The 72,089-nt window shown below is 38.7% G+C and overlaps 2 protein-coding genes across 3 annotated transcripts; both read right to left on the bottom strand.

The window, feature by feature from the left end:
- Nucleotides 1-14,522: 14,522 nt before the first annotated feature.
- Nucleotides 14,523-32,658, bottom strand: LOC139174646 (uncharacterized). Its single transcript, XM_070765133.1, has 2 exons — nucleotides 32,571-32,658; nucleotides 14,523-17,435 (listed from the first exon to the last, which is right to left on the bottom strand). Exon 2 carries the CDS (start codon nucleotides 17,423-17,425, stop codon nucleotides 16,436-16,438), a length of 990 nt encoding a protein of 329 aa, XP_070621234.1. The 5' UTR covers nucleotides 17,426-17,435; nucleotides 32,571-32,658; the 3' UTR covers nucleotides 14,523-16,435.
- A 13,851-nt stretch (nucleotides 32,659-46,509) lies between these two features.
- On the bottom strand, nucleotides 46,510-58,676 carry LOC139174672 (WAS/WASL-interacting protein family member 3-like). 2 transcript variants are annotated; one of them, XM_070765181.1, is made up of 3 exons: nucleotides 58,545-58,670; nucleotides 52,238-52,461; nucleotides 46,510-52,123 (listed from the first exon to the last, which is right to left on the bottom strand). In XM_070765181.1, the coding sequence occupies exons 2-3, from the start codon at nucleotides 52,449-52,451 to the stop codon at nucleotides 51,627-51,629; spliced, it is 711 nt and encodes a 236-aa protein (XP_070621282.1). In that variant the 5' UTR covers nucleotides 52,452-52,461; nucleotides 58,545-58,670; the 3' UTR covers nucleotides 46,510-51,626. The 2 variants fall into 2 exon arrangements, with proteins under 2 accessions (XP_070621282.1, XP_070621280.1); XM_070765179.1 differs by having other exon boundaries at nucleotides 46,510-52,461; nucleotides 58,545-58,676.
- Nucleotides 58,677-72,089: the final 13,413 nt, after the last annotated feature.

Raw genomic sequence — 72,089 nt, forward strand, 5'->3', positions numbered from 1 at the left:
TGCAGGTTTTTCAGACGTTGAAGTTGAGAGACTATGGACTGGATTATGCAGGCCAGAGAGCTTAACACAGAATGTCACATATATCTAGCATGGTTTGCCAGCACTAGGGTGTGCTATTCTGTCTCCCCCTTTCTTTTTTATTGTTTTAAGTAATTTATAAGGATACAACACCTCTTTACAAGATGGATGCTTTTGGAGCCGAAATATGGAAGCCAAATTTTGGTTGGCAATGAACACAATAACAGCAGGTTAAAAGGACAATAACAATAAAAGGTATCGGAACAAATTGTTTGATCCACAAAAAGTCTAGAGCCATTCTCATGGAGAAGGCAGAGAATTAGAAGTTATCGGATTGTTAGACATCATTTGTTCCATTATTTATGCGCAGAACTGGAAGGGGGAGGAAATCCCCAAAGAAGAGGAAGTTATAGCAAAAATATTAGATTGCGCTGAAATGGATATGATGACAAGACGTTTAAATGATCAGGAAGATACTAAGTTTTATGAAACATGGAACAAAGTTTATAAATGGATAGATAAGAAAAAATAAGATGTATAATCTACTTTTAATTAATTTGTTGTACTTGTTTTTACTTGGGTAATATTAATATCAGTACTAGTTAAATTTATTGCTTAATGATTATGGTAGAATTAGTTTATATATAAGAATTACTTTATATATACGTATATTACATATTACATATATTAGCAAAAATGTGAAAAACTTTAACTCAAAATTTAGCAAAATTTTTAATATCTAACATATACCTAAATATGTATTCTTTTTTTGTATTTGAATTTATACTTTCAAGATAAGCGGGGAAAGTGTATCCCCATTTTGTGTTTAATGTTTGTATGTTTGTCTGTCTATTTTATGAAAAATTTAAAAAACAAAAACAAAAACAGAATGTCACATATATCTAGCATGGTTTGCCAGCACTAGGGTGTGCTATTCTGTCTCCACATCTCCTTTCTTTTTTATTGTTTTAAGTAATTTCTAAGCATACAACACCTCTTTCCGAGATGGATGCTTTTGGAGCCGAAATATGGAAGCCAAATTTTGGTCGGTAATGAACACAACAACAGCAGATTAAAAGGACAATAACAATAAAAGGTATCAGAACAAATTGTTTGATCCACAAAAAGTCTAGAGCCATTCTCATAGAGAAGGCAGAGAATTAGAAGTTATCGGATTGTTAGACATCATTTGTTCCATTAGTTCCATAGTATGAGTTGAGTTTGCTTCAAAATTAGAAATGTAAACATAGCAATGTGAATACGAAAGGAAATCTGTGCTTTGCATTCGTTCAGCAATTGAAGCAATGTAATTACATAAAGGAAAGGTGTTTAGGGTCAATCTTTTGGGACATCCAAAAATCACTGGACAACCAGCAATTTGATAATAGCACACACAGCTAGAAAGGTTATGTAAAAATTCATAAAAAGTACATTTTAAAAAGGTGTTGTTTCTAGTCATGTGGTTGGTAAGAGTAAAGGTAACATTACAATAGGGATAAAATGTGTGTTGGGATATGCATATAAATCCAACATTCAATATAGTTTAACATAAATAAATTTCTAACATTTATTTATTTTATTTTTTTATTTTCTCAAACAATTATAGAGTGGTAATTTGTACAAACAAAACATTAGATAAGTAATGATAGTTTAAATTGATTTCATGCTTGTGTGTTGTTGTGGTTGAAGGTAAAGTAGTCCTTAACATGTAGGACATTTTGGTATATGATTTTATGAACTATATGAACTATTATTAAGTCGGAATGGAGACGACGGAGTTGTAAGTTGTCTAAACCAAGAATTTCAAGTCTGGCGGAGTAAGGTATTTTGTTGTGAGAAGAGGAGTGAAGGACTCTTCTTGTGAAATATTTCTGGACTCTCTCAATTATGTTGATGTCAGATATGCAATGTGGGTTCCATACAGGTGAGCTGTATTCTAGGATTGGTCTGACAAATGTTTTGTAAGCTCTTGTTAGCAGTTCAAAATTACCAGAGAAGAAGCTGTGAAAGATTTGGTTGACACCTCTTAAAGCCTTTTTGGCAATGTTGTTGCAGCGGGCTCTAGGACTTAGGTCATTGGATAGGAGTCCTCCAAGGTCTTTGACAGATTGAGGGTTATCAATAAGTTCAATTCCTCCAAGTTTATATTTAGTATTCTGATTCTTTTTACCAATGTGTAAGACAGAGCATTTAGTGGTGCAGATTTGAAGTTGCCAGTTGCCAAGCTGCTACGTGGTCAAGGTCTTTTTGAAGGGTAGCAGTATTGTCGGTGGTATTAAATAGTTTGACATCATCTACAAAGAGAAACGCAATTGCTAGTGATGCAATCGCAAAGATCGTTTATGTATAGTATGAAGTGTTGGTCCTAATGTGATAAAAGTGTTTGTGTTTCACAATCCTTGCTTAGAGATAGCAATAACAAGACAATATATACATGAAAATTAAGATACAAAACACAAAAAGAATCAGTATTTAAATAAGCAGCTTATAAAAAGTCCTTCAGAGTTTTCTTCCAAATCTTGTTTCTTCCAACAGCTGCTTGAATTGATTAGATAGCACTTTTCCCCAAGTCATTTTGGTGGATTTTTCCAAGGAGCCTGATTCCTGTCCTTCTGAGTATTTTGAAGATTCATGGAGAAGTTTAGAATAAGGTTTTGTAGCCTCCTTTAATGCGATGCCATCTTATATGTTTTACCCACGAACTGGAATCCAGGCAGACCTGAAGGATTAAACACAAGTACAAAAAACCTTTTCCAGGTTGTTAGTGATATAGGTGCTGACCATGTTTTTATGCAATAGAGCTTGATAATAAACCAATGGTCTAAGCAATAGTTTTTGATGCCTAAAATTATGCTCATAGGCAGTTAAATTTTTGAACAGAAATATTAATTTGATTATTAGTGAATAAAACTTTAGAGTGAATAAAACTGCATTTAACCATGTTTGCTTGTTTGCCTGAGGGTATTTCCTCCTTTTTGTTTATGTTTGTACAAAGCAAGCTTTAAATTCCAATTGCTTTACAACAATAGTAGCTCAGGTATGGTTGACAAAATATCAGCAAAAGAATGGATATAATAGTTTTATATTATTAGTTTTAAGGGTAGCCGGTTAAACCCATTAACTGCAAAGATGCAGATACAATGATTCACCTGTTTGAGGTGTGGCCCATATCTAATTTTAAATTTTATTCACAGTATCATGGAAATATTTCCATGGGTTGAAATTAAGTGGATGTGTTAAGTGACATACATTTGCCATAAATCATAAAATTGTAAAAAATTCTTCTTGAAGGTTTAACACTTAGAATGAAAAATATTGGAATAAAGTCCAAAAAATTAAAAAGAAAAATGGAAAAAACTCTAATTTTTTTCTTATTAGGAATAGCATATGAAAAATATGAAAATATGAAACATATGAAAAATGTGGAAATATGAAAATTATGAAAATATGAAGAATGTGGAAATATGGAAAATATGAAAATATACAAAATATGAAAATATGAAAAATGTGAAAATATGGAAAATACGAAAATATACAAAATATGAAAATATGAAAAATGTCAAACATATTTAATCTTACATGTAATATCAGCAGAGAGATTTACTTCTGTAAAACAATGGAGAAGTAAAAATATGCCAAATGAAGAAAACTTGATAGAAAAATAACATCTTATCCAAAAATGGACAAATTAACAATATTAAGTCAAAATATTACAAATGTTAAAATAGGTTCCAATGTTGGTTGAGAGAGAGGAAATGCACAACCAAAATAAATGTTTGGGTCCAAAAGAAAAGAGGATCGGTTAAAAAATGTAAGAAGACAAATATTTAAGTAAAATCCTTTGCACAATGCAATGTATAAATGTATAAATAATAGCAACAATGATAATATAGATAAATCTCTATAAAAATTAAAAGTGTCACACATTGTCTTAAGCTTTTTATGCTTTTCATAGAGAAATACAAGACTTGAGTAAGACTTTTAGCATTAAAGAAAATGATGGCTTTAAATTAACTCAGTAAGGAATATCTACAAGATAAAACATAAATTAATACAATCGACATCGAAGTCTGGCTTCCTGGAGACTCTTTGTGAAGAAAGAAATTTTTGAAATTCCCTAAAGTTATTTTCAGAAGAAACATTTACATATGATTAACTGCATCAATGGAAGTTTCAGCATTTTCTTGATCAAGAAAAAAACGCTGATCTTTTTCTAATTCTCCCTTTTGCACTTTTTGAATCAGACCAGTATTTTATACCACTAGAAAAGATTCATGTAATGGTATTTGGAAATTTGGTATGAAAGGAAGAGGAAAATTTATGCTAGGGTTTTCTCATGTGAGATTTGCTTTTTGCTGTTTCTCTTGAAATCCTGTGCAAACTGCATTCACTTATCAATTAAAATTAGTTTGGGAGCTAAATCACATCGGCAAGTTAGTAGCAGGCAAAGTTGGCTGAAAGGGCGGGGAAGGAAAAAGAGATACATTTTCCTCGGGAAGCAAAGAGATGAGTTGAGATGATATCTTGATTTTTTTTCTCTCCATGCTTTCTATAGCTTTCTTGCATTTTTGCAATAGCAATAAAAGATGCATTGATGTGCTTCCATGTGTGTAAAGGTCTATTCATATTCTGACCCAAACTTTTAGATCCAAAGTACCAGCCTTTGGAAACCAAACACATTGATAGGTAATTTATGCCACCAAATCTTCTAATTCACATAAACTTACTTCTGCCTCATTTCCCTTCGTGATGAGAGAAGCATTTTCCAATATTTTGTACAGCTGTTTTGCATGATCCTTGTGCTCAGCTGACAATCCCAACCCCATACCCACGTGGGAGCAATATTTTGCTGAGGGTGCACCTGAAGGCTATTCCAGCCGAATTGGGGTGGGGGGCAGGGATCACGTTGGGGTCACCAGATGTTGTCATTAAGTGAGGAAGGAGGCAAGCATCATCTTCTGGGGAAGGCAATCCTGTCCTGGACAAGGCCTTGCAACCCCTTTTATTGTCCTCAGTAGCATTAGTCATCAGGTTACATCTCATTGGATCTTATTGGATATTTTAAAGCATGGTTTGCCTCATGTTTGCCTCGTGGACAGTGAACGATCAATTGATGTTGTAGCTTAAAGCATTGCCTACATGCTTTATGGACGTCTCCTCCAGAGCTGTTTGCAACTGATAAGGAAGCAGGGGGGATGTATGGAATGTCACGTAGACAAGAATTATACAGGCCAGAGAGCTTAACACAGAATGTCACATATATCTTGCAGAATTTTTTCATTGCTACTCTGAAGAAATTTTTTTCTAGCTCTAAAATTTTACAGGCTTGTTTTCATTGAATTAAAAATGTATAAAAAGATGTAATCATATAAAGAGGCAATGAGGTAAAGATGATAATTAATTTAATTTTTAATTGGTTTTAACTACAAAAAAATTATAATGTCAAAGGGAATGGATTTCGGGTTGGAGTTAAAATTCTTTAATGAAAAGGTAATTACTTAAAGTGAAAAAAGTTACATATGTTGCATATAATGTTCAATTGAGATATTTTTCTATTTATAAAATTACTTTTTGGGTAAAATTTTAAATATAAATTTTGAAATAGGGAAAGAATGGAAAAATAAAATTGAAAATGGCTTATGATTTTTAAGGGATGATTAATATTAATGAAGTGTATAATTTTACTGTTTTATTTATTAGGACAGGGGCAGTCTAGAGGTAGCGCCGGGGGAAATTAAAGAGGATATTAACTGGAATGAAAGGCACTCTTAATAAGATATTATTATGAATATTAAATAGGGAATAACTAGAGTAGGGCATGATGATTCTGCTGGGTATGCAGCGATAAAATTAGAGTAGGGCATGAAGATTCAGCTGGGTATGCAGCAACTTTCCTAGAAGTTGATTCCAATGGGTTAACAGGATTTTTTCCTTTTTTTGTTGTTCTCTTTTTTCTAAGAAATAGGGCATGTGGATTACACTGGGTTTACAGTGATATATTTAGAATAGGGCATGATGATTCCACTGGGTATGCAGCAGTATATTTAGAAATAGGGCATGAGGATTCTGCTGGATACCCAGCGATAAAATTAGAGTAGGGTAAGATGATGTCACAGATTATAGACAATGCAGAAGGTTAGGAAGAATCTATTTGTTGCAAGATCTAGGTCTTTTGGCTTAGAGTGGGTTGGAGGATTTTAGTGCTGCATGGCTGAACCTTAAGGTTTTGTATGTTTTGATGGTGTTATGTTGATTTATTTGGGTTGTTGGTAAGAAGAAGAGGAAAGATCCCTTTTCTTTCTCTTTCTTCCCTTTTGTGTTTGGTCTTCTTTTTTCTTCTTTTTCTCACTATTTGGGTTTTCTCTATTTTTTCACAATTTCCCTTTTTAAAATTCTTTTTTGTTTACCTTTAATTTTATGTCTTTTACTTTTTCCTTTCATAATTCCTTTATAAAGGAATTATTTTTAATTAGGTTTAGTAATTTGGTTAATTTGGCAATATTTTGAGATGCTATTCGGCTTTTCCCCCCTTGATTGTTATTGGAAGGTATTTTGGGGTATTTGTTTCTTTAGATATTTTCTTTTAATATGCATTTATGGAATGTCACGTAGACAAGGATTATACAGGCCAGAGAGCTTAATACAGAATGTCACATATATCTAGCATGCTTTGCCAGCACTAGGGTGTGCTATTCTGTCTGCACAATACTCCCCAACCCCTGTGCATGCGTATAGGACTTCCCCTGCTCCCCATTTTAGGCTTAGCACACTTCCAAGGACCAAAAACGGACCATAAGGGGGGAGGCTGTCTCATCCCCCACCGTGACACCAATCTTACATCATTCGTGGGTCACTTACAGTTGTGTTATCTTTAACAGAGATCTGGTCCAAACTGGGAGGAACCCACCCCTGTTAAAAGGGAGAAAAGGAGTTTGGGGAAAAAGAAGTTGTTGGTACAAAAGTAAAAGAAAGAGAAAGAAGCTAAGAAAATGGGAGTGGAAGAGAAACATTTACAAGATTGAAATAGTAGAAAGATTAAAAGAGAATGGATGATTGATAGTGGAATATCACAGAACTTTTTCTTCAAGAATACTAATTGTGTATAGGTTAGAGAAAGATGAAGGGAAAAGATGGAGTGGAGGGAACTAGGAAGGGGAGAGAAGGAGTAAAAAGGCAGAAGGAGCAGATGGAGATAGAGGGAGGGGAGTGTAAAGAAATGATGAAAAACAGACTGATGAACAGGAGTAAAAAATAGGATATTCATTTTGACTGATTGGATAAAAATGCATAATTGTATATACCGTATATACTTGAGTATAAGTCGAGATTTTCTGCACAAAAATGTGCCAAAAAATCCAACCTCGACTTATACTAGAGTCACTGACTTTCACTGACCTGAAAACTGCCCTGCAGCATTTTCCAAAGCTCCACAGTTCCGATGTGAAAGGCAGGAAGGAAAGAAACCTTTCCTGGCTGGCAACACGAGGTTTTTTTTTCTTTCTGCTCTTGGCAATACCCCTCAGCTGCCTGATTAGCAGCAGGCTGAACCAATCACAGATCCTCCTCTATACAGAAAGGAGGCACTGAGAGAGCTATCTGATTGGCAGCAGGCTGTAACAATCACAGCTCCTCCTCTACAGGAAGCACTGGGGGAAGGGGCGGGAGGGTTGAAGAGACTTTCAGAACGAAGGAACCATGGCTTTCTCTTCTGATCAAGCCAGCAATAATATTTTAAAAGTAAATAAAATGTACAAGTAAAATGTAAGTTACCCATTTAAATTTGATTAACAGGATAGGTTATTTTGTAAGAAATTGTTGCTTCAAGTGGGGATAATTCTGTGTAATTAAACTTTTTCTTCCAACTATACTTATACCCAAGAGGATTGTTAATGCTGACTTGTTTAAAACAATACAAAGGTTAGGATAATATTATCAATAGTATGAATTTTGTCATTAATCATTTGTTCTACATAATTAATATGAATAGATTTACCTTTTTTAAGAGTATGGCTTCTCCTTATGCAAGATAAATATCATGTAGAAGAAAGATTTTACAATTAATGATTGAGTAACCCCAAATTGTTATTTACTGATCTATTGAGATAGTAATGATTTTAACTTATGAAAGATGTTTTAAATGGGAAATCTGAATATTTATTATATGGAAGTTTGATTTAAGCAATTGTTTTGAAAGAATATATGAAATCCCAATTATTAAGAAAATTATAATGATATTGTAATGAAGATTAAGATAACAGGTTTTAAGATTAAGATAACATTACTAAAGATATTTTAAGAGGGTTTTGGAATTTAGAAAAAGAAAGATTTTGGAAGGGGAGGAAGAAAGATGCAAGAAATAAAAAACATTTTGGAAGGAAAAAATTTAAATAATAATAATAATAATAACAGGGTTGGAAGGGACCTTGGAGGTCTTCTAGTCCCACCCCTTTCCTAGGCAGGAAACCCTACACTACTTCAGACAAATGGGTATCCAACATCTTCTTAGAAACTTCCAGTGTTGGAGCATTCACAACTTCTGGTGGCAGGCTGTTCCACAGATTCATTGTTCCAACTGTCAGGAATTCTCTCCTTAGTTCTAAGTTGCTTCTCTCCTTGTTTAGTTTCCACACATTGCTTCTTGTTCTGCCCTCAGGTGCTTTGGAGAATAGGTTGACTCTCTTTGTGGCAAATCCTGAGATATTGGAAGAATGCTATCATGTCTCCCCTGGTCCTTTTTTTCCATTAAACTAGATATACCCAGTTCTTGCAACCGTTCTTCATATGATTTTTTTATTCTTCTAGTTTTAGAAAAAGAAAGCAAATAGATTTTTAAACTGCATTTTGGGGGGTAGCTAATTATTTTGATAGGATTTACAATAATTAGTATAACATTTGACCAATAGTACTTTTATTTCTGTAGAAAATTGATTGTGGGTCTTTCACCTTCTCAAATAATTTAGAATGGTCTTGGATAATGTGCTATTTTTACTACGCATGCACTTGATCTGGACATCACACTAAACCAGAAGAGTCTTTAAAATGAATAAACATGATTCATGGCTTAGTTTAGCTTACTCGCTTATTTACTGATTTGTTTATTTATTTTTTAAATAAATATACATTGCTGATCTCCATCCAGCCTCCAACTTTTATTTATTTCATTTATTCAATTTTTTGCTAATCAATATGTCTATGGTATATATCAGCGTTTCCCAACCGGTGTGCCGCAGCACACTAGTGTGCCGCGAGACATGGCCAGGTGTGCCGCGAGAAGCTCCAGCTGGGCGGGGTGCTACCGGCACCCCTGCCTGAGTGTCGTCCTGTGGATGGTCTTGGGCTTCACAGTCGCTTCCTGGTTCCCTCTCCTCCCACCGCCTGTGTCTCCCGCCATCGCCTCCCACCAAGCCGGCGGCCGTTGCCGTGGGTTCCTCGAGTGGGAGCTGCCGCTTCCCTCCGGCCAGGCCAGCCACGCTGCCGTAGAAAGCACAGAGGTTATTGCCACCGCTTCTGCCTCCACTCAGGGAGCCACCGTGGTCACCGCGCCTTTTCCTCTCGCTCAGCTCAACCGCGATGGCTCCCTGAGTGGAGGCAGAGGCGGCGGCAATAACTTCTGCACTTTCTACGGCAGCGTGGCTGGGCTGCCTGGAAGGAAGCGGCAGCTCCGGCCCGAGGAATGAGGCGCTGGCGGTAGACACAGGCGGTGGGAGGAGAGGGAACCAGGAAGCAACCGTAAAGCCCAAGACCAGCCACAGGACGACCTTCAGCCAGGGGCGCCGGGACTGCGCGCAGCCATGGTGGGAGTAGCGTGAGGATTCCATCCCACGAGGAGATGCCCACCGAGCTGCAGGTCCCGCTGCCGTCGCCTTCTTTCCCTCCGCCTCTTTCTCTTCATGCAGCCTGAGCCCGCCTTTGCGAGTCCGCCCTGGCTTTCGCTTCGCCCCATGATTTCCCCGCAATTTCATCCAGGCCACCTCTTGCCTCCTTTTGAACTGCGGGAAAATCTGCGGGCGAAGCAAAAGCCAGGGCGGGAGAGACGCGCGGGGGTGGGGAAGGAGGAGAGCCCGTCAGCGCTTCCCCTCCGCCAAGCTGCCTGCTTGTCCTTGCGCCTCATTGATACCTCCTGCCTTTTTCCAGGGGCCTTTGGAAGGTACCCAGGGAAGGGGGGGATTGGGGGTGGCTGCAGCGGCTTCTCGTCCTCCTCATCCGGCTGCTAATGCCCGGCTGGCCCCTCTTGCAGTCCGTTCACCGAGCGCTTTTGTCCCAGGCTACAGGACAGGCGGGGCAGGCGTTCTTCTCACAGCTGAGGCAGGATTTGGAATGTCGGGTGTGTGTGCGTGCGGGCTCCGCATCCCCCTGCCACCCGGAACATTTAAAATAAGAAAAACCTTCGCCGGCCTCCACAGAGAAGAAAGGAAGAGAGAGAAAGAGAGACAGAGAAAGAGAGGCAGAGAGAGAGAGAGAAAGAAAAAGAGGCATAGCAAGAGAGACAGAGAGAGAGAGAGAAAGAGAGAGAGAGACAGAGAAAGAGAAAGAGAGAGAAAGAAAGAGCTAGCAAGAGAGAGAGAAAGAGAGACAGAGAAAGAGAGACAGAGAGAGAGAAAGAGATAGCAAGAGAGACAGAGAAAGAGAGAGAAAGCGAGACAGAGAGAGACAGAGAGAGAGAAAGAGATAGCAAGAGAGACAGAGAAAGAGAGAGAAAGAAAGAGAGAGAGAGAGAGAAAGATAAAGAAAGAGCTAGCAAGAGAGAGAGAAAGAGAGAGAGACAGAGAAAGAGAAAGAGAAAGAGAGAGAAAGAAAGAGCTAGCAAGAGAGACAGAGAAAGAGAGACAGAGAGAGAAAGAGATAGCAAGAGAGACAGAGAAAGAGAGACACAGAGAGACACAGAGAGAGAAAGAGATAGCAAGAGAGACAGAGAAAGAGAGAGAAAGAGAGACAGAGAGAGACAGAGAGAGAGAAAGAGATAGCAAGAGAGACAGAGAAAGAGAGAGAAAGAAAGAGAGAGAGAGAGAGAAAGATAAAGAAAGAGCTAGCAAGAGAGAGAGAAAGAGAGAGAGACAGAGAAAGAGAAAGAGAGAGAAAGAAAGAGCTAGCAAGAGAGACAGAGAAAGAGAGACAGAGAGAGAAAGAGATAGCAAGAGAGACAGAGAAAGAGAGACACAGAGAGACACAGAGAGAGAAAGAGATAGCAAGAGAGACAGAGAAAGAGAGAGAAAGAAAGAGAGAGAGAGAGAGAAAGAAAGAGCTAGCAAGAGAGAGAGAAAGAGAGACAGAGAAAGAGAGACAGAGAGAGAGAAAGAGATAGCGAGAGAGACAGAGAGAGAGAAAGAGATAGCAAGAGAGACAGAGAAAGAGAGAGAAAGAAAGAGAAAGAGACAGAGAAAGAGAAAGAAAGAGCTAGCAAGAGAGAGAGAAAGAGAAAGAGAGAAAGAGAGACAGAGAGAGAGAAAGGGATAGCAAGAGAGACAGAGAGAGAGAGAAAGAGATAGCAAGAGAGACAGAAAGAGAGAGAATGAAGCAGAGATAGCAAGAGAGGCAGAGAGAGCAAGGGAGAGAGAAAGACATATAGGTAGGGAAGGAGGGAGAGAGAAAGAGAGCAAAAAAGAGAGGAAGAAAGAAAGAGGGATGGAGAGAGAGAAAGAAGGAAAGGAAGAGAGAGAAAGAGTGAGGGAGAAATAGAGCGAAATGGAGGAAGATTTTTTTTGTCAAAACTTTTCTTTAGCCGCCCCTCCCCCCTCCTCCCCCCCCTTCAGTGTTCCCCAGAATTTTGAAAATATGAATAATGTGCCACGGCTCAAAAAAGGTTGGGAAACACTGGTGTATATAACAAATGTTCTCTCACACACACACACAGAAACACACACACACACACACCATAGAAGACCAGGCATTCTAATAATTTTAAGATACTACCATGTTTCCCCGATAGTAAGGCAGTGTCTTACTATCTTTTTACCCCCAAAAGCCACACTGTGTCTTACTTTGGGGGTATGTCTTATATTGTCCCGGGCACCGGGGCCGGCTCGTCTTCGGGCTCCGGCGGCGACTTCCTGACGCGCTAATGCTGGTGTCGGAGGCGTCGGAGCAGTTCGCGGCGCTGGCGAGGGAGCTTCGCGCCCAGGAGAGTCTCCCAAACCCGGCGCGGATAAGAAGGACTCCTCGGCCGGCGGAGGAAGCGCGGCGGCGGCAGGCTCCGGAGGGAGCTCGGGCGGTGGCGAGAAGATGGGATTCTGGGTGCCGAGCGCCACCTGCCCGCCGTTCACGCCAAGGACAGGCAGCCCCAGTTCCAGCGCCTCGGCCTGCTCGCCCGGCCGCCTTTGCCTCTTGCCCGGGAGTAGCGGGGGCGAGGCGGAGAAGAAAGAAGCGGCGGATAGCTGGCGAGGCGCCGGCTAGAGGGCTGGACCCCGCCGCTTTGCCGCCGCTCTCGCCGCTGGCTTTGCTGGGGTGGAGCGCCACGCCCGGCGGCAGGAACTGCGGGGGGTAGCTGGCGTACTTTCGAGGTATGGCTTACATTAGCCGACCCCCCTAAAACCTCCCATATGTCTTACAATCGGGGGGGGGTCTTACTATCGGGGAAACACGGTATGAAGCTTGCAGATGGGATGCTAGTCATGGTAATCCAAAATTAAACTAATGCAAGTTATTTAGCATGATGTGAAAAGCCAATTCAGTCTCAGCAACTTATTTAATCATATTTACATAGTCAGAATATGTAAGAGTTTGAAAGGATGTTTTTAGATCAATTAATCCAACTTGTTCCTTACAGTGGATTTGCAAACTTTGCAAACTTTATATAGCAGTGGATTTGGAAACAAGGACCAAATACAATACCAACACACGTATTTTGGAGTTATATATAACAGAGTTTTATTTGGCAATTTAGCTAAAAGGATGTGAAGAGTGCATGGAGATTACAGGTCAAACAGCAGTTAACAAATAAATAAATTTTGTGTTGGAACATTAGATAATCAACATACTACAAGGAAATAAATCTGAGCACTATATATATGAACAATCAAAATAGCTTAAAATCCTATCTTCTTGTTTGCAATACTCATGGTGAGATAGACTTCACAGCTGTTCTTGTATAGTTCTTTCCACCGCACAAAGAAGGAAAATTATTTGGGCCTCGTCTCCAGTGGCTCTTCTAATATAAACATCTGCAAATGCTTGCAATTTTGCATTCCTCTTTTTAAATTTTCATTCCTTTTATATCTTTATTTTGTCTTATATTTCTAGTTAAAACCTCCAAAGTCAAAACAAATAATAATAGTGATAATGGGATACAAATTAATGCAACATATTAAACTATATAGTGAGGTCATGGAACTAAAAATTAATAAAGACAAAACAAAACTTTCAGTGAAAAATATGACAGAAAAACAAAAAAGGGAATTAGCTGGAAGACTAGACATACACATTACCAATTGATTAAAAATATATAACTCTGTTAATGATATATTTTAAGGTATATGCATTGATATATATATATATATATGTGGAAATTGTGGAGAAAAAAAACTTTACAAAAAAATAAGGAAAATTAAACAGAAACACAAATGCTGTATTATTTCCAAATTACAGTATTTTCTGAGTATAAGAAGAATCTATTTCTCCCTTAAAAGAGGCTAAACATTTGAGTGCATCTTACACTGTAAATGTCACTTTTTGAAAGCATTTTCAGAAGGTTTTTTTTCTTCTGCCCTAACAAGGTACTAACGATCTTCAGAGCTTGCAGGATTTTTTCATTGCTGCTCCCTCCGAAGAAGAGGGATAAAATAATGTGCTGAAGCTGACAAGAGTAAGGATGCTAGCCAGATGAATACCTGGTAGGTAGATTTTTTCACCCTATTTTCTTTTCCCAAATCTAAGGTGCATCTTATACAGTGATCCCCCGTTTATTGCGTCCCCAACCATTGCGAACAGGGTACTTCGCGATTTTTCAACCCGGAAGTCAAAATACCATCTACGCATGCGTGCGTTTTTTCTATGGGCACGCATGCGTAGATGGCAACCGGGAGATCAGCTGCTGGGTGGCTTTCCTGGGTCTTCCCCCTCTTGCTGGCGTCAGCGAGGAGTTTCCCCACCGCCCACGCAAACTCCTCGCTGCCGCCCGCCCTTCGCCCGCCCACGCCGTTCATTCTCGCCGCTTTCGAGCTGAGTCCTGAAGCGAATTCGCTCCCGGACTCAGCTCGAAAGCGCCGAGAGACAGCGCCAAGGAACGGCCTGTCCACGCTGTCTCTCGGCGCTTTCGAGCCGAGTCCGGGAGCGAGTTGGCTCCCGGACTCGGCTCGAAAGCGCCGAGAGACAGCGCCAAGGAACGGGCCTGTCCACGCTGTCTCTCGGCGCTTTCGAGCCGAGTCCGGGAGCGAGTTCGCTCCCAGACTCGGCTCGAAAGCGCCGAGAGACAGCGCCAAGGAACGGGCCTGTCCACGCTGTCTCTCGGCGCTTTCGAGCCGAGTCCGGGAGCGAATTCGCTCCCGGACTCAGCTCGAAAGCGCCGAGAGACAGCGCCCCCCGGACCCCCAACCTGGGTTTGGGGGGCTGCTAGGAAGCCCCCCATGCCGGCGGCAAACAGCCGCGCCGCCCCCAATCTTCGGCTCCTCGCTAGCGCTGTGGGAGTAAAAACACCGTCTGCACATGCGCAGATGGTGTTTTTACTTCCGCATCGCTACTTCGCGAAAACCCGCTCGTTGCGGGGGCTCCTGGAACGGAACCCTCGCAACGAGCGGGGGATCACTGTACTCCGAAAAATATGGTAGCTTCAGGATTTCTCAGTTCTTAACTAAGATGCTAAAGATGCTAAAGCTCTCTTGAAATTATCTTTCTGACGTTTTACAGGTGAATTAAGGCAAGATCCAAATTTATTTATTATTTATTTATTACTTGGATTTGTATGCCGCCCCTCTCCGAAGACTCGGGGCGGCTCACAACATGTAGAAACAAATCATAAGAGAGATAACAGAAGGATTTTGTTGACTCATTAGTCTTTCTAGCTTAACCACAGCTACTGAAAGAAGAAGTAAAGCAAGGATGTTGAAGAAGGGCTTATCAACACATTACTATGAAGCAGAGGTGGGTTCCTGCCAATTCGGATTAGTTCTATAGAACTGGTAGCGAGAATTTCCCACCACTCGCCAAACCAGCGAGGGATGGCTAGGTACCCCGCCCCCTGAATCAGCTCCCTCACAGGTGGTGCCATCTTGTTTTTCACTTCCGCGCAAAGCAGAAGCTCTTTTGGGGGGTTTCTGGCACTCTGGATGCATGTGGAGAAAGCGTGCACATCACACATGGTGGGTTCACATGGTGCGCAACATATGTGTACCATATGGTGCATGAGGAAGTGAACTGGCAGCGAGGTAAGCCAGAACTCACCTCTGCTATGAAGGATTGATTAAAAAAAATTCTTCAACTTCACATTTTATTTAAAGAAGGCAGTTTTTCATGATGGGAATCCTTCAGAAGTTCCGCCAAGCTTTCTCAAAGAAACTTCTTTTGAGAATCCTAGGGCAGGAAGGAAAATGGAATAAACCCAACTGCCTCCTTTGTTTCAAGAGAAGAAGCACATTAATCCTGATCTCAACTGCCTATTCTAGCATTGAGGAGCCCAAATTTATTTATTTACATATTTATGCATTTCTTGGATTGATAATTGATTGTAATTAAATGGCTCTTGAATTTGGAATAATTTCATTCTGAGCCAGGTCTCTGTCCGTTTCTGATTTGTGACAATCAATACTGCATGGCAGAAAAGAATACTAAAGATAGAATTAGAACTTAAACTCCGAGGTGCTTTTTTCTAAAAGGCAACTGGACTTTCCTGGGTTTTTTTCTTTGAAAACATTTTGCTTTTCATCCAAGAAGCTTCTTGGGTTAGAATTAAATATTTTTAAAGGAAAGAAAAACAGTTGCTCAGTTGCCTTTTGAGGGAAGAAAAGCAACTTGGGACAATCATAGGACAATCTTTGGTTGTCCCAAGGTGCTTTCTTCCCCCAAAAGGAGTGTTTGATTGGAACCTTATCTTCAAATCTTGATGTATTCATTTTAAATAATCTCAGAAGTCTCCTTCCTTCTTTCCTTCCCTCCCTCCTTCTCAAAAACAATTGTTACCATCATGTGAACTGCCAAAATATTTCCTGAAATCTGAGCAGAGTCCACTAAAGGATTGAGGCTACAGGAATAGGGGGATTTTCTACCGTCTCCTTCTTATACTTGACAAATTCAAAAAAGGAATCACTTTAGACTGATTCATGATGGCAACTGGAATTCATTCACAAATAGCCTATGTATTGCATTTCTTTGCATCTGATGCAGTCTCCAGACAACATAAACCATAACTAAATTCTTGCTGGATAGAGAAATATTCCAGACTTGAGATAAGTTAATAGCAACCATGGAAGAGACTTAGGAATCATAGCCCTTAGAAGATCAGGAAAGGAGTGATTAAGGTAATGATTGAAATGGAAAAAGGATGAATGAGAAACAAAGCATTCTCAAAAGAGAAATGCAAATCAGACACAGCATTGTTTTGGGGATTGTGTCCACTGGCTCTTCCAAGACTATTAGCCAAAGCTACTCTTTGTCTTGAAATTGGCTGGATAAAGTTTGGGTGGTAAACATGGGTGGCAAAACGGTGATGGTTTTCATTCCACCGTTTTTCCTCACTATCATTAAAACGAAAATCCATCTTGGCTATGGCGCTGCCTAAGATGTAGCTCTCGGGGTCTTCCACTGGAGCATTTCTAACAGTTTCCCTCACTACATATTTCACTTCATCACCCTTTGGCTTTGAGTCCTCTGGGTTGCCGTCATGAGATCTGGAATTGCCTCCTTCTGAAGAACTGAACAAAGGATAAAAGTCTTTAATACGATCTGCAATCTCACTTGCAGCTTCAATCTTATCCTTCGACTTTGTCCGTTTAGTTTTGCGCTTATTCTGTCCCAATTGAGGATCTTGGTGGTTATATAGTTGGTGTGAGAAAGACTCAGGAATTTCAGGTTTGACCACAGATCGTGGATGATTTCCTGGTTTTTGAAGACTGTCCCATGGAGGAAATAGTGCGTTTGGGATCATGTCCAAATCTGATGGAAGATTTTCTGGTTTTTTACGGTTGGACGAAGATCGTTGATGATTTTGGAGGTTGCTCAAATGTGATTGATAATTTGTTGGTTCTCCGAAGGGGAATGAATTTTGAGACCTGTCCCATGCAGAAGGTGAAGCGCTTCGGGAGTTGGATCGATGTGAGTTGTCATTATTCACATGACGATTCCATGTGTTAGAAGATCTCTTTGACTCTGAGCGTCTTATATTTTGACGGCGGGTGTATCCTCTTCTAGCGGAGACAAGTTCCCCAGTCTGGAGCAAAATGAAGAGAATCACAATTGAGCAGGTCAACAGGAATTTTCCCATGACGACAGTTCTGCAAGATAAAATGGGGAAGACATCAAGTTTGAGAGACATGCATGTATGACTCAAATGATACAAATTTATCAAAGAGAGCAGTCCCAACAGTGCTTTTTCAAGAGGCGACTGAACTTTTGGTTTTTTCTTTGAAGATATTTCACTTCTCATCCAAGAAGCTTTTCAGCTCTGACTGGATGGTGGGGTATGGAAGTATTATCTGTGTCATTAGAATCTCCTGAGCAGTACAAATTGGTGTGGAGCCTTCTTAAAATTTGTTGTTGTACAAATTCTAAGAAGGTTGTGTAGATTGGAGATAATGTCTGGTAGATTGGAGATAGATGATGTCATATCCCCCCACTCCCAGAGAGGGCTGTTCAATTTTGACATAAATGGACTTTTAAACTCCTTTTTTAATCCAGTGATCTTCTCTGTCCAAAATGTGGACTTTGTTGTCTTCAAAAGAGTGTATTTTAACCCTGGTAGTCTCCTAGGGTCTAAAAGGACCCGAAATGAAGTTTGAGGTCCTGTAAAAAATTTTCCCTGCATATCTGAAACTTGAAATTCCATGACTTTTCCTCATTTGAGGGGTTCTTTCTAAGGTTGGTGGGGTTTGGGGGGGGGGGGTTGTATAGTTTTTGCTGGGCAACAAAAGTTACCAATCTTACCTTCTGGGTCCTTTTAGACCTGGAGTATAAAAAAGGTTGTTTCCAGCTAATGGAATGGTTTTTTTGAATACTTTTTTCACTAGTATACTATTTTGAATATTTCTGAACACAGTGAAATGAAAATTGAAGTGAAAGAAATAATGCTTATTTGTTTATTTTGCTCATCAAATCCCGCCCCCCATTTTTGTGAAATTTGGTTCGTTTTCATCTAGATTAGTCTGCAAAATTTTACTTTTTTGACCATCTTTGGCATTGAAATACTAATTTGAACATTTCTGAACACAATGAAATGAAAATTGAAGTGAAAAAACGAATGCTTAATAGTTTATTTTGCTGAGAAAGCCTGCCCCCCTGTCCGTGTGCAATTATTTCAATTTATAGATAGATTAGCATGCAAAATCCATTTTTTTTAAATTTCATTTTTCATTTGTTTGTGATCAGGGATATTCAAATTAGTACTAGTGAAAACAATATTAAAAAAAAACCAGTCCAGGAGCTAGAACCAACCTTTTTATACTTCGGGTCTAAAAGGACCCGGAGGAGCACAAGTGTATAACCTTTGCGAACATCAATTTTTCTCATTTCAATTTTCATTTCATTATGTTCAGAATGTTCAAATTAGTATGCCAATGCCAAAGATGGTCAAAAGGTTCTGAGTTTGCAGGCTAATCGAGATAAAAATGAACAAAATTGCACAAATATGGGGGGGGCGAGCTTTTATGAAAAAAATAAACAAATAAGCATTATTTTTTTCACTTCAATTTTCATTTCATTGTGTTCAGAAATGTTCAAATTACTATACTAGTGGAAAAAACTATTCAAAAAAACCATTCCAGTAGCTAGAACCAACCTTTTTTACTCCGGGTCACATATCACCCAGAGGACTACAAGTGTTCAAAACATTTTTTTTTCCATTTTATTATGTTCAGAAATGTTCAAATTAGTATGCCAATGCCAAAGATGATCAAAAAATTCTGTTTTGGCAGACTATTCTATCTATAAATTGAAAAAAGTGCACACAGCTGGGGGGGGCTTTTCTGAGCAAAATAAACAAATAAGCATCATTTTTTTTCTTTTCAATTTTCATATCATTGTGTTCAGAAATGTTCAAATTAGTTTGCCAATACCAAAGATGGTCAAAAAAGTCAGATTTTGCAACCTAATCTAGATGAAAATGAACACAATTTCAGAAAAAGAGGGGGCAGGGTTTGATAAGCAAAATAAACAAATAAGCATTATTTTTTCACTTCAATTTTCATTTCATTGTATTCAGAAATGTTCAAATTAGTATACTAGTGAAAAAAGGAATCAAAAAGACCATTCCAGGAGCTAGAACCAACCTTTTTATACTCCGGGTCTAAAAGGACCCGGAGGGTAACAAGTGTATAGTAAATGGGAGGAGAATACCAGGGTTAAATGAAGATGGACTTGGAAAAGCAACTTTGGGGCAACCATGACTGAGAAGGACTGAGAATCTGTATAGACACCAAGGAGAGCAGTGTTTTCCCCCAAATTATTCTTGGCAGACAGCTTGTAGAATGAGCAGTCAAGAGAAATTATAAATCCTCTTGTCTCCTTAATCAATTAGCTTTACACATGAAATTTGCAAAAAAGATTAGGTAGTTACACAACTGGGGCAAAAAATAAAAGCTCAGATAAATCTAATTCTTAAATATTTTATTCTTGTAGGAGGGGAGCTCGCTTCCTACAGCACAATCCTTACATCTACTTCAATGTAACACATACTGTATGCTTTTGCCAACAGCCCAAGATTCAATAGAAATGTAAGAGTTCAAACTGCAAGATTAAACAAACCCAGCTAGATGACCTTGGGCCTATCAATCCGTAGAATAAGAATGGCAAGGATAAATCACTTCTGAAAACCTTGCCAAGGAAAATAGGGAGACTTACTCTAAGCTGTCACCAGGTTCCTTTTCAAACAAAGACTTCCCATTATCCTCCATAACACTTTAAACTAGTCTGCAAATTTAATACAGAACATTTGACCATAATGGAGAAGGCTATATCAGATGGCGGACCAACATGGTCTTTATTTCCCATCATGACTGGGTGGGTGTGGCCAACTCAATGTCACTCCAATAGAGGGGCACCTCACCTGTCCACTCCTCACCCCTACCCCTCCTAGTCACTCCTTGTGCCATCTTGCATGTTATGGTGAGTGAGGAAGTCATCTTTCCCTTGACATTGGCCAAAAAGATGAGATTTTGCTATCAGATGACCTGATGTACCTTTCCCAATATTGTTTATCACAATTTTCTTGATAAGACTGGGTGCAAATATTTATAAAGAATAATAAAGTTGGAATGGATCTTGGAGTTTTCTAGTCCAACCCCTGCTGAAGAATGTGAGCCTAGACTATTATGGACAAATTTCTTCTTAAAAACCTCCAGTGATGGTGGTCACCCACAATTTCTGAAAGCATCCAATTTCTCTGATTAATTTATTTTTTTTATTTTTTTTTATTTATATATATTTGTCAAACAATTATAGTATGGTAATTTGTATAAATAAAACATTAGAAAAGTAAGGATGAAAAGTAATGATAGAAGACAAGAGAGCAATAGGACAGAGACGGTAGGTACAATGGTGCGCTTATGCACGCCCCTTAATTGTTCTCACTGTCAGGAAATTTCTTCTTATTTCTAGGTTGGGAATGTTTGATAAGTTTCCATCTCAAAAATCCATCTCACAGTTACTTCCAGTTGAACCAGGCACCACCTATTCTATACATTTTTTTCTTGCTTGTGAAAAAATATTACTTTGCTCTCTATTAAATTGCATTTTGGTGAGAAATCATGTTCTACAGTGGTATTCAGTTTGCTACAATGATTTTTGCAAAATGCATTGAAGTGTGAAGAATACATCTCTGCTTATAATGAACATTAAAGCATACAGTCAAGGAAATATTTCCAATCCTACAATTGAAAACACATTTAAAAGGCATTTTCAAACCAGTCTGTTAGTGGATGTCTAACCATTACTTCTCTTCTGCTTTAATTAAATCTTTCTGCTTTATTTTTTCTCTGGGGCCTTATTGCAAATTTTTCATAGATCCTTCACAAAGAACCACTTCTAATTTAACTGGAGTACATTGTTTTCATTCATAGTTTTTCCGGTTACAGAATTCACTATTTCTCCTTTTAATGGTGCTTTTAACTTTGGAGCCTGGCTGCATCCCCTGAGTGGCAATCCTAGCACTGGCAACTACCCCTGGCTCACAAGACAGGCTCAATCAATCAATTCCAACTTTGCAAGATCTTTTTATTTCATAAGAAGTTGGAATTGATTGGTTGAACCTTTTTTTTAGCCCCATGCAAACCTTAGTTTCCCTGCACACGATGGCAAGAAATGCGATGGAGCAGGACATCAGATAGGCAAAGAAATGCTTGGGAAACGCAAGGGCATCTGGGCGGTGGTGGATGGGGAAAGTTCCATGTCATGGCCTGGGGCTGCACTATGGTGAGAAACTAGAATCAGGTAGGCAAAGAATTGCTTGGGGAATTTGGGGAAAGTGAGGGCATCTGGGTGGTGGTAGGTGGGGAAAACTCTTCTGCCCACAAAGAGAGGAAGAGAAGTGGGGAACAGAAAAGATGGAGATGAAGGCCACAGGGAAGGCAGGCAAGCTAGCCAGGCCATGGGGCATGTGGGAAGGCCTTGGGAAAGGCAGGGAAGCATGGTGGGGCAGTAGGTCACATGGAAGAGAGTAGGGAAGGCAGGTGGGGATGGGGTGGTAGGTAGCTAGGCTGCAAATCACAAGCTAACCTATTTCTGGGCACTTATATCTCAGAGGACCTCTCATGGACTATGAATGCTAACATGCTTGTGAAGAAGGCACAAAAGGGGCTGTACTTCTTGAGAATGCTCAGTAAAATAAATTTATCACAGTATCTACTGTTGTCCTACTATCGCAGCACCATTGAGAGTGTCTTGACATACGGCATTCTAGCTTGGTATGGGAGCAGCTCTGTAGCGAACAAAAAATCTCTAGAGAGAACTATTAAAACTGCCCAGAACATCATTGGGCTCCAACTACCCGCCCTGGATGACATCTTCACATCTCGCTGTTCTAGGAAGGTGCATAAGGTGAGGAATTCAGAACTTTTTTGGACAGGCATTTAAACTAGGTAAAGGGGACAGAGATGTAACTGATGTGGGTGATTTCTGTCCCCGACCAATGAGGATAAAGCAGTTTTTGGAAGCTTATGAAAAGGGAGCTGCAAATAATATAGATGTAGTTGTTGATGATAAGGGGCAAACTAATAACGAAAATAATGTTCTTCGGGTAATGTGCACAAATGCTCGAAGCTTGAGCAACAAGCTCTGTGAATTAATGGCCATAATATCTAGAGATAATTTGGACCTGGTTGCCATAACTGAGACATGGTTTAAGGATTCTAATGAATGGGAAATATCCATACCAGGATATACACTGTATAGGAAGGATAGAATAGAGAGAAGGGGAGGTGGAGTAGCCATTTATATTAAAGAAAGTCTAAAAACAACACTAATTCAAAATACGTGTCAAGATCTAGAGACTCTCTGGATTTGCATGCAAAATAAAGAAGGTTCTGTCATTAGAATTGGGGTGATCTATAGGCCTCCAGGGCAATCCGAGGAATATGACAACAAGATGGTGGATGAAATTACCCAAATGGCACTAAAGGGAGATATTGTGGTTATGGGTGATTTCAACATGCCTGATGTTGACTGGAATATCCCCAGTGCCCTTACATGCAAAAGTAAGAATATAGTAGAGGCCTTTACAGGAGCAGCTCTGGCACAGCTGGTTAAGACACCAACTAGAGGGGAGAATATTCTAGATTTAGTTTTTACGAATGGGAATTGGGTTTCAGATGTCAAGGTGGGAGAAAATTTAGGTTGCAGTGACCATCTATGTTTGTGGTTTGATGTAAAAACTCATTGTGAGCAATCCTATAATGCAACCAAAGTATTGGATTTCAGAAAAACAAATTTTAATGCAATGGGAGAATATTTAGATAATGAATTAAAGGGGAGGGATAAAATGGCAGGAGCGAGCATCCAGTGGACTGTATTAAAAAAGGCCATCTTAAAAGCCACTGGACTGTATGTAAGACAAATAACTAAAGGTAAAAGGAAGAAGAAACCGCTATGGTTTAGCAATGATGTAAGGGCTATAGTCAATGAAAAAAAGGCTGCCTATAGGAGGTATAAAGAGTCTGGAAGTATAGCTGATAGGGAAGTATATAAAATGAGACAGAAGGAGGCGAAACAGATAATATATGCTGCTAAAGCCTCAAAAGAGGAAGAAATTGCCAAATCTGTAAAGAAGGGGGATAAAACCTTCTTCAGATATATTAATGATAAGAAGAAGAAAAACTGCGGCATCACGAAGCTTAGTACCGGGAATAATACATGCATTAATGGGAATAAGGAGATCGCTGACCATTTCAATAGCTACTTCTGTTCAGTTTTCTCAAAAGACACCTTACAAAATAATACTATAGAGGGATATAGCATTGCTTACAGCTGTACGGATTCAGCTCCAGTGATCTTAGAAGCCGATGTCTTAGAAGAACTTGAACGATTAAAGATAAATAAGGCAATGGGTCCAGATGGCATCCACCCCAGAGTTCTTAAAGAACTCAGATCTGTCATTGCTACCCCCCTGACTGATTTGTTTAACCAATCCTTGTTAACAGGAGAAGTTCCCGAGGATTGGAGAATGGCCAGTGTTGTGCATATTCACAAGAAGGGCAGTAGAGAAGAAGCTGGTAACTACAGGCCAGTTAGCTTGACATCAGTTGTAGTTAAAATGATGGAGACTCTACTCAAAAAGAGGATAAATCAGCACCTAAAAAACAATAACTTATTAGACCCAAATCAGCATGGCTTTACTGAAGGCAAATCATGTCAGACTAATCTCATTGATTTCTTTGACTATGTCACAAAGGTGTTGGATGAAGGTGGTGCCGTGGATATTGCCTACCTGGACTTCAGCAAAGCCTTTGATACGGTTCCACATAAAGAGCTGATAGATAAATTAGTGAAGATTGGACTTAATCCCTGGATAGTTCAATGGATTTGCAGCTGGCTGAAGCGTAGACATCAGAGAGTTATTGTTAATGGCGAGTATTCTGAGCAGAGTCAGGTTACAAGCGGTGTGCCACAAGGATCTGTTCTGGGTCCTATTCTTTTTAATATATTTGTGAGTGACATAGGGGAAGGTTTGGTAGGGAAGGTTTGCCTATTTGCCGATGACTCTAAAGTGTGCAATAGGGTTGATATTCCTGGAGGCGTCTGTAATATGGTAAATGATTTAGCTTTACTAGATAAATGGTCAAAGCAATGGAAACTGCAGTTTAATGTTTCCAAATGTAAAATAATGCACTTGGGGAAAAGGAATACTCAATCTGAGTATTGTATTGGCAGTTCAGTGTTGGCAAATACTTCAAAAGAAAAGGATTTAGGGGTAGTGATTTCTGACAGTCTCAAAATGGGTGAACAGTGCAGTCAGGCGGTAGGGAAAGCAAGTAGGATGCTTGGCTGCATAGCTAGAGGTATAACAACCAGGAAGAGGGAGATTATGATCCCGCTATATAGAATGCTGGTGAGACCACATTTGGAATACTGTGTTCAGTTCTGGAGACCTCACCTACAAAAAGATATTGACAAAATTGAACGGGTCCAAAGACGGGCTACAACAATGGTGGAAGGTCTTAAGCATAAAACGTATCAGGAAAGACTTAATGAACTCAATCTGTATAGTCTGGAGGACAGAAGGAAAAGGGGGGACATGATCGAAACATTTAAATATATTAAAGGGTTAAATAAGGTCCAGGAGGGAAGTGTTTTTAATAGGAAAGTGAACACAAGAACAAGGGGACACAATCTGAAGTTAGTTGGGGGAAAGATCAAAAGCAACATGAGAAAATATTATTTTACTGAAAGAGTAGTAGATCCTTGGAACAAACTTCCAGCAGATGTGGTAGATAAATCCACAGTAACTGAATTTAAACATGCCTGGGATAAACATATATCCATCCTAAGATAAAATACAGAAAATAGTATAAGGGCAGACTAGATGGACCATGAGGTCTTTTTCTGCCGTCAGACTTCTATGTTTCTATGTTTCTATAACATTCTCAAAGACTCTTCTCATCCTGCTTACAATCTTTTTGAACTGTTGCCTTCTGGCAGAAGATACAGAACAATTAGAACTCGGACCACACGTTTCCTGAATAGTTTTTATCCCAGAGCTATACTCGCACTTAACAATGAACTAAAGGGAACTGTTGGACAATATTACTAAGTTTGTTATGTAGATGGTTGAGTGGTTCAGGGTGGGGAATTTGTAGTGGTGTGACATTTTATTCTATTTTTATTCTATTTTTAAATTTACCTATTCTGATTTTATGTATGGTGAGACTGGTCTTAGGGTGTCACACGACTTTCGTTGCCAATGACAATTCATTGTTTTGACAATGACAATAAATTTATTATTATTATTATTAACCTACCCAGGCAGGTAGATCAAGGCCATACAATTGGGCCGTAGGCACCGCGTTAGAAGGCAGGCAAGCCACAGGAACTGTGTGGTCAACGCAAACAGGGAACCATGTAGTGTGCCATGCTGGGGAGGCGAGGAGTGACTGGGCAGGGGCAAGGAAAGCAGCCATGCAGAGTGAGCCGTGTGGGGGCAGCTGGGGGCAAGGCCAGCCAGAGGTGGTATTGCCCAGTCAACTACTCAGAATTTCTGCTAATGGTTCATGCAAACCGGTGTGAACTGGCTGAATCCCACCTCTGTTCCTATTCCCAAAGGAAACATCGGTAGAATTTAATTTATTTTATAAAGAATTTACAGAAAGAAATTATGACTTGAGCTGTGTACATTTTCCCACAAAAAAGCTGAGTAGATCAAACAACCAAAACAGTGGGTTATTATGTGAAGAATTGTGTGATATTGAAGGTCTGGTCCTTCCAGCACTTTTTAGCACATCTTCTGCAGTTACAGTGGATATTATCCTATCCTATCCTTTCTGATCCTACTTGTCAAATACTTAGTGATTATAGAGCAATTAACCATTATGGAAAACTGCTTCAATAAAGATCCTGCCAGAAAAAAATATTTTTATTTTATTTATTTATTTATTTATTTATTTATTTATGTATTTTTCATATTTACCATTTATATCCCTGGATCCCTGCCTTTCTTTTAAGTTCTAGTCAACTCTCCTTCTCAACTCTTTCATCAACTATTGGCTCAATACATTTTCATTTACTTAACATTTTTCTCTATTTTTAACATTTGCTTCTGGTGTTAAGCTATAAAGGAGGAGGAGGAAGATGGCTCCTGTCTTAATCAACACTTATCAATTTGAGAAGCAAAAAGAAATGTACTCAGTGATCCTTCCAAATCTGAACTCCAGTAGACTTGGAGTTTTGGCTCCTGTACAAAATTTATGCTCTGCCACAACTGCATGTTCTCTGTTAAACTGATTCCTTATGTTGCTCTGAGCTCTTTCAAGAATCATGGCAAGATGGTGTAACAAACTGCTCTGAATTAATTGAAGCAGAAGATTCCCATATGTATTCTAATATGTATACATAGCATACATGTGCGTGAATGCTCATTGAACAGTATTTGTTTATTTAATACAATTTATGCTGCTTTCTTCTTACTGTGTATGTTTTAATTCTGAATTCATTGTTTTAAATACTTGCTTCTTGTGTATATTTTTATGTAAGTAAGCTTATATTATTCATTTGTAAATTTCTCTCTGAACTCCTGGAAGGCACAACGATACAGGAGGAAAGGGGAAATGAAAAGGGGAGGAAAGCGTTAATGTTATGGTTAGAACATCTCATTCACAGATCAGAATGATAAATCAAGTGCAACAGATTTGGGAAAAAATATTATTTTGCGTAATCTTTAATGTGTTGTGATAAACAGTTTTAGAGGTTTTTTCTTTGTTTGTTTTCTTTTAAACCTCTCATCTCAGTGTTTCATTCCCATGATTACTTCACTAGAAATATAAATTGATGGAAGAAGGAATGTTACACTTTATGTTGCACAACTTGATGAATAATTTCTTCTTTTAAAGTGCAAAGTCATTTTTTAAAGAAAGTAACACATTTATTTTGCATCTTTTGGCCAGGATGTCTTTACCCGGAAAACATGTGGGCAAGTGTGTCACAAGCAATGAATAAATAAGATCATTCTGATGACATGGCACAACATACAGAGTGAAGGAATGTCAGTCCAGGAAGTCAGACCTGCTCTAGAAAAAACCCAGCTATTTAGCTATACATTTTTATAAATGGAATTGTAACATGAAGTTCTGGCAACGTGTTCTGAATTTTTTTACTGTTCGTCTGTTAACCTGATTTTTGAAATCATATCTTCTAATATTAAACTTCAATAACTGAATTGGAAAATGAAAAATGTCAACCTAAAAATGAAGAGTGTAAGACTATATAATTTTATATACTCTCAAAAGACAGATGACTTTCTAGAATCTATAAAATTGTTATGAATTCTATGAAGAAAGGGGGGAAGAATATTAGAATATTTTGTTTAAAATATATCTCCCACTCCTCAAATAAATATGGATTCCAATGACAATTAAATATTTTTTTCATAACCTGTTCATAGCCTCTACTATACCAATATTTGCCTATACCAATATTTGAGGAGTTGCCACAGAGAGGAGGGGGATCAAGCTAATTTCCAAAGCACCTGAAGGCCAGACAAGGAATAATGGATGGAAACTGATCAAGGAGAGATTCAACATAGAAACAAGGATAAATGTTCTCTGACAGTGAGAGTAATCAACCAATGGAACTGAAGTTGCCATCGGTCATTGTGGGAGCTTCATCACTTGAAAATTTCAAGAATAGAATAGAATAGAATTTTATTGGTCAAGTGTGATTGGACACACAAGGAATTTGTCTTGGTGCATATGCTCTCAGCGTACATAAAAGAAAAAGATACATTTGTCAAGAATCATGTGGTACAACACTCAATGATTGTCATAGGTGTCAAATAAGCAATGAAGAAACAATCAATATTAATAAAAAAAGAAGAGATTAAACTACCATTTGTCAGAAATGTTGTAGGGTCTTCTGCTAGAACGGGGGTGGGTGGGTGTTGGACTAAGCTACAACGTCCCTTCCAACTATGTTAATCTGTTAAACAGTAATTGTTTGTTTGTTTTGTCAAGTACATATTGGAGATATGTAAAGATAAAATAATATTCATATACATGGTACTAGTAAAAAATAAAACAAACATTAGGACAGGGGACAGAAGGCATTTGTTTATTTAATGCAACTTATGCTGCTTTCAAGGAAGTTGTTATGTATAGTCTAACAAGAGAAGAAGAGAAGTCATAGCAGGCTTCCATTATTTGAGAGACTATTACAGGGTGGGTCAACCGATTCTCCAAAGCACTTGAGGACAGGACAAGAAATGATGGGTGGAAAATTATTAAAGAGAAATCCAAACTATCACTGGAGGTCTTCAAGGGGAGACTAGACAGAAATTTGTTTGGAATGCTATAGGATCTCCTGCCACAAGCAGAGGTTGCATTAGAAGGCTTCTAAGACCCTTTCCAACCATGTTATTCTATGTTCTATGAGTTCTTTGTTATCGGATCCAAATTTGGGTGAGCACTAAGAGCACTCTCTTCCCCTCATCCTTCTTAGCATCCAGAGATTTCTTTACATCTTCAGTGGAATAAATGGAAAAAAAACACGTAGTGAGGTTTTTCCTGACTAAGAGTTCCAAATTTGATTTCATAAAAATTATTTCCCAGCACACAGCAAGGAGGAAAAATGGGTATGTACTTTCTCATGAATTTTTTTCATGAGTGCCAGACCATGGCATAGATGAATGAATCAATTAATTGACCATGAAGCATAGTCACCCATGGATGTGGCTAGTACATGGGAGAGAAGGTATCTCAAAATGGTCAAGACTTTACCTTCTTCTATCATACATGGCTGTCAGAAACAGAATAATTTCGTAATATAGAACTATAGCAAATGATGCAAGAAGATGCTACCAACTTGCTCCAATTTCATCACCTGAGAATTAATGGATAAAAGTGTTAGGTAGAGAAAAAAAACCTTCAGTGGATGTGGTCCAAGCTATAGACCTATTGATAAAGGCAGGCATCCCTTTCATGCCTAATACCGTTGCTGATCATATCTCTGTGCCAAATCATGCAAACTAAGTGCCAACTTTTATTTCAGAACATTGTAGGGTTAAACTAGAAGATCTCCAAGATTCTTCCCAAGCCTGTTATTTTATGTTCCATAAACCAAAAAACCCCAAAACATTTTATCCCCTTTGAAAAATATATGAATGGGGAGAGGTTGCTCAATCCTTCTCCAAACATCTTGGCAAGACGGTTTCTAAACACACATACACACAATTTTTAAAAAATATATACACACAAATCATGCACCCAGAACTGTTATTAAAAGATATATGGCGAGAGTACCACTTAAAAAATAAACAATATACTCTTTATTCTAACCTGCATAAAACTTGGTCCAGGATTGATATGGCATGGGCCCCAGCACACACAATGGAAAAAATTAGAAATATTGAGATTGAGACTAATACCTGGGCCGACCATAATCCCTTAGTTATATATTGGAAAAGTAAAGGAAAAACAAATAATTGGTTGATGAACAGAAATATAGTAAAGGATCCTGAGTATAAGAAATGGATAGAGAAATAATTAGTGGTTTTTTCCAAAATAAACAAAAACAGCAATACCACCTCACAAAATCTTTGGGACACAACAAAGGCATATATACGCGGGCTAACAATTTCCTTCATGGCAAAAAAAAAACAAAGAGAAAAAAATACACTATCAAGAATTAGAGCAAGAATTGAAAAAATTAGAATTGCAAATGCAAAAAGATGAGCATGATGATAAAGTTAAAAACCAGAGAGAAGTAATAAAACATAAACTAAGGTTGATAGAACAAGAATCAATGGTAGAAAAAATAAAGAGAACAAAACAGGAATATTTTGAGCATGCAAATAAACCAGGAAGATGGTTGGAATACAAACTTAGTAAAGAGAGGGAAAATAAAATTATTAAAAAATTAATAGATACTAAAGGCGTAATAAGACATAGAACAGAGGGGAAAAAGGAAATAGCATTAAAATTTTATAGGAAACTATATGAGAGGGAAGAAATAAAAGAAGATTCAATTTTTGAGTACTTAAGGACTATAGATTTACCAGTTTTAACTGAAGATCAACAGCAAAGATTAAACACAACGACACAACAAAATCTATTACAGAAATAGAACTAAGACAATCTATTAAGAATCAGAAAAATAATAAAGCGACGGGCCCAGATGTGATACCGGCAGTTTTCTCAAATATCTTAGAAATATATAACCAAATAATAGCAGAAGGGAAACTACCCAAAACATGGTCAGAAACTTTAATAACTTTAATACATAAAGTGGGAATGGAAAAGGAAATAATTGAAAATTATAGACTAATTTCATTGTTAAATGTGGATTATAAAATTTTTATATCAATTTTTGCCAACAGGTTTAAAAACATTATAAATGGCATGATACATGGAGACCAAAATGGATTTTTACCAGGAAGACAAATAAAAAATAATTTAAGAACAATAGTAAATACGTTAGAATACTTTGAGTAACATCCAGACAAACAAAAGTCACTGATATTTTTAGATGCTAAGAAAGCGTTCGATTATGAAAATGCAATTGAATAAGATGGAGGTAGGAACTAAATTCTTTAATATAATAGATGCTATATACTCTGAACAATCAGCTAAAATCATAATAAATAGTGAACAAATAGAAAAATTAGCAATACAAAGAGGAGTGAGACAAGGTTGTCCAATATCACCATTATTATTTATTTTAACATTAGAAGTTTTGCTGATAAAAATAAGAGCAGAAATTAGACATGATGACAAGACGCTTGAACAATCAAGCAGAAACAGAATTTTATAAAATATGGGACAAAGTGTACAAATGGTGGAATTTTAAAAAATAGTTTTAAAAATTATATAAGAATAATCAGTTGAATTTATAAAATTGAATATATATATTAAGAGTATTTTTTAAATTGAATAAGTGATTTTAATTATTATAAAATATTGTTATAATAGATATAAAGTAATAGTTAAAATAGTATTTTTTAATATTAATGACTTTAAATGCTTTTTTATTATTTGTTTAATTAATTGATTTTAATTAGTTTAATCATATTATCAAAACGATGTTTTATAGACAGGAGAACTTATTTGAGTTATATGAATTATATGAACTATAACATAAAAATGGAAACACAGAGGTAAATTTAAAAAGAATGTACAAATATTAAAAATTGTATTCCTGTATTGATCTGACCATAGTTAGATTTTATTTTTTTGTACTATTTATTTATTTATTTTTTTATTCTTTGTCTAATATACAATACATATGAAGGAGAATAGACATTAAGTAATATACATAATGATAGAAAGTAAGAAAGAAGAGAGGTTGGAGGAAAGGTGAGAAAATGTATGATATATGAGATAAGGAAAGAAGATTGGACAGGGGACGATAGGCACATCAGTGCACTTATGTACGCCCCTTACTGGCCTCTTAGGAACTTGGAGAGGTCTAGTTAGACTTCTAAAACAAGCGGAGCAATGGTAGCTCCTTTAAATGTTAAATGTTGTCTGTCTTGTGTGTTTAAAGAAAATTAATAAAAATATTTTTTTTAAAGAAAAATATATGAATGGGGAGAGGTTGCACAATCCTTCCCCAACATCTTGGCAAGACGGTTTCTAAACACACATACACACAATTTTAAAAAAATATATAAACACAAATCATGTCTGCATCCCATCATGTTGTGATTTTTTTTCTTCCTCCATTTGCTTTTCATTTAAGAGGAGTTTTGCTCTATCAAAAAAACAAAGTGCAGGCAAACGTGGTGGGCCAGCAGGAACATCCTCCTTCCCCTCTATCTATCAAAACAGTCTCTGCTTCTCCGGGCACGGGAATTCCCAAATATAGCAGCTGCTAGTCAAGAAAATATGCCAGATCAAAGACACCCAGAAAGCCTTTTTAACAGAAGTGCCTGTTTTGATTGCACTTAATTGCAGAGCACCTTGGGTAGAAGTTTCAGATGCTTTCACTGCCTCTTGTTTTTCCTCTATTGCTCTATTGCGTTATGCAAAGAGAAGACAATGTCCTCCAAGTGGAAAAATAGCCTCCAGAATTCATCTCTATCCCATAAAATCATCTTTGCTCTGCCAAGCAGTTTATCACCTTAAGAGAGATGTATAACATGAATGGAAACACGCTCCTTCCCAGCAAAGACGGCAGAGGTGTTTTACCTAAATAGGAACCCCGTGGCTTCTCTAATGGGGCTGGCATGTGTGCATTTATTTATCCATTGAATTGTCATGAATCAATGAAAAGTTACTTACCCTCGTGTCAACAAATTGAGGAGAGGCTCTTTGAAGACTCTTTCTTCTCAAAGAGGCTGGTTGTGTTCTTTTTATCTCTACAACTTGAGAACTGCCTCTGAACCAATCCTGTGTTCTATTAAATAGATTTTTAAGAATGACACATTCTATGGGGCTGTTCCTAGAAAGGGAGGAAACTTTTAACAGTTTGGGGCATGTAGCCAAGACTTGCAGACTTGCTTCTGAGTTTGACACAGTAAATAGAAATGAATGAGAGTTTTCCATTCACCACAAGACCTTTGACAGTATTTCTAGGCTCTGGCTTTAAGTTTCAACAAAAGGAAGAGAGGGTCCTACCTGATACATGACGCGACCATCATCAAGTGGAAACCAACAGACTCCATGTGGCCGACATCCTCTCATCAAGTCAAAAAGAAATGTTATACACAAATAAACTATGTACAAAGAGACAATTTCACTGAATTAGCATGGGGGTGGAGATATATATTTATTTATTTATTTATTATTTGGATTTGTATGCCGCCCCTCTCCGAAGACTCGGGGCGGCTCACAACAAGTGAAAAACAATCCAATACAATCCAATTAATTAAAATATTACAAGTTTAAGAGAATCCCCAATACTAACATACACACATACAGGCATACCATATATAACTTCAACGTGCCCAGGGGGAGATATTTAGTTTCCCCATGCCTGACGGCAAAGGTGGGTTTTGAGGAGTTTACGGAAGGCAGGAAGAGTAGGGGCAGTTCTGATCTCCGGGGGGAGTTGGTTCCAGAGGGCCGGTGCCGCCACAGAGAAGGCTCTCCCCCTGGGGCCCGCCAACCGGCATTGTTTAGTTGACGGGACCCGGAGGAGGCCCACTCTGTGGGACCGAACTGGATATCATCAAAATACTGATGATCCCTCACCCATGCCGTCAGATGATCTCACCCAATGGTTTCATGTAAATGTTAAATAGTAGGGAGAGAGGACAAACCCCTGTGGCACCCCACAAAGGAGAGGCCGAGGGGTGGATGAGTGCCCTCTGGTTATTGAATTAACCTATTTGCTCTGTATAGATAGTCCTTGACTTACAACTCTTTGTTTAATGACTGAATTTGCAATGGCTTACAAATGGTCATTGCATTTAAAACCATTGCAGCATAGTCACATGATCAAAATCTGGATACTTGGCCACCAGCATGTACCTTCCCAATTAGTTTCCAAAAAAGCAAAATTAATGAGGAAAGCCAGATTTGTTTAAGGACTGTTTGATTCACTTCAGAAGTCCAGTGATTCACTTTTCAAGAAATAGATGAGAAGCTGTGGGAGAATTTTGGGGGCATTTGTACTATGTGATCCTATCTTTGCCACCATCTAGGCGCACTTCTAATTTGTGTTGGTTGTGTTTGGGTAGCTGAGGAACCTGTTGGCAAAATGCCCTTTTACAAATTATCATATTGCTTTACATGTTGAAAGCATTTCCAGAAAACATTATGTTTCATATCCAAATCTAAATTCTCTCAGCAATGAAAAATAAAAAACAAGTTGCCCAAGCCCTTCTGGGAAATGTGTGATGAATTAGGCTTAAAAGATGTTTGGAGGGAGAAACATAAAACATTGCAACAATACACATGCTATTCTAACTCACACCCTAAAGGGACAACATATTAGACATAAGATTACTTTAATTGAGCAAAAGGAATTTGCAGAACAAATAAAATTAGCTAAGCAAAAAAAAATTGAGCAAGGAAATAAACCCGGTCGCTGGTTGGCACACAAATTGAGAAAGGATAATTATAGAAAAGTAGAAGATAAATCGGGTATCATATAACACAATAAAGAACGGGGGGGGGGGGAATAGAATGGGAATTCTTTAAGAAATTATACACACATGAAGAGGTAGAAGAGGGTAAAATTCACGGAGAATTCACGGAGAGGGGCGGCATACAAATCTAAATAATAAATAAAAATAAATAATAAAATAAGAGACTTTATAAAATCTGTAAATATGAAGCAACACATTGAAGAAAAACAAACCTTAAATAGACTGATAACAATCACTGAATTACAAGCAACAATAAAAAAAGGTCCGGTACAGTGTTCCCTCTAATTTTTTGGGGGGTGGGCGGAAAAGTATAGTGTCTGAGCGGCAGTCCCTTCGGGACTGGGCGGCACAGAAATAATAAACAAACAAACAAACAAACAAACAAACAAAAAACCCACCCTGTTTTGCCTCAGAGAATTTCAAAATAAAATCCTGTACTGTGTGTCCATAAAAGTGAGCTCATAATAGGGCAACTCTATTGTTCTGTCTGGGTCCCCCCAGACACCAACACCAACTAAAAAGAGTATCCAGACACACTGGTACAAAGCAAAGGCAGTTTATATATTTGAAAGCAAACACAGGTAACAAAAACTGTTCTTACAGACAGGAACGTTATGAAGCTTCACAGAGGTTTCACGACGGCCAGGCAATAAAACAGGATTCTTGCTGGCAAAAACAACACTGGAGGTAATAAAACCCACGCCTCCCCCAAGTCTTCAGCCTTCGAAGCTACAAGCCAGGATCAGAGACGCCAAGAATCGAAGCAAGGTCACAGGACTCCCAATTGATAACTCTCCACAATACAGTAAGGGCGGGCCTGCCTTTTCAACCCTGCTGAGGAGAACCACACCCAAAACCAGCTGTTACCAATTCAGGGATGGAAATACCTTGCTAATTGGCCCCTTCTTTGGGCTGCCCGTCTCTGCCTCATATCTATGATAGCCTGGGCGTCTTCATCTAATGAATCCAGGCTACTCGCTGGGGAGAGCCCCCCAGGGGGTCTCAGGCTGCTCTCCCTCCTCCTGTTCCTCTTCTGCCTGGTCCTCCCCCTCCTGTTCATCGTCCTCCCCCTCTGAGCATGGATCCGGCAGAGTTCCAGCCGTTCCCTGAGGAGCCTCAGGCTGAATCACAACATCTATCAATATCAAAATGCCACTTAGTTGAGCTAGTTTCAAACTAGATTTTGATTTTCTTTCTCTCTTCCTTACTCCCATTCTTTTTCTTTCTCTTTTCCTTCCTCTCTTTTTTCTGTTTCTCTCTCTTCCTCTCTTCCTCTCTCTCTCCTTCCCTCTCACTCTTTCCCTCTTGGCTTCTGGGCAGGTTTGAAAAACTCTGAGTTGATGATGATTTTTAAGTGAGCCATGGCTCACTGCTCAGCTTAGAGGGAACTATGGTCCGGTATACCGGTTGAATTCTTTAAGCAAGAAATAAATATAATAGAAACAAATATGTTAGAGATATTTAATGAAATAATCCATCAGGTGAAATTGCCACCCTCATGGTCTGAGGCTTGAATAACATTGATCCCTAAGACAGATAAAGATAAGGAAAAAATTCAAAACTATACTGACTACAAAATATTTATCACAATATTTGCAACAAGGATAAAAAAAAATTAGATCAAATAATACACAAAGACCAAAACGGGCTTTTACCTCAAAGTCAGGTCAGAAATAACTTGAGAACAATACACTCGAATACTATGAAAACAACCCGGGAAAGCAGATGGCATTGGTTTTTCTTGATTCAAAAAAAGTGTTTGACAATGTGAACTGGAGATTTATTAAGATACAATTAGAAGGAATGAAATTCGGCCCGAAACTTGTAACACCAGGTTAAGGCTGAAATATCATAAGCAGCTGCAACACTTGAATGGTTGTGAGTAGAGTTGTGAGTTAATGAAAGCATGGGGAAAATGTGTTGTAAAGTGTTTCTGCCTAACTTCAACTACTTTTCACAAGATCAACTTGACATCTATACCCTTATGGTTGGGCATGGGGAAATTGGAACTTATAATCATTAACATCTTGAAGACCACAGGTTCTTCATCTTGAGGTACAGCAGGCTCTTACACAGTTCTCAAATAGTTTTAATGCAGGTAGGCCTTGATTTACAACCATTTGTACAGTGACCATTCGAAGTTACAATGACACTGAAAGAAATGATTTATGACTGTTTTTCTTACTTATGATCATTGCAGCATCCCCATGAACATGTGGTCAAAACTGACTGATATTTATGATGGTTGTAGTCCCCTTTTGCAATCTTTTGACAAGCAATGGGGAAGCCAAATTCAATTAACAACCATGTTGTTAATTTAACAACAGCAGTGATCCACTTAACAACTGTGGCAAGAAAAGATGTGAAATGGCAAGAACTCATTTTAACAACTGTATTGTATTGGCAGTTCTGTGCTAGCAAAAACTTCCGAAGAGAAGGATTTAGGGGTAGTGATTTCTGAAAGTCTCAAAATGGGTGAACAGTGCAGTCAGGTGGTAAGGAAAGCAAGTAGAATGCTTGGCTGCATAGCTAGAGGTATAACAAGCAGGAAGAGAGAGACATTGATCCTGCTGTAAAGAGCACTGGTGAGACCACATTTGGAATACTGTGCTCAGTTCTGGAGACCTCATCTACAAAAAGATATTGATCAAATTGAACAGCTACAGGCTACAAAAATGGTGGAAGGTCTTAAGCATAAAACATATCAGGAAAGACTTAATGAACTTAATCTGAATAGTCTGGAGGACAGAAGGGAAAGGGGGGACATGATCGAAACATTTAAATATGTTAAAGGGTTAAATAAGGTTCGGCAGGGAAGTGTTTTCAATAGGAAAAGGAACACAAGAACAACAATCTGAGGTTAGTTGGGGGAAAGATTACAAGTAATGTGAGAAAATATTATTTTACTGAAAGACCAAGTAGATGCTTGGAACAAACTTCCAGCAGACGTGGTCGGTAAATCCACAGTAACTGAATTTAAACATGCCTGGGGTAAACATACAGTAGTCCCTCGCTATATCGCGCTTCACCTACTGCGGCTTCACTTCATCGCGGGTTTTCAAGAAATATTAATGAGGAAAATCATTCCCGGATCTTCGCTGGTTCGCGGGTTTCTGAGGAAGTTGATCGGCAGATTTAAACAGCCCGCGGAACTCGATCGGCAGGGTTTTCAAAAAAAATATATCTAAAATTGTAAATACTGTATTTAAGTACTGTATCTAAAATAAATACTGTGTGGGAAGGATTTATAAACACTTAAAACAATGAAAACGTACCAAACAATTACAATATAAATACTTAAATAAGTACTATCAGTCGATAAATTCCCCATCACGGATTTCACCTATCGCGGCCGGGTCTGGAACGTAACACCAGCAATAGGTGAGGGCTTACTGTATATCCATCCTAAGATAAAATACAAGAAATAGTACAAGGGCAGACTAGATGGACTGTGAGGTCTTTTTCTGCCGTCAATCTTCTATGTTTCTATGTCTTGTTTAACAGACATTTTGTACTCAATTGTGGTCATAACCCGAGGACTACCTACATGCCTTCTTTTCCAGGTCCCATGATACAACCTGTAATACTGTATTCCAGTGAAGGGCTACCAAAATTTTTGCTACCACACTGTGGGTGTGGCTTATGCTGTACTGCAGGCCACTGAAGCTGACTGTAGATCTGTAAGTCAGCGGTTCAAATCTCATCACCGGCTCAAAGTTGACTCAGCCTTCCATCCTTCCAAGGTGGGTAAAATGAGGACCCGGATTGTGGGGGCAATATGCTGGCTCTGTTAAGAAGCGCTATTGCTAACATGTTGTAAGCCGCCCTTAGTCTAAGGAGAAAGGTGGCATAAAAATTGAATGAATGAATAAATAAATAAATAAATAAATAAGATGCCATGCATTTTCTTTCAACATCCTACTGTGTCCCCCCCCCCCCGGTCCGGGCAGCAGCCCACCTCTTCTGTATTCCAAACTCTCCAGACAGCAGGGACAGTTGTAAATCTGGAAGGAATTGGAATGAGATAACCATTATTTATCATTTACTGACAGCATTCCTTCTTTCCATTCCTCTCTAAAATTCTAATTAGCTTTTGTGCTACTTATTTATTCAAAACTAGCTGATTACCCGGTGTGGCCCAGGTATTTATTTATCCCAATCTTGTATTAAACAGGAAAAGGAATGAATTATACCCAAAGTGTCAAATCAAAGCAATTTTATTTACAAGCTTTTAAAAGTATAAGGACCTGGCCCAAATCCTAGCTACAGAACCTGTGAACAACTGCAGAATTTAGAAGTGCCATTTCCTTGCCTCCACCACCACCCATTTTACCATTTCTTTACCATTTGCCATTTCAGCGACCAACGTCTTAGAAGAACTTGAATGATTAAAGACAAATAAGGCAATGGGTCCAGATGGCATCCACCCCAGAGTTCTTAAAGAACTCAGATCTGTGATTGCTACCCCCCTGACTGTTTTGTTTAGCCAATCCCTTTTAACAGCAGGTGTTTCTGATGATTGGAGAATGGCCAGTGTTGTGCCTATCCACAAGAAGGGCAGTAGAGAAGAAGCTGGTAACTACAGGCCAGTTAGCTTTACATCATTTATAGTTATGGAGACTCTACTCAAAAAGAGGATAAATCAGCATCTAAAAACCAATAACTTATTGGACCCAAACCAGCATGGCTTTACTGAAGGCAAATCATGCCAGATAAATCTCATTGATTTCTTTGACTATTTCACAAAGGTGTTGGATGATGGTGGTGCTGTGGATATTGCCTATCTGGACTTCTGCAAAGCTTTGATACGGTTCCACATAAAGAGCTGATAGATAGGTTAGTGAAGATTGGACTTAATACCTGGATAATTCCGTGGATTGGCTGAAGCGCAGATATCAGAGGGTTGTTATTAATGGCGAGTATTTTGAGCAGAGACTGGTTACAAGCGGTGTGCCACAAGGGTCTGTTCTGGGTCCTATTCTTTTTAATATGTTTGTTTTTAACATGACATAGGGGAAGGTTTGGTAAGGGAAGGTTTTCCTATTTGCTGATGACTTTAAAGTGTGCAATAGGGTTGATATCCCTGGAGGCATCTGTAATATGGCAAATGATTTAGCTTTACTAGATAAGTGGTCAAAGCAATGGAAACTGCAGTTTAATGTTTTCAAATGTAAAATAATTCACTTGTGGAAAAGGAATCCCTAATCTGAATATTGTATTGGCAGTTCTGTGTTAGCAAAAACTTCAGAAGAGGAGGATTTAGGGGCAGTGATTTCTGAACAGTGGGTGAACAGTGCGGTCAGGTGTTAGGGAAAGCAAGTAGGCATAACAAGCAGGAAGAGGGAGATTGTGATCCTGCTGTATAGAGCACTGGTGAGACCACATTTGGAATACTGTGTTCAGTTCTGGAGATCTCACCTACAAAAAGATATTTATAAAACTGAACAGGTCCAAAGATGGGCTACAAAAATGGTGGAAGGTCTTCAGCATAAAATTTATCAGGAAAGATAGTCTGGTGGACAGAAAGGGCCCCTCTTCGGAGAGGGGCGGCATACAAATCCAAATAATAAATAAATAAAATAAATAATAAATAAGGTTCAGGAGAGAAGTGTTTTTAATAGGAAAGTGAACACAAGAACAAGGGGGCACAATCTGAGGTTAGTTGGGGGAAAGATCAGAAGCAATGTGAGAAAATATTATTTTACAAGTTTGTTCCAAGCATCTACTTCTCTTTCAGTAAAATAATAAATATCACGTTACTTCTAATCTTTCCAGAAATCATCCACATCGGTCACATCTCTGTCCCCTTTACCTAGTTTAAATGCCTGTCCAAAAAAGATCTGAACTCCTCACCAAGCACCTTGGTACCTCTGTATGATGGATGCAAACCATCCCTCTTAAACAACTCCCTATTAGACCACCTACTAACATCATGACTAACATATCCATAACCTTCAGCTTTACACCACTGCCTTAACCATTAAACTCTGCAATCCTTCTGATCACAAACACGTAACACTTCTGAGAAAGTCACTGAATCAGTGATTCTGGCCAGCTCCACACTAAGACATTGGAAATCTCTTTTTACTCGGTTAACATTTCCCTGGGACAAATCATTTGTGCCAAGATGCACCACCATATCAACTTTATTATCTTTAATTACAGCCTTCACAATATATGTAATCCGCCTCCTGTCCCTGCTGGCAGTTGGCAAACTTATCAAGTTTTCTTTCTGTTAACTGCAACAAACTCAAACTCAACCCAGACAAGACGGAGTGGCTGTGGATCTTGCCTCCCAAGGACAATTCCATCTGTCCGTCCATTACCCTGGGGAGGGACTATTGACCCCCTCAGAGAGGGTCCGCAACTTGGGCATCCTCCTCGATCCACAGCTGACATTGGAACATCATCTTTCGGCTGTGGCGAGGAGGGCATTTGCCCAGGTTCGCCTGGTGCACCAGTTGTGGCCCTATTTGGACAGGGAGTCATTGCTCACAGTCACTCATGCCCTCATCACCTCGAGGTTCGATAACTGCAACGCTCTCTACATGGGGCTACCTTTGAAAAGTGTTCGGAAACTTCAGATCGTGCAGAATGCAGCTGCGAGAGCCATTGTGGGGCTTCCTAGATTCGCCCACGTTTCTGCAACACTCCGCGGCCTGCACTGGCTGCCGATCGGTTTCCGGTCACAATTCAAAGTGTTGGTAATGACCTTTAAAGCCCTAAATGGCATGGGGCCAGAATACATCCGGAACCGCCTTCTACCGCACAAATCCCAGCGGCCGATAAGGTCCCACAGAGTTGGCCTTCTCCGGGTCCCGTCGACCAAACAATGTCATTTGGTGGGCCCCAGGGAAACAGCCTTCTCTGTGGCGGCCCCGGCCCTCTGGAATCAACTCCCCGCAGAGATTAGAACGGCCCCCACCCTCCTTGTCTTCGCAAATTACTCAAGACCCACCTTTATCGCCAGGCATGGGGGAGTTAAGATATTCCTTCCCCTAGGCCATTACAAGTTATGCATGGTATGTTTGTATGTATGTTTGGTTTTTATAATAAGGGTTTTTTATTAAATTGGATTATTACATGTTGTTCTTTTTATCCTTGTTGTTAGCCGCCCCAAGTCTGCGGAGAGGGGCGGCATACAAATCCAATAAATAATAATAATAAATAATAATCATTATTATTATGCAGTATTTGATAGGAAGCAGGAGAAACTGAAAGACGTTAGAGAAGTTAACTGTGTGGCCTACAGCCTGCCTCGTGCCTAACAAGTAGCCTATTGCCTTTTGTCAGAGAAAGAACCTATGGCCAGGAAAGGTTACATTGGCTATGAAAGTTTGTGTGTGGATGCCTAGGCATGTATGTATGTCTCTGAATGCCAGTAAGTGAACTTTATTATAGACCTATTATATGTAGAAAATCACAAGGAAATATATTAGGATTCTGTCATCTGACTCTACAAGAAAATGAATAATTGACACCCATCAGGATAGAAGTCCCAGCCCATGCACAATTGGTATGCACATCAGTTTTTAAACATGATGTATTGTTGTTGCTTGATAGCAGAAGAAACCTCACTCTGGGATTCTCCAAAAGTATTGGACTAAAATTTGCATAGTCCAGCCGAATTGGGGTGGGGGGCAGGGATCACGTTGGGGTCACCAGATGTTGACATTAAGTGAGGAAGGAGGCAAGCATCATCTTCTGGGGAAGGCAATCCTGTCCTGGACAAGGCCTTGCAACCCCTTTTATTGTCCTCAGTAGCATTAGTCATCAGGTTACATCTCATTGGATCTTATTGGATATTTTAAAGCATGGTTTGCCTCATGTTTGCCTCGTGGACAGTGAACGATCAATTGATGTTGTAGCTTAAAGCATTGCCTACATGCTTTATGGAGGTCTCCTCCAGAGCTGTTTGCAACTGAAAAGGAAGCAGGTGGGGTGTATGGAATGTCACGAAGACAAGAATTATACAGGCCAGAGAGCTTAACACAGAATGTCGCAAATTTTTTCCTAGCTCTAAAATTTTACAGGCTTGTTTTCATTGAATTAAAAATGTATAAAAAGATGTAATCATATAAAGAGGCAATGAGGTAAAGATGATAATTAATTTAATTTTTAATTGGTTTTAACTACAAAAAAAATTATAATGTCAAAGGGAATGGATTTCGGGTTGGAGTTAAAATTCTTTAATGAAAAGGGAATTACTTAAAGTGAAAAAAGTTACATATGTTGCATATAATGTTCAATTGAGATATTTTTCTATTTCTAAAATTACTTTTTGGGTAAAATTTTAAATATAAATTTTGAAATAGGGAAAGAATGGAAAAATAAAATTGAAAATGGCTTATGATTTTTAAGGGATTATTAATATTAATGAAGTGTATAATTTTACTGTTTTATTTATTAGGACAGGGGCGGTCTAGAGGTAGCGCTGGGGGGAAATTAAAGAGGATATTAACTGGAATGAAAGGCACTGTTAATAAGATCTTATTATGAATATTAAATAGGGAATAACTAAGGATTATGAATTAATAATGGAATTAATCGAGGATGAGTAATGAACTGAATTATGATACATAAATATACAGAAACTGGAGTATGATACTGAATGTATTGAATTAGAACTACAAGAATTATGAAAACTGAAGTTAAGGAAGATTTTCTTTGATTATGCTTCTTTTAAAAAAAGAGAAACTATCTCAGTGGTAACCATTGAAAATAGAACTTATGGAATAATAGAAGATACAAACTTTAATTTAAAAAGATGTACTATGAGGATATTATTATTTTATGTAAGATTATAATTTAACTTCGACTAAGGAAGAAGAATTTCTTTTTTTATCCATTGGGTTCAATATATTTAGAGTAAGACATGATGATTCTGCTGGGTATGCAGCGATAAAATTAGAGTAGGGCATAAGATTCAGCTGGGTATGCAGCAACTTTCCTAGAAGTTGATTCCAATGGGTTAACGGGATTTTTTTCTTTTTTCTTTTTTTGTTGTTCTCTTTTTTCTAAGAAATAGGGCATGTGGATTATACTGGGTTTACAGTGATACATTTAGAATAGGACATGATGATTCCACTGGGTATGCAGCAGTATATTTAGAAATAGGGCATGAGGATTCTGCTGGATACCCAGCGATAAAATTAGAGTAGGGTAAGATGATGTCACAGATTATAGACAATGCAGAAGGTTAGGAAGAATTTATTTGTTGCAAGATCTAGGTCTTTAGGCTTAGAGTGGGTTGGAGGATTTTAGTGCTGCATGGCTGAACCTTAAAGTTTTGTATGTTTTGATGGTGTTATGTTGATTTATTTGGGTTGTTGGTAAGAAGAAGAGGAAAGATCCCTTTTCTTTCTCTTTCTTCCCTTTTGTGTTTGGTCTTCTTTTTTCTTCTTTTTCTCACTACTTGGGTTTTCTCTATTTTTTCACAATTTCCCTTTTTAAAATTCTTTTTTGTTTACCTTTAATTTTATGTCTTTACTTTTTCCTTTCATAATTCCTTTATAAAGGAATTATTTTTAATTAGGTTTAATAATTTGGTTAATTTGGCAATATTTTGAGATGCTATTCGGCTTCCCCCCCCCCCCTTGATTGTTATTGGAAAGCATTTTTGGGTATTTTTTTCTTTAGATATTTTCTTTTAATGTGCATTTATGGAATGTCACGTAGACAAGGATTATACAGGCCAGAGAGCTTAATACAGAATGTCACATATATCTAGCATGCTTTGCCAGCACTAGGGTGCACTATTCTGTCTGCACAATACCCCCCAACCCCTGTGCATGCGTATGCGACTTCCCCTGCTCCCCATTTTGGGCTTAGCACACTTCCCGGGACCAAAAACGGGCCATGAGCCCTGAGTCTGCGGAGAGGGGCGGCATACAAATCTAAATAATAAATAAATAATAAATAAATGATGAAAAATGTGCCGCGGCTCCGAAAAGGTTGGGAAACACTGCTCTAGGAGTCGGGTAGGTGCTAACTTTCTACAGCAGGAAGTGGCACCATCCATCATTGTGTCTCTGAGCAGAGGGTGCTTTTTTTTTAATCCTGGCAACAGGAGTTTTCTTGTGCAGGTTTTTCAGCAGTGGTTTGCCATTGCCTCTTTCCGGAGGTTGAGAGACTATGACTGGTCCAAGGTCATCAACCTGGCTTTGTGCCTAAGATGAGACTAACTCAGACCTTACAGACTAACAGAGTTGGAAAAGATCTTGTTGGTCATCTAGTCAAGGGATTACTAACATTTTTCTTGTCATGTGCCAAAGGCATGTGCATGCACATGCAAGAGCCTGTGCATATGCTAACACCCATAATGCACCCCCTATGCATGCACAAATCACATACACATACACTTGACTTCCCCTGCTCCCCGTTTGGGGCCTAGCATAGCGCCTGGGACCAAAAACAGGCCATAGGTTTTGTACTTAGCAGGCCTCTCTACTATTATAGGTGTTATGTCAGTCTTGTCTGCAGCTTTATTTCTCTTTGGCATTTATCTCCATTTTTTTGTGATGTATTTCCTGTCTCTCTAGGATTTACCTCCATTTGCTCCTGTGAGACACTTCCTGTTCCTGTTGTATGTGTGTTTATACATTCTCGATACCTTGTGTAGCATTTTAACTGCATTTTGATTAAAACTAACTGAAATACCTGTAGCCACCTGGGACCAAAACCTCCTACTTCTGTGCTCCCCCTTACCCCCCGTGCATACGTCACTCATGCTCCCCATCCCAAAAATCATCTGTCTGGTGGGAGGCATGAGTGAGTCTATGCAGAATAGAGCTGATGTGGCCAGCAGCTCACATGCCTGCAGAAAGGGCTCTGTGTGCCAGTTGTGGCACACGTGCCATAGGTTCACCATGATGGCCTTATATCATTCTGGTCAAATGGTTCTCCAGTCTATTAAGCAAGAGGGATTGATCCCCTTTGTCTTCAACTACAGGCCAGAATAAGAAATTCATGAACTTTGATATCAAGAGCCTAATGTTGAGATTGGGAACTGATTTTGCTGAACCAGATTTGGCCTACTGAGGCACTATGTTAGAATTATTCTTTAAACAAGATTGCTACAAACACTTTGCTCTTCCCAAACTTTGCTTTACTTTCTTACTGTTTTATTTAGTCCCTTGAGGTTTAGGATGCAAAAGCTGACATGGCCTTCTTGTTGTTTTTAAAATCAAATATTTTACCAAATGTTTGTGTTTTTTATTTCTTCATTATATACAACAAAGCTGAGAAATATTACTGGTAGAAACCAGAGGTGGGTTTTAACTTACCTCACTTCCAGTTCACTTCCTCCCCCGCTATGTGGATACGCATGCACAGTGCAAAACCCCGCCCCCTAAAATTTTTGAATCCCCGCCGAAAACAAAATGGCAATCCAGTTTCTGCACATGCGCAGAAGGAAAAAAATAAAAAAAACCAATTTAAAAAATATGGCGGCACCCATGGACCAGCACCGACTGATCTGGTTTGGGAATTCACCCCTGCTAGAAACACACTAACTACTGGAATTCAGCTTGAAGTTTGAAGATGCCATAGTCATTTAATTTTAAGACCTAATTGAAAATTGTGCTTTGGGCTATAATAATTTTGTATGTCTTAATGCTTTCAGCTGACAGTGGTTATAAAGGGTACTTTTAAAAAAAGTTTGATGTATTTCAATTGATTTGATGATTGACACTGTGTTTGTACCAGATATAAAATTGTAAGTACAGTAAAAATATAATGATATATGGTCTTCACCTACTGAGTATATCAGGCGATTAAAGGCCAGCTTTAAACATTGTTCTTTAAAAAAAAAACCTAAATTGGGAATGTTGGATTTTGAAGTGACATATCAGTTGTCATTGGGATACTTTGTAACTCTGTAACTATGCATGGGCTTCATTTGTATTTGCAATTTTTTTTAATTAAATGTTTGATATAAAGTTAAAAAATATGAGAAATAAACATTTGTACTATGTTAAATTATTCCTAGCAATACAAGTATATTACTTGTGTATATAAAATCCAAGATTCTGGATCCAAATGGGTCCAGCTTTGTTATTAAGTGGAATGAATCATCTGTGTTCTGTGCACGGCCCTCAGAGTGAACCCACTGACCCAAAAATCCATTATTTTATGACAAAATCAAACTCTTTATTGATAAACACACATAATGAAAAGCAGATTTTAAAATAGCAAGGAAAAAAGATTTATTTTTCTCTTCAGAGCTAAACATAAACAATGTCCAGCAAAGGCGCCAAAGTCAGTGTAATCAGCATTCCTTAGATAACAAATGAGAAATTTAATAAAGAAGATACATACTTAATCGTGCATGTGGTGACAGCAGCTACAATTGCATTTGCATAAAAATAGAAAGCAGCCAAAATCCCATCTGAAGGAGAAGTACTCAAGAAATTTTTGGACTGTGCACAGATGAATAGACTGACAATGAAAATTAAAGATAAGGAAGACACAGAATTTTATAATGTATGGGTAAACTTGAGAACTAGAAAATGAGTATAAATGAATATATATAGAAATTAAATCAGAATGGATGATTTAAAAAGAAGAAAATGGAGAATAAATGGTGTGAGACCCAGGTGACAAAATTATATTTTAAGGAGGCATCATTAGACCAACAGTATATACCTAGAATAAAGAGATAAATGAATAGAAATGATATAAAAATTATGATTTTTGAAGAGATAGCGATAGCTTAAAGATGTGCAGGAATATGTTATCAGTCTGTTAACTATAAGATGAATTAGGATAAGAATCACTCAGGGAAAGGGGAAAAGGGAGAAAGAGGAAGTAGAAAGGTGAAGGGAGAAGAGGAGTGGAGGGAAGTAGGAAGAGGGAGAGAAGGAGTAAGAAGGTAGATGAGGAGATGGAGATAGGGGGAGGGGAGTATAAAGAAATGAAGAAAACAGACTGATAAATAACACCATAAAATAGGTGCAAAATAGGATGTTCAATTATGACTGATTGGATAAAAATGTATAAGTATGTTTGTTACTGATATATTTTATATAAAATGTATAAGTATGTTTGTTACTGAAATATATTTAAGCACGCTCCCAGTGACCATGCTTGCTTGTTCCCGGCGTGTGTGCACGCTCTCATGCGCAAAAGCCAAATCTTGCACACGTGAGATGTTGTCCATTTTCAGCTTTTTTTACTTCCGCGCATGCGCAGAAGGAAAAAAGGCTGAAAATAAGATAAGTGACCTGCTCCACCACTGCCGCCCTCCCACCCTGCCTCTCCAGCAGCTACCCTGCTTGTAACCCCCCCCCACACCGCTTGTAGCAGCTACCCTGCTGGCGCCTCTTCCCCACCCTGCCTGGTGTGCTCCTTAACTTTTGGGGCCTCCTCCACCTTGCTTGCAAAGGGGCTGCACCAAGAAGATAACATGCGGTCTGCAGGCCCGGCAGCCCCGAGCTCCTGCCACGCAGCCTGCTCTATGCTCTCTCGCACCACAGGAATCTCTTGGTGCAGCAATGCTGCCCCGAGCAAGTCATGGTGAGGACAGAGAGCAGGCAATGCAACCAGAGCACGGTGTGTGCACGGTGGTCGGTAATGGAGCTGCACGTGCAGCACAGCTCCATTTCTGCTACCGGAACAATATTCCCCACTGTATATGCATGTATATATGGAAATTGTGGAGAAAAAAAACTTTACAAAAAGAGGGAAAATTAAACAGAAAAAGAAATACTATATTATATCCAAGTTACTGTATTTTTCGGAGTATAAGATGCACCTCCCCCCCAAAAAAGAGGCTGAACATTTGGTGTCTCTTATACTCTGAATGTAGTTTTTTGAAGCTCTTTTCCTTAGCGCTAGTGAGGTGCTAACGATCTTCCCAGCTTGTAGCTTTGTTTTCATTGCTACTTGGAATAAGGTTTTTTCCCAGCCCTACGTCTTTGCAGGCTTGTTTTCATTGCTACTCCCTCCGAAGATTTTTTTCAGCTCTAAGCAAGGGATAAAATAATGTGCTGAAACTGACAAGACTAACAATGCTAGCCCGATGAATACCTGGTAGATTTCCCCCCCTATTTTCCTCCCCCAAAAGTAAGGTGCATTTCATAATCCGAAAAATACAGTAACTTCAAAACTTCTTAGCTCTTAACAAAATAGATGCTAAAGCTAGCTTGAAATTATCTTTCTGACCGTTTATAGCATTAGCAATAGAATTTAGACTTATATACCACTTCATAGTGCTTTTACAGTCCTCTCTAAGCCGTTGGAAATTATCTTTCTCACCTTTTAAAGCTGAATTAAGGCAAGATCCAAATTCTTACAATATTAACTACAGCTGCTAATAGGAGAACTCAAGCAAGAATGTTGAAGAACTGCTTAAAAACACATTACTATGAAGCAGATATTGGTTCCTTCCGATTGAGATTAGTTGTATAGAACCAGTAGCAGGAATTTCCCACCCCTCGCTAGGCACACCCGCCCCTGAATCAGCTCTCTCAGCGGCGCATAGTGGCGTCATCTTGTTTTTCACTTGTGCACAAGGCAGAAGCTATTTTTTGCTTCTGTGCATGCACAGAAGTTTCTAGCACACTGGATGCATGTGCATAAAATATGAACACCCATGCATGGCAGAAAAGAATATTAAAGATAGTATTAGAATTTAAACTCAAAGGTGCTTTTTTTCCAAAAGGCAACTAGATTTTCTTGGGTTTTTTCTTTGAAAACATTTTGCTTCTCATCCAAGGACCTCCTTAGATTAGAACTAAAATGTTTTCAAAGAAAAAAAAAAGTCCAGTTGCCTTTTGAGGGGAGAAAACACCTTGGGACAGCCAACTATGACATGGATATTGAGAATCTATGTAGACAATTTAGAGTTTAAACCAGGGCTTCCCAAACTTGACAATTTTAAGATGTGTGGACTTCAATTCCCAGAATTCCTCAGCCAGCTAAGCTGATTGTAGAATTCTGAGAGTTGAAGACCATGAGTCTTAAAGTTGCCAAGTTTGAAGACCTCTGGTTTAAACCCACTTAGGTATTCAATAACCTTTTAGAGGTTAAGGAAAACAAAGAATGGAAAACAACATGGAACCATGTGGCTTTCAAACAATATTCTCAGTCTACAAATTACTAATGACTGGACAAAACCTCTCACTCATATTGAAGGATAGGGATGACAATTGAAACAAAGGAGGCACTAAAGCAGTTTATCAAGCAGGAGTCCCAGCAACTCCAGGACTACCAGTGATTTCCAGTCTTCTTTCTACAACCCTCAACTTCCATCAGCCCCCCCTCCATCCCTCTCCACAATTGCTGAAAAGTGATAATTCAGCTTTTCACCACTTCGAGATAGGAACCAGTAGGAAACACTCTAATGTCGGTATATCACAGTTTCAAAAAAGTGTTCAGCTCAACATTGCAGTCCATCCAGACGCATGGTTTTTCAGCACCAAGTTTGCAATGCTGTAAACCATGCTTGCCATCAAATGTTGCCTGCCACTCTTTTGAGGTGTGAGAGAGCAAAAATAGTTGATACGTGTGGAATTGTCAACTTAGAGGAGAGCTGTTCAGGAAATAGTAAAACAAAAGACATTCAGTTGTTTGACTCCAATTGTTCAGAAAGTCAGTGTGTTTGAATGGAACCTTCTGTTCAAATCTTGATATATTCATTTTAAATAATCTCAGGAGTCTCTTTCCTTCTTTCCTTCCTTACTTCCCTCCCTCCTTCTCAAAAACAACTTCTACTATCATGTGAACTGCCAAAATATTTCCTGAAAACTGAGCAGAGTCCACTAAAGGATTGAGGCTACAGGAATAGGGGGATTTTCCACCGTCTCCATCTTAGACTTGACAAATACAAAAAAGGAATCACTTTAGACTGATTCATGATGGCAATTGACATTCATTCACAAATAGCCTATGTATTGCATTTCTTTGCATCTGATGCAGTGTCCAGACAACATAAACCATAACTAAATTCTTGCTGGATAGAGAAATATTCCAGATTTGAGATAAGTTAATAGCAACCATGGAAGAGACTTAGGAACCATAGCCCTTAGAAGATCAGGAAAGGAGTGATTAAGGTAATGATTGAAATGGCAAAAGGATGAATGAGAAACAAAGCATTCTCAAAAGAGAAATGCAATTCAGACACAGCATTCTTTGGGAGATTGTGTCCACTGGCTCTTCCAAGACTATTAGCCAAAGCTACTCCTTCTCCATATTTGAACTCACTTTTAATCTCCACTATAGTAGCTCTCTCTAGTTTATTATTATAGTAGCTGCCTGCCATTGTGAAAACAGTCAAGCGGGGGTACATCTCCACGCATTTTTCATTTGCCACCTGTTGCACTAGTCTGGCTTCCAATTCATCTTCAGTTTGGTTTCCAGTGGGCTTGACATATTCCCCTACACACTCACTCAGAAAAACATCTCTTGAAACTGGCTGGATAGAGTTTGGGTGGTAAAATTGGTGGCAAAAGGGTGATGGTTTTAATTCCGCCAACGTTCTTCCTCACTGTCATTAAAACAAAAATACATCTTGGCTATGGGGCTGCCTAAGCTGTAGCTCTCAGGGTCCTCCATGGCAGCATCTACAAAAGGTTTTCCCACTACATATTTCACTTCATCGCCCTTTGGCTTTGAGTCCACTGGGTTGCCATCATCAGGTCTAGAACTGCCTCCTTCTGAAGAACTGGAGAAAGTATGATACTGCTTGATTAAAATTTCTGTCACCACATGTTTCAACACAGTGGCTTCCATCTCGTCCTTTGTTGTATTTCCAGTGGGTTCAAGGTATTCTTTCATTGTGATGTTCACACAGTCTCTCACAAAGATGTCTTGTGGAACAGGCTGGATGTACTGGGGATAGTAAATGTGCTCAGAATAATGATGGCAATTTTGGGACCACCACCACTCCTCATTCGGGTTGTTCAATTGAAAATGTTGATTAGACATGGCATGTTCCAGAATGGAGCCTCCAACAGCTTCTGCCCATTCAATTGCTGCTCCATTCAAATTCTTCAACTTGGGCAGTTTAGGTTTCCAAGATTTGGGATTATACTGTCCCCAGTGAGGATTTTGGGGATCATATGATTGATGTGAGAAAGACCCAGGATTTTTAGGGTTCTCTGGATATCATGATGGATGTGGTGGGTTTGGGGGTTTGACCGAATATGATGGAAGATTTCCTGGTTTTTCTGGGAGGATATGCTGGGTTTTGAGGGTTGACTGAATATGGTGGAGGAAGCGGTGGGTTTGGGGGGTTGACCAAATATTATGGAAGAATTCCTGGTATTTCAGGGATGACTGGATATTCTAGAGGAGGTGGTGGCTTTGGAAGCTCGAACGAATATGGTGGAGGATTTTCTGGTTTTTCAGGGATCAACGAATATGGTGGGAGATATGCTGGGTTTTCAGAGTCGACCCATTGAAGAGGTGATAGGTTTGGGAGGTTGACTGAATATGGTGGAAGATCTTCTGATTTTTCATGGATGAACAGATGTTGTGGAAGATATTCTGGGTTTTCAGGGTAGTCCCATTGAGGAAGTGAAGGAGCTGGTTGTTTTGTGAGGTTGAGAAAATATGACAGAAAATTTCCTGGTTTTTCAATGATGGATGGAAATCCTGGAGCATATGCTGGGTTTTGAGGGTTGACCGGTGGAGGAGGTGGAGGAGGTGGTAGATTTGGGAAGTTGAACGAATATGATGGAAGATTTTCTTGTTTTTCAGATGGAAATAGTTGAAGATGTGCTAGGTTTTGAGGGTTGACCCGTGGAGGAGGTGGTAGATTTGGGAAGTTGAACGAATATGATGGAAGATTTTCTTGTTTTTCAGATGGAAATAGTTGAAGATGTGCTAGGTTTTGAGGGTTGACCCGTGGAGGAGGTGGAGGAGGTGGTGGTTTTGGAGGGTTGACCTGATTTGAGTAGGCAGGCTTCTTCAGTGAAAGATTACCTGGGTTAACAGGTCTATTTGGGGGAAAGGGTCTGCTAAATTTATTTGCATTTCGAAAGGGGATGCTTACTCCTCTAATGGAGACAATCGTCTGGAGCAAAATGAGGAGAATCACAATTGAGCAGGTCAACAGGAATTTTCCCATGGCGACAATTCTGCAAGATAAAATGGGGAAGACATCAAGTTTGAGAGACATGCATGTATGACACAAATGATACAAATTTATCAAAGAGAGCAGTCCCAACAGTGTTTTTCAAGAGGCGACTGAACTTTTGGTTTTTTCCTTGAAGACATTTCACTTCTCATCCAAGAAGCTTCTTCAGCTCTGACTGGATGGTGAGGTATGGAAGGATTTATACTTGTTGCAGACAGCTGGTCATTTACATTCTTTTAGTGAGTCATTAAAGCCAGCTGGAGACTTATCTGTGTCATCAGGGTCTCCTGAGGAGTACAAATTGGTGTGGAGCCTACTTAAAATGTGTTGTTGTACAAGTTCTAAGAAGGTTGTGTAGATTGGAGATAAAATCTGGTAGATTGGAGATAGATGATGTCATATCATCATCACCACCACCACCCTGCTGTTGAGAATATGGACTTTGTTGTCTTCAAGAGAGTGTCTTTTAAATGCAGATGGACTTGAAAAAACACCTTTGGGACAGCCATAATCTGGATAACTAAGAATCTGTATAGACACCAAGGAGACCAGTGTTTTCCCCAAAACTATTTGTGGCAGACAGCTTGTAGAATGAGCAGTCAAGAGAAATTGTAGAGCCTCTTGTCTCCTTAACCGATTAGCTTTAATAAGGAAATTATCCCAAACCCAGGAAAATTATATGCTTCTGGAATCACATGAAATTTGCTAAAAAGATTAAGTAGTTATTCAACTGGACAAAAAATAAAAGCTCAAGTAAGACTAATTCTTAAATATTTTATTCTTGTAGGAGGGAGGCTGGCTTCCTACACCCCAATCCTTACATCTACTTCAATGTAGCACATATGCTTTTGCCCACAGCCCAAGAATCAATGGAAATGTAAGAGTTCAAACTGCAAGATTAAACAAACCCAGCTGGATGACCTATCCTTATAAAAAGGAAGGCAAGGACAAATCACTTCTGAAAATCTTGCAAACCGGGGCTTGAACTACGTACATTTTCCCACAAAAAAACAAAATAGATCAAACAACCAAAACAGTAAGTTTTGCGAAGAATTGGGTGATATTGAAGGACTGGTCCTTCTAGCATTCTTTAGCACATCTTCTGCAGTTACAGTGAATATTATCTTATCCTATCCTATCCTATCCTATCCTACTTATCATATGCTTAGTGATTATAGATGCAATTAACGATTATGGAAAACTGCTTCAATGAAGATCCTGCCATAGAATTTTTTAAAAAAAAATTATTTATGTATTTTTCATATTTACCACTTATATCGGTCAAAGAGAGGCTCTGGACAGTGCACAATATAAGAAATAAAATCAACATCACAATAATTTAAGATTAAAAAGTGTAACGGTATTAAAAAATAACTTGATTAAATCTCCAAGATAGCGATTAGTAGTTGTTAAAAGAGATGGGGAGGGGTTTCTTACAGGGCCAATCAGCCCCACAATGGTGTGAGCCTCTCTGACCCGCACGAAAGGCTGCACAGTTAAATTTTGACCAAGGTTCGATGATTAAGTTTAAGCAGTTCCTAAAAATACAGGAAGACTGAAGACAGAGGACCATCGGTTGTAAAACTGGATCCCTGCCTTTCTTTTAAGTTCTAGTCAACTCTCCTTCTCAATTCTTTCACCAACTATTGGCTCAATACATTTTCATTTTGTTAAACATTTTTCTGTATTTTTAACATCTGCTCCTGGTGTTATGTTATAAAGGAGGAGGAGGAAGATGGCTCCTGTCTTAATCAACACTTATAAGTTTGTGAAGCAAGAATAAATGTACTCAGTGATCCTTGTAAATCTGAACTTGGAGTTTTGACTCCTGTAAAAAAATTATATTCAGCCACACCTGCGTGTTCTCTGTTAACCTGACTCCTGTATGTTGCTCTGAGCTCTTTCAGGAATCATGGCAGGAGGGTCTAACAGGCTGCTCTGGGTCAATTTAAGCAGAAGATTCCCATATGTATTCTAATATGTATACATAGCATACATGTGCATGAATGCTCATTGAACAGTATTTTTTAATTTAATACAACTTACGCTACTTTCTTCTTACTGTGTATGTTTTAATTCTGAATTCATTGTTTTAAATACTTGCTTCTTGTGTCTATCTTTATGTAAGTAAGCTTATATAATCCTTTGTAAACTTCTCTCTGTACTCTTGGAAGACACAACGATACAGGAGGAAAGGGGAAAGGAAAAGGGGAGGGAAGGGTTAGAGTTAAGGTTAGAACATCTCATTCACAGATCAGAATGATAAATGAAGTGCAACAGATTTGGGGAAAAATATTATTTTGCTTAATCTTTAATGTGTTGTGATAAACAGTTTTAGAGGGGGGGTTTTCTGTGTTTGTTTTCTTTTAAGCCTCTCATCTCAGTGTTTCATTCCCATGATTACTTCATTAGAAATATAAATGATGGAAGAAAGAATGTTATGTTACACTTTATGTTGCACAATTTGATCAATAATTTCTTCTTTTAAAGTGTAGTCATGTTTTTTTCACTGTAATACATTTATTTCGCAACTTTTGGCCAGGATGCCTTTACCCAGAAAATATGTGGGCAAGTGTGTTGCAAGCATTTAAATAATTAAGAACATTCTGATGACATGGCACAACATACAGAGTGAAGGAATGTCAATCCAGAAAGTCAGAGCTGCTGTAGAAAAAAGCAGCTATTTAGCTATATTTTTTTATAAATGTAATTGTAACATAAGTACTGGCATCCTGTTCTGAAATTTTTACTGTTCATTCTGTTTACATTAACCCGATTTTTGAAATCGTATCTTCTAATATTAAACTTCAGTAACTGAATTGGAAAATGAAAAGTGCCACCCTAAATGAAGAGTGTAAGGCTATATAATTTTATATGCTCACAAAAGACAACTTTTGAGAACCCTTAAACAGTATGACATTGTGACTTCCTAGATCTATAAATTGCTATAAATTCTATGAAGAAAGGGGGAAAGAATATTAGAGTATTTTCTCCCACTCCTCAAATAAATATGGACTCCAATGACAAAGATTTTTTTTCATGACATGTTCATAGCCTCTACTATACCAATATTTGCCAATACCAATGTTTGAGAGGTTGTCACAGAGAGGAGGGGATCAAGCTATTTTCCAGAGCACCTGACGGCCAGACAAGGAACAATGGATAGAAACTGATCAAGGAGAGATTCAACCTAGAAATAACAAGGAATTTTTTGACAGTGAGAATAATCAACCAATGGAAATGACGTTGCCATTGGAATTTGTGGGAACTTCCTCACTTGAAACGTTCATGAAGAGATTGTTCTCCCATTTGTCAGAACTATTGTAGGTCTTCTGCTGGAATGGGGGGTTGGACTAACCTACAAGGTCCCTTCCAACTCTGTTAATCTATTAAACTGTTTGTTAAACTAATATACAAAGCCATATGATTCAGGGATGTCTAGTCTAACAAAAGAGAAGTCATAGCAGACTTCCATTATTTGAGAGACTATCACAGGGTGCATAAGCCTACTTGGCCAACTTGAGGACAGGACAAGAAATGATGGGTGGAAAATTATTAAAGAGAAATCCAAACTGGAGGTCTACAAGGAGAGACTAGACAGAAATTTGTTTGGAATGGTTTAGGATCTCCTGTCACATGCAGAGGTTGGATTAGAAGGCTTCTAAGGCCCTTTCCAACCATGTTATTCTATGCTCTATGAGTTCTTTGTTATCAAATCCAAATTTTGGGGAGCATTAAGAGCACTCTCTTCCTCTCATCCTTCTTAGCATCCTGAAACTTCTTTACATCTTTTGTGGAATAAATGGAATAAAACACGTAGTAAGGTTTGTTGTTGGCTAAAAGTTCCAACTTAATTCCCTAAAAATTATTCCCCAGGACACAGCAAGGAGGACACAAAGGGTATGTGCTTTCTCGTGAAAAATGGCTAAAAGAAATAACCCAGCAAGAAATTAAGAAAACACCAGAATTCTTTTAATTAGGTATTTCAAATAAGAAATATAAAAAAGACATATATTATCTAATAATCCACATTTTAGTAGCAGCTAGGATAGCTTTCGCTCAAAAATGGAAAGACTTTGAGACCCCAAAAGAAACAGACATATTTAAGAAAGTTTTAGAATGTGCTGAGCTTGACATGATGACGAGAAGGTTGAAAAACCAAGAAGAATCAGAATTTTATGAGGTTTGGCAAAAGGTATATATCTGGTGGGATAGAAAGAAACAGAGATAACCTTATTTTTACACTACTTTAAATATAATTGTACCTAGTATTTATATTGTATTAGATAGTGATTATTCACAATATAAAGATAAACTCCTTCTTTCCTCCTCTACTATTTCTCTTTTTTTCTTCATAGTTCATTTTAAGTTACAATCTTAAAATTTCTACATATTTTTAAATGTTTTAGATGTGTTTTTACTTATCATCTTACAATTAATATTTCTAAGTATTTTATAAACAATGATAGAGTTAATTTCTTTTCTTTTTTACTTATTACAAATATAAAGATGACTTCTACTTTGAGAGGAGCGATTGTTGCTCCACTAAATGTTACACGTACTGTATGTTTTGTCTGTCTTTGCAACTTAATTAAAAAGATCTCATTCAACAAGTTGATTCATAAACGAGAGCAAATGTATCTCACTTTCCTATTTGTATCTTCTCACTTTTGTCTCACTTTTGTCTGCCTGTTCTCCTTCCTCTGGGTTTTTTTTTTTCATCCATTTGTATGCTGTAAGCCTCTTTTAGTAAAAAAAATAATTGAAGAACTTGTGTTATTCTTCATACCTTAGATGACACCAGGTTAGTCATTTTGTTCATCTAGCACTGGTGAAATCCATTTTTTTTACTACTGGTTCTGTGGGCGTGGTTGGTGGGCAGGTGTGGCTTGGTAGGTATGGCTGGTGGTTGTGGCAGGGGAAGGATATTGCAAAACCCACATTCCCTCCCCACTCCTGAGGGAGGGGTATTGCAAAATCTCCATTTCCACCTCGCTCTGGGGCCAGAGTATTTGCCGGTTTTCCAGATGACTAAAAATTTCTGTTACAAGTTATCCAAACTAATCAAAATTTCCACTACAGGGTCTCCAGAACCTGTCAGAACCTGCTGGAATTCACTCCTGGTTTAAAGTCATTATTTGTACCAAAGTGTTTCACAACTAGCTATAGATCTATTGATAAAGGCAGGCATCCGTTTAATGCCTAATACCGTTGCTGATCATATCTCTGTGCCAAATCATCGCAAACTGAGTGCCAACTTTTATTACAGAACATGGTAGGGTTAGATCAGAAGATCTCCAAGGTTCTTTCCAAGCCTGTTATTCTCTGTTCCAGAAGCAAAAAAACCCCAAACAACATTGTCTCATCTTTGAATCATATATGAATTGCGAGAGGTTGCTCAATCCTTCCCTAACACTTAGAGCCGTCTTGGCAGGACGGTTTCTAAATACACATACACAAAAAACTTTTTTAAAAATATAGACAAACAAATCATGTCTGCATCCCATCCAGAACTACTATTAATGTTGTAATTTTTTTTCTTCCTCCATTTGCTTTTTATTTAAGAGGAGTTTTGCTCTATCAAAAAGACAAAGTGCAGGTAACCGTGCTGGGCCAGTGGGAACATCCGGCTTTCACTCTATCTATCAAAACAGTCTCTGCTTCTCTGGGCAGGGAAATTCCCAAATATAGCAGCTGCTAGTCAAGAAAATATACCAGATCAAAGACACCTGTGAAGACTTTTTAACAGAAGTGCCTGATTTGATTGCAGTTAATTGCAGAGCCCCTTGAATAGAAATTTCTGAAATTTTCACTGCCTCTTGTTTTTCCTCTATTGCATTATGTAAGGAGAACACAGGGTCCTCCAAGTGGAATTCACCTCAATCCCATGAAATCATCTTTGTTCTTCCAAGCAGTTTATCACCTTAAGAGAGATGTATAACATGAATGGAAACACGCTCCTTCCCAGCAAAGACGGCAGAGGTGTTTTACCTAAATAAGAAACCCGTGGCTTCTCTAATGGGGCTGGCATGTGTGCATTTATTTATCCATTGAATTGTCATGGATCAATGAAAAGTTACTTACCCTCGTGTCAACAAATTGACGAGAGGCTCTTTGAAGACTCTTTCTTCTCAAAGAGGTTGGTTGTGTTCTTTTTTATATCCACAACTCTCCGGATGCTGTGAGTAACAGTAATTTGGGAATCTACACAATTTAGGAACTGCCTCTGAACCAACCCTGTGTTCTAGTAAATAGATTTTAAAAATGACACATTCTATGGGGCTGTTCCTAGAAAGGGAGGAAACTTTTAACAGTTTTGGGCATGTAGCCAAGACTTGCAGCCTTGCTTCTGAGTTTGACACAGTAAATAGAAATGAATGAGAGTTTTCCATTCACCACAAGACCTTTGACTGTATTTCTAGGCTCTGGCTTTAAGTTTCAAGAAAAGGAAGGGTTGGTCCTACCTGATACACTTCTTCTCATTGGTAGGTAGAGTTATCATCCAGGGTGGGTTGACTTCAACTGAGGACGGAGTTTGTTAATTTGAATTGAGGGCCTCTACCTTGCCTGGATCTGAAGTTATGACGAATCCAAAGACACTGACATGACACGACCATCATCAAGTGGAAACCAACAAACTCCACGTGGCCGACATCCTCTCATCAAGTCAAAAAGAAATGTTATACACAAATGAACTATGTACAAAGAGACAATTTCACTGAATTGGCATGGGGTGGAGATATATAACTGGATATCATCAAAATACTGATGATCCCTCACCCATGCCGTCAGATGATCTCACCCAATGGTTTCATGTAAATGTTAAATAGTAGGGGGGGGAGGACAAACCCCTGTGGCACCCCACAAAGGAGAGGCCGAGGGGTGGATGAGTGCCGTCTGGTTATTGAATTAATCCATTTGCTCTGTATAGATAGTCCTTGACTTACAACTCTTTGTTTAATGACTGAATTTGCAATAGCTTACAGCATAGTCATAAGATCAAAATCTGGATACTTGGCAACCAGCATGTACCTTCCCAATTGGTTTCCAACAAGCACAATTAATGAGGAAAGCCAGATTTGTTTAAGGACTGTTTGATTCACTTCAGAAGTCCAGTGATTCACTTTACAAGAAAGAGATGAGAAGCTGTGGGAGAATTTTGGGGGCATTTGTACTATGTGATCCTATCTTTGCCACCATCTAGGGGCACTTCTAATTTGTGTTGATTGTGTTTGGGTAGCTGAGGAACTTGTTGGCAAAATGCCCTTTTACAAATTATCATATTGCTTTTGATGTTGAAAGCATTCCCAAAAATATTATGTTTCATATCCAAATCTAAATTCTCTCATCAATGGAAAATAAAAACAAGTTGCCCAAGCCCTCCTGGGAAATGTGTGATGAATTAGGCTTAAAAGATGTTTGGAGGGAGAAACATAAAACAGCGCAACAATACACATGCTATTCTAACTCACACCATAGTTGGTCAAGAATAGATATGGCCCAGGACACAGCATCAGTAAACAATGAAGTAGAAGAAATTGAGATTGAACCTAATAATCCATAATTCCATAACACTAGCATGAAGAAAAAAGAAAAAACAAATTAAATGGATTATAAACAGAAAAAATGTAAAAGAAAAACAATATAAACAAGTGCTGGAAAAAGAATTATATATATTTTTCCAAATAAAGAAAACAGAAGAGGCAACACCACAAATAATTTGGGCTACAAGCAAAGCATACATTCGACGTTTGAATGTAGCATATGTAGCAAAAAGAAATAAAGAAAAAAATTAAACAATTAAAACATTAAAACAAATAGAAACCAATCGCCAAACTGACCCAGAAAGAAAATATCTTAAAGAAAAGAGACAACATATTACACATAAGATTACTTTAATTGAGCAAGAGGAAATTGCAGAACAAATAAAATTAGCTAAGCAAAAAAAAAATTGAGCAAGAAAATAAACCCGGTCACTGATTGGCACACAAATTGAGAAAGGAAAATTATAGAAAAGTAGAAGATAAATAGGGTATCATACAACACAATAAAGAACAGGGGGGGGGAAATAGAATGGGAATTCTTTAAGAAATTATACACTCATGAAGAGGTAGAAGAGGGTAAAATAAGAGACTTTATAAAATCTGTAAATATGAAGCCACTCACTGAAGAACAACAAACCTTAAATAGACTGATAACAATCACTGAATTACAAGCAACAATAAAAGAAGGTCTGAATTCTTTAAGCAAGAAATAAATATAATGGAAACAAATATGTTAGAAATATTTAATGAAATAGTTCATCAGGTGAAATTGCCACCGTCATGGTCTGAGGCTCTAATAACATTCATCCCTAAGATAGATAAAGATAAGGAAAAAATTCAAAACTATAGACTTTTGAGTACTGACTACAAAATATTTATCACAATATTTGCAACAAGGATAAAAAATTTTTAGATGAAATAATACACCAAGACTAAAATTGGCTTTTACCCCAAAGACAGGTCAGAAATAACTTGAGAACAATACACTCGAATACTATGAAAACAACCCGGGAAAGCAGATGGCATTGGTTTTTCTTGATGCAGAAAAAGTGTTTGACAATGTGAACTGGAGATTTAGTAAGATACAATTAGAAGGAATGAAATTTGGTCCCAAATTTGTAAAATTAATTAATTCTATATATTTCAAACAAAATGGAAGAATATTAGTTGAACAGACGGAGAACAAATAGTCAGATTTGGAAATTAGGAAAGAAAGTTACAAATTAAGGCTTTTGCTGATTATGTGGTTTTTATAACAGAAGAACCCACGAAAACCATCCCAAAATTAATACATCAAATAGAAGAATATGGAAAGGTGGCAGGATCAAAAATCAATAAAAACAAAACAAAGATTATAACTAAAAACTGCACTATAAATTTATTAGACCAATTGGAACAAATATCAGATTTGCAAACAGTAAGAAAGTAAAACACTTGGAAATTTCAATATCATCAAAATGCACTACACTAAAAGAAGATGATTATAATAAGTTAATAGATCAAATAAGAAAAGAGCTACAGAGTTGGAGGAAACTACAATTACCGTATTTTTTGGTCTATAAGATGAACCTTTTTACCTCACAAAATTGCTTAATAATTGGGTGTGTCTTATACATCGAATGTTGCCGAATGAGGCTGGCACCTCACCTTTGAATTAATCCATTTGCTCTGTATAGATAGTCCTTGACTTACAACTCTTTGTTTAATGACTGAATTTGCAATAGCTTACAAATGGTCATTGAATTTAAAACCATTGCAGCATAGTCATAAGATCAAAATCTGGATACTTGGCAACCAGCATGTACCTTCCCAATTGGTTTCCAACAACCACAATTAATGAGGAAAGCCAGATTTGTTTAAGGACTGTTTGATTCACTTCAGAAGTCCAGTGATTCACTTTACAAGAAAGAGATGAGAAGCTGTGGGAGAATTTTGGGGGCATTTGTACTATGTGATCCTATCTTTGCCACCATCTAGGGGCACTTCTAATTTGTGTTGATTGTGTTTGGGTAGCTGAGGAACTTGTTGGCAAAATGCCCTTTTACAAATTATCATATTGCTTTTGATGTTGAAAGCATTCCCAAAAAACATTATGTTTCATATCCAAATCTAAAATTCTCTCAGCAATGAAAAATAAAAACAAGTTGCCCAAGCCCTTCTGGAAAATGTGTGATGAATTAGGCTTAAAAGATGTTTGGAGGGAGAAACATAAAACAGCGCAACAATACACATGCTATTCTAACTCACACCATAGTTGGTCAAGAATAGATATGGCCCAGGACACAGCATCAGTAAACAATGAAGTAGAAGAAATTGAGATTGAACCTAATAATCCATAATTCCATAACACTAGCATGAAGAAAACAGAAAAAACAAATTAAATGGATTATAGACAGAAAAAATGTAAAAGAAAAACAATATAAACAAGTGCTGGAAAAAGAATTATATATATTTTTCCAAATAAAGAAAACAGAAGAGGCAACACCACAAATAATTTGGGATACAAATTCGACGTTTGACCATCTCATATGTAGCAAAAAGAAATAAAGAAAAAAATTAAACAATTAAAACATTAAAACAAATAGAAACCAATCGCCAAACTGACCCAGAAAGAAAATATCTTAAAGAAAAGAGACAACATATTACACATAAGATTACTTTAATTGAGCAAGAGGAAATTGCAGAACAAATAAAATTAGCTAAGCAAAAAAAAAATTGAGCAAGAAAATAAACCCGGTCACTGATTGGCACACAAATTGAGAAAGGAAAATTATAGAAAAGTAGAAGATAAATAGGGTATCATACAACACAATAAAGAACAGGGGGGGGGGAAATAGAATGGGAATTCTTTAAGAAATTATACACTCATGAAGAGGTAGAAGAGGGTAAAATAAGAGACTTTATAAAATCTGTAAATATGAAGCCACTCACTGAAGAACAACAAACCTTAAATAGACTGATAACAATCACTGAATTACAAGCAACAATAAAAGAAGGTCTGAATTCTTTAAGCAAGAAATAAATATAATGGAAACAAATATGTTAGAAATATTTAATGAAATAGTTCATCAGGTGAAATTGCCACCGTCATGGTCTGAGGCTCTAATAACATTCATCCCTAAGATAGATAAAGATAAGGAAAAAATTCAAAACTATAGACTTTTGAGTACTGACTACAAAATATTTATCACAATATTTGCAACAAGGATAAAAAATTTTTAGATGAAATAATACACCAAGACTAAAATTGGCTTTTACCCCAAAGACAGGTCAGAAATAACTTGAGAACAATACACTCGAATACTATGAAAACAACCCGGGAAAGCAGATGGCATTGGTTTTTCTTGATGCAGAAAAAGTGTTTGACAATGTGAACTGGAGATTTAGTAAGATACAATTAGAAGGAATGAAATTTGGTCCCAAATTTGTAAAATTAATTAATTCTATATATTTCAAACAAAATGGAAGAATATTAGTTGAACAGACGGAGAACAAATAGTCAGATTTGGAAATTAGGAAAGAAAGTTACAAATTAAGGCTTTTGCTGATTATGTGGTTTTTATAACAGAAGAACCCACGAAAACCATCCCAAAATTAATACATCAAATAGAAGAATATGGAAAGGTGGCAGGATCAAAAATCAATAAAAACAAAACAAAGATTATAACTAAAAACTGCACTATAAATTTATTAGACCAATTGGAACAAATATCAGATTTGCAAACAGTAAGAAAGTAAAACACTTGGAAATTTCAATATCATCAAAATGCACTACACTAAAAGAAGATGATTATAATAAGTTAATAGATCAAATAAGAAAAGAGCTACAGAGTTGGAGGAAACTACAATTACCGTATTTTTTGGTCTATAAGATGAACCTTTTTACCTCACAAAATTGCTTAATAATTGGGTGTGTCTTATACATCGAATGTTGCCGAATGAGGCTGGCACCTCACCTTTGAATTAATCCATTTGCTCTGTATAGATAGTCCTTGACTTACAACTCTTTGTTTAATGACTGAATTTGCAATAGCTTACAAATGGTCATTGAATTTAAAACCATTGCAGCATAGTCATAAGATCAAAATCTGGATACTTGGCAACCAGCATGTACCTTCCCAATTAGTTTCCAACAAGCACAATTAATGAGGAAAGCCAGATTTGTTTAAGGACTGTTTGATTCACTTCAGAAGTCCAGTGATTCACTTTACAAGAAAGAGATGAGAAGCTGTGGGAGAATTTTGGGGGCATTTGTACTATGTGATCCTATCTTTGCCACCATCTAGGGGCACTTCTAATTTGTGTTGATTGTGTTTGGGTAGCTGAGGAACTTGTTGGCAAAATGCCCTTTTACAAATTATCATATTGCTTTTGATGTTGAAAGCATTCCCAAAAAACATTATGTTTCATATCCAAATCTAAAATTCTCTCAGCAATGAAAAATAAAAACAAGTTGCCCAAGCCCTTCTGGAAAATGTGTGATGAATTAGGCTTAAAAGATGTTTGGAGGGAGAAACATAAAACAGCGCAACAATACACATGCTATTCTAACTCACACCATAGTTGGTCAAGAATAGATATGGCCCAGGACACAGCATCAGTAAACAATGAAGTAGAAGAAATTGAGATTGAACCTAATAATCCATAATTCCATAACACTAGCATGAAGAAAACAGAAAAAACAAATTAAATGGATTATAGACAGAAAAAATGTAAAAGAAAAACAATATAAACAAGTGCTGGAAAAAGAATTATATATATTTTTCCAAATAAAGAAAACAGAAGAGGCAACACCACAAATAATTTGGGATACAAATTCGACGTTTGACCATCTCATATGTAGCAAAAAGAAATAAAGAAAAAAATTAAACAATTAAAACATTAAAACAAATAGAAACCAATCGCCAAACTGACCCAGAAAGAAAATATCTTAAAGAAAAGAAACAACATATTACACATAAGATTACTTTAATTGAGCAAGAGGAAATTGCAGAACAAATAAAATTAGCTAAGCAAAAAAAAAAATTGAGCAAGAAAATAAACCCGGTCACTGATTGGCACACAAATTGAGAAAGGAAAATTATAGAAAAGTAGAAGATAAATAGGGTATCATACAACACAATAAAGAACAGGGGGGGAAATAGAATGGGAATTCTTTAAGAAATTATACACTCATGAAGAGGTAGAAGAGGGTAAAATAAGAGACTTTATAAAATCTGTAAATATGAAGCCACTCACTGAAGAACAACAAACCTTAAATAGACTGATAGCAATCACTGAATTACAAGCAACAATAAAAGAAGGTCTGAATTCTTTAAGCAAGAAATAAATATAATGGAAACAAATATGTTAGAAATATTTAATGAAATAGTTCATCAGGTGAAATTGCCACCGTCATGGTCTGAGGCTCTAATAACATTCATCCCTAAGATAGATAAAGATAAGGAAAAAATTCAAAACTATAGACTTTTGAGTACTGACTACAAAATATTTATCACAATATTTGCAACAAGGATAAAAAAAATTTAGATCAAATAATACACCAAGACTAAAATGGGCTTTTACCCCAAAGACAGGTCAGAAATAACTTGAGAACAATACACTCGAATACTATGAAAACAACCCGGGAAAGCAGATGGCATTGGTTTTTCTTGATGCAGAAAAAGTGTTTGACAATGTGAACTGGAGATTTAGTAAGATACAATTAGAAGGAATGAAATTTGGTCCCAAATTTGTAAAATTAATTAATTCTATATATTTCAAACAAAATGGAAGAATATTAGTTGAACAGACGGAGAACAAATAGTCAGATTTGGAAATTAGGAAAGAAAGTTACAAATTAAGGCTTTTGCTGATTATGTGGTTTTTATAACAGAAGAACCCACGAAAACCATCCCAAAATTAATACATCAAATAGAAGAATATGGAAAGGTGGCAGGATCAAAAATCAATAAAAACAAAACAAAGATTATAACTAAAAACTGCACTATAAATTTATTAGACCAATTGGAACAAATATCAGATTTGCAAACAGTAAGAAAGTAAAACACTTGGAAATTTCGATATCATCAAAATGCACTACACTAAAAGAAGATGATTATAATAAGTTAATAGATCAAATAAGAAAAGAGCTACAGAGTTGGAGGAAACTACAATTACCGTATTTTTTGGTGTATAAGATGAACCTTTTTACATCACAAAATTGCTTAATAATTGGGTGTGTCTTATACATCGAATGTTGCCGAATGAGGCTGGCACCTCACCTCTGTGGATGGGCAGAGTGCCAGGCGAAGCACCAGCAGCAAAACCTCTCTTTCCAGGTGGCTGCCGGAGGCCTCCGTCTGGCAGGGACAAGGCAGATACACCGCTCAAGTTAGCCAGTCCTGGCAGAGGCAGCAATAGCCGCAATAGCGGCCACTGCTGAGGCGGCTCCAGTGGCTTTCATTTGAGGAGCAGCAGCACCAGGAATGTCACATCCACGCCCCAGGTCCCTGCCGCCAAATTGCAGGGCTGAGGAGGTCAGCAAAAAGGCCCTGAAGGGGCAGAGCCATCATCCGCACTGGTACCTTGTTCTTGAGTGGCGGACTCAGCTTGGGCGAGCGGCTGTGGCAGGGGTGGGGCAGGGGTTGGCTCTCCCCGGTTGAGACAGCTTCACTTTGAAACTAATAAAATAAAACTAATAAAACAAATACATAAATAAAATACAGTGGTACCTCATGATACGAACGCCCCGCCATACGAACAACCCGAGATACAAACTCGGGGTTCAGAAATTTTTTGCCTCTTCTTACGAACGTTTTCCGTCTTACGAACTCGCCGCCGCTGCCTCCGAGAAGTCCCGCCGCCCGGCTGTTGCTTTTTGAAACAGCCGAGGGGCTTCTCAGCATCCTCCCGAGCCCGAACGCCAAACCCAAACTTCCGGGTTCGGTGTTCGGGAGGCCGCCAAGAAACCCCCCGGCTGTTTTAAAAGGTGACAGCCGGGCGGCGGGGCTTCTTGGCTGCGGCGGCCTGTTCGTAAGACCGAAAACGTTCGGGTTCGGGAGGCTGCTGGGAAGCCCCGCCGCCTGGCTGTCACCTTTTAAAACAGCTGGGGGGCTTCCCAGCGGCCTCCCAAACCCGAACGCCAAACCCAAACTTCTGGGTTCGGCATTCGGGAGGCCGCCGAGAAGCCCCCCAGCTGTTTTAAAAGGTGGGAGCCGGGCAGCAGGGCTTCTCAGCAAAAGTTCGGGTTCGGGAGGCCGCTTTGGGTTTTTGGCTGGGAGGGAGGGCAGGAGGTCTGGCACTTCACCTTCCCTCCAGCCAAAAAGGCAAAGCCGGTGGCTGTAGCTGCTGCTGCAAGAGGCTTCCCCGCCCCTCCCCAGTGGCCGGCAGAAGAGCGCTCTTGCCTGGCGGGAGGTGAAAGTGCTTTGCCTCCCGCCGGGCAAGGGGAAGCCTCTTGTACCAGCTGCTACAGCCGCCGGCTTTGTCTTTCTGTCTGGGAGGGAGGTCAGGAGGTCCGGCGCTGGGGGGAGGGAGTCAGAAAGGTCCTCCTGCTCCCCCCCAAGCAAAAAACACAAAGACGGTCTGTCGCCGCCCACGAGCCAGGATGACAGGCAGGGCGGAGCAGCGTGGAGCAAAGGGAGGCTGAAACTGCCGGCGGCTTCAGCTTCCCATTGCTCCGTGGGCGGCGGCAGACCGCCTTTGTATTTTTGGCTGGGGGGGAAAGCAGGAGGCGCAGGATCTGGCCGGCGGCGGGCGCGGGGCGAGGCAGCAGGTCTGCATCCTGGGTGGGTGGGCGGCGGGCGAGGAGGTGCTGCCGAGCAGGCCCGGCTCAGGCTCTGGCTAGATTTCCAGCGAGGATGGGGCGGGCAGCGGCTGGGTGCAGCGGCGAGGGTGCATCCGACTCGCGGCTGGCGGCGCCCAATGCAGCGGGGAACATCGGTGCAGGAGGCAGGAGAGGACCGGGTGAAGTGAGCAGCAGCACCGCCGCCGCTGTCGCCGCCACGCCAGGCTTGGTTTCCCTGGCCGCCGCAGGCACCGCGTGCCATGATCTTCCGGGCCGGCGAGGCTCAGCGGCGGAAGGCAGCCGCCTGTCCCGGGAGGCTCAGCCAAAAGGGGCCAGGGCTGGAGCCACTGAGCCCCGCCAGCCCGGAAGATCGCAGCATGCGGTGCTTGCGGCGGCCAGGGAAACCGAGCCGGGTGTGGCGGCGACGGCGGTGGTGCTGCTGCTCCAGTTGCCCGGTCCTCTCCTGTCTCCCGCGCTGATGTTCCCCGCTGCGTTGGGCGCCGTCAGCCCTGAGTCGGACGCTCCTGAAGGTGGTCTTTGCGTCGTCCCAGGAAAGCAAGCAGCAGGCATGGGCTGGGGTCTGTCCCCTACGGGCAAAGGTGTTGGTCGTGGGGTGATTTTGCTGCAGGCGGGTGTCTAGGCACCGCAGCTCCCCCCAGTTCTCCCGCAGACCTCTTCCACACACCCCGACTCCCCCAGCTTCTGTGCTTTTCTTTCGGCTTCTGGATGGATGGGAGGAGCTAAGCGGCCGGAGGAATCAATGTAAAACGCCGCTGGGCTGGCAACGTTTCCGGCTGCTTAGCTCTTCCTGTCCAGCCTGAAGCCGAAAGGAAAGTGTGGAGGCTTTGAGATAACCATTACAATGGTACCTCTACTTAGGAACTCCTCTACTTAAGAACCTTTCTAGATAAGAACCGGGTATTCAAAAAAAAATTGCCTTTTCTTAAGAACCATTTTCTACTTAAGAACCTGAGCCTGGGAAAATTTCCCAGGAAGCGGCACGAAGGCCCGGCCAGTTTCCTGCCATTCCCCCTTTAATCCCAGCTATCTCGGACTTTTCTGTGCTGCCAGAAGAGCCTTTCGGTGGCGCTTAAGGAGGCTTTGGCAGTCCAGAGCAAACAAAGCTTTTTCCTTCTATGGGCACTTGGAGAGGAAATAAACCTCTGCCAGTGCTCAGAGAAAAGAAACACTCCATTCGCTTTCAGCAGCCCAGAGCGAACAGAGTGTTTTCTTTTCTCTGGGCACTTGGAGAGGGAATAAACCACTTTGCTGTGGTGACTCCCTCCCGCTGCCTCCCATACACCTGGTGTGAGGTTGCCTCCTGAAGTGTCTAGGCGCGGAAAGGCAAAAGCAGGCACTTCTCCCCAACCGGATCAACTCAGCCTCAGTCAAACCAAGGAGTCACCACAATGAAGGAAAGGCACCGGCTACAAAGTGAGCGAGCGAGAGGAGAGGGGAGCCCTTCAGCATGGGAAGGAAGAGGAAGCAAGTAGCAGTAGGTGGGAGGAATGAGTGAGTTGGCTCTGGCCTTAATGGTCCATTGACAAAAGTGAGGGCTATTAAGTTGTTATTATTATTATTATTATTTCTCAGCCAGGGAAATATATTCTACCTTTCTAATATTTCCTAAAATGTTTCATTCCTCTAGGAGTCGGGTAGGTGCTAACTTCTTACAGCAGGAAGTGATGCCATGCATCATTGTGTCTTTTAGGAGAGGCCTCTTTTTTATTCCTGGCAATAGGAGTTTTCTTGTGCAGGTTTTTCAGACGTTGAAGTTGAGAGACTATGGACTGGATTATGCAGGCCAGAGAGCTTAACACAGAATGTCACATATATCTAGCATGGTTTGCCAGCACTAGGGTGTGCTATTCTGTCTCCCCCTTTCTTTTTTATTGTTTTAAGTAATTTATAAGGATACAACACCTCTTTACAAGATGGATGCTTTTGGAGCCGAAATATGGAAGCCAAATTTTGGTTGGCAATGAACACAATAACAGCAGGTTAAAAGGACAATAACAATAAAAGGTATCGGAACAAATTGTTTGATCCACAAAAAGTCTAGAGCCATTCTCATGGAGAAGGCAGAGAATTAGAAGTTATCGGATTGTTAGACATCATTTGTTCCATTATTTATGCGCAGAACTGGAAGGGGGAGGAAATCCCCAAAGAAGAGGAAGTTATAGCAAAAATATTAGATTGCGCTGAAATGGATATGATGACAAGACGTTTAAATGATCAGGAAGATACTAAGTTTTATGAAACATGGAACAAAGTTTATAAATGGATAGATAAGAAAAAATAAGATGTATAATCTACTTTTAATTAATTTGTTGTACTTGTTTTTACTTGGGTAATATTAATATCAGTACTAGTTAAATTTATTGCTTAATGATTATGGTAGAATTAGTTTATATATAAGAATTACTTTATATATACGTATATTACATATTACATATATTAGCAAAAATGTGAAAAACTTTAACTCAAAATTTAGCAAAATTTTTAATATCTAACATATACCTAAATATGTATTCTTTTTTTGTATTTGAATTTATACTTTCAAGATAAGCGGGGAAAGTGTATCCCCATTTTGTGTTTAATGTTTGTATGTTTGTCTGTCTATTTTATGAAAAATTTAAAAAACAAAAACAAAAACAGAATGTCACATATATCTAGCATGGTTTGCCAGCACTAGGGTGTGCTATTCTGTCTCCACATCTCCTTTCTTTTTTATTGTTTTAAGTAATTTCTAAGCATACAACACCTCTTTCCGAGATGGATGCTTTTGGAGCCGAAATATGGAAGCCAAATTTTGGTCGGTAATGAACACAACAACAGCAGATTAAAAGGACAATAACAATAAAAGGTATCAGAACAAATTGTTTGATCCACAAAAAGTCTAGAGCCATTCTCATAGAGAAGGCAGAGAATTAGAAGTTATCGGATTGTTAGACATCATTTGTTCCATTAGTTCCATAGTATGAGTTGAGTTTGCTTCAAAATTAGAAATGTAAACATAGCAATGTGAATACGAAAGGAAATCTGTGCTTTGCATTCGTTCAGCAATTGAAGCAATGTAATTACATAAAGGAAAGGTGTTTAGGGTCAATCTTTTGGGACATCCAAAAATCACTGGACAACCAGCAATTTGATAATAGCACACACAGCTAGAAAGGTTATGTAAAAATTCATAAAAAGTACATTTTAAAAAGGTGTTGTTTCTAGTCATGTGGTTGGTAAGAGTAAAGGTAACATTACAATAGGGATAAAATGTGTGTTGGGATATGCATATAAATCCAACATTCAATATAGTTTAACATCATAGATAAATTTCTAACATTTATTTATTTTATTTTTTTATTTTCTCAAACAATTATAGAGTGGTAATTTGTACAAACAAAACATTAGATAAGTAATGATAGTTTAAATTGATTTCATGCTTGTGTGTTGTTGTGGTTGAAGGTAAAGTAGTCGTTAACATGTAGGACATTTTGGTATATGATTTTATGAACTATATGAACTATTATTAAGTCGGAATGGAGACGACGGAGTTGTAAGTTGTCTAAACCAAGAATTTCAAGTCTGGCGGAGTAAGGTATTTTGTTGTGAGAAGAGGAGTGAAGGACTCTTCTTGTGAAATATTTCTGGACTCTCTCAATTATGTTGATGTCAGATATGCAATGTGGGTTCCATACAGGTGAGCTGTATTCTAGGATTGGTCTGACAAATGTTTTGTAAGCTCTTGTTAGCAGTTCAAAATTACCAGAGAAGAAGCTGTGAAAGATTTGGTTGACACCTCTTAAAGCCTTTTTGGCAATGTTGTTGCAGCGGGCTCTAGGACTTAGGTCATTGGATAGGAGTCCTCCAAGGTCTTTGACAGATTGAGGGTTATCAATAAGTTCAATTCCTCCAAGTTTATATTTAGTATTCTGATTCTTTTTACCAATGTGTAAGACAGAGCATTTAGTGGTGCAGATTTGAAGTTGCCAGTTGCCAAGCTGCTACGTGGTCAAGGTCTTTTTGAAGGGTAGCAGTATTGTCGGTGGTATTAAATAGTTTGACATCATCTACAAAGAGAAACGCAATTGCTAGTGATGCAATCGCAAAGATCGTTTATGTATAGTATGAAGTGTTGGTCCTAATGTGATAAAAGTGTTTGTGTTTCACAATCCTTGCTTAGAGATAGCAATAACAAGACAATATATACATGAAAATTAAGATACAAAACACAAAAAGAATCAGTATTTAAATAAGCAGCTTATAAAAAGTCCTTCAGAGTTTTCTTCCAAATCTTGTTTCTTCCAACAGCTGCTTGAATTG

The sequence above is a fragment of the Erythrolamprus reginae genome, chromosome 12 (genome assembly GCF_031021105.1).
Source record: "Erythrolamprus reginae isolate rEryReg1 chromosome 12, rEryReg1.hap1, whole genome shotgun sequence".
In the NCBI taxonomy this organism is placed as follows: domain Eukaryota; kingdom Metazoa; phylum Chordata; class Lepidosauria; order Squamata; family Dipsadidae; genus Erythrolamprus; species Erythrolamprus reginae.

What these genes read in the sequence shown, in the direction of transcription:
- LOC139174646 (XM_070765133.1), bottom strand. Translation starts at nt 17,425, where the DNA reads ATGGGAAAATTCCTGTTGACCTGCTCAATTGTGATTCTCTTCATTTTG.
- LOC139174672 (XM_070765179.1), bottom strand. Translation starts at nt 52,451, where the DNA reads ATGGGAAAATTCCTGTTGACCTGCTCAATTGTGATTCTCCTCATTTTG.